Raw genomic sequence first — 71,614 nt, 5'->3', positions numbered from 1 at the left:
AGATGTAGATGATCTACAGTTGTCAGACAGAAGTTAATAATAAATACATTTTTCCCTATCTGTTTAAACTGAGTCTGGTAAGTTAACTAGCACATCATCAGTAAACTCTCTCTGACAGAGATGATCCTAACAGCATAGGAGAGTCTGTCCTGTGAGATCTGCAGCCATTGGTTTCATCCAACATGGGGAGAAGACAATGGGCTGATCCATGATGATGATCAAAAGTCTCTGCCTGTGAGGACGTGATATGAAACACAGCCTTCAGAATAAGTGAGATTAATGTCTGACTCAGGTGCCTCTGTTATGAGTCGAGTCAAAAAGTCTTGTTGCTCAGAGACTTCTTCTATTTGTGTTTATCTGTCAAAATCAAACCAGTGGCTGAAGGTTTCTGTCTCTCTTCATTCCACATCATCATTAAAGATGAAGGCAGCAACGTGAGACGTTCAGCCTCTGAATGTTCACACTGTGACCACTAGGTGGAGTAACGATATTTACAGTGAGGCTGAATTATATTGTGGTTTCAAGCTCTTGAATAACTTGTTTATATTAAAAATAAGGTCAAAACACTTCTATTTTAAGTGTGATGAAATTTAGATTTAATAACTTTCATTGAGCTTGTTTTTAAAAAGCTGTTTGGAGATGACAATGAACAGTGTTGGTTGAGAGGAGAAGATAATTCTCTCACAACCTAATGCTGTAAAAAGAATGACGTCATTGTCTTCTCATACACACTGTAGGTGTGATGCTGCCCTCTGCTGGAAATAAGACTATCTGCTACCGAACCATGTAATGGTCCCATCAGACTTCTCTGGTTTCCTAATAACCACAATGACCTTCTGCCTCGTCACCACTTATCATGACACAATAATGAATTCATTCACAATTTAAATGAAATAAAAGTTTAATAGAAATATACATTTAATTCATTCTGAGCAGAATTTCTGAGGAGGACCCAAAAAAAAGAAAGGACAATTTGTTGTAGATGGTGAACAGGAAATAAACAAGCTGCATAAAGAGACTCAGGGAAAGATCCCAATATCACCAAGCACTCATGTTTTGGAATGAACCCTTGAATTGTCCACATGATTACAATGTATGGTTGCTTATATCAAAACATTCATTCACATTAACAGCAGCCACATTGTCTGACCAGGAACCTACAGAGTTTAATTGTACTATAAAAACCATCTGAGCAAAAGTAAAGTGTGACCATATAAACAATCCTTTCCACAAAGACAAATCTCTGATCTTTCATGATTTTATCCGTAGTTAAACTGTTAAGTGGTGAAAACAATGGGCTTGATGTTTAGCAATATGTCAGCAACCGAGATCCTTCACTACAATCCTGTCAACCACAGATGTTGGAATCGTGTTTTGATGTTTGACCTTTTAAAATGTCTTGGTGGAGTTTAAAAAAACAATAAAGCTAGAAAAGCGAATAAGAGTCACAAAAACAAAAGAACAGCATCCGGAAGCTTGGAACCACAGCTTGACTTATAACGAGAAACGACTACACTGAAATTATTCAGTATGAACACAATGAATAACACTGCAGTAGGTCACTGAAGATGACTCTGCACAAACACTGTCGAATACAAAATGCCTGTCTTGGTGAAGTTTTCATTAGCATGACGGTGCTATAATTCCATGTGTGAGTTTTACAGCAGTAAACAGTGCCTTTTGTGAGATATTCAATTCCCTTAAAGAACCCTCTGCATCGGATTCTTTCTAAATATGTGTATGTCACTGGCTGCATTATATACACAACATGTCGGAGCTCCAGACGCTGCACAGACGATTAACTCATTCACCGTCTGATGATTCACTGGAGCTGGAGGAAGAGGAGGAGGATGACGAGGACTTTGGTTTTCTGCTCTTCTGGCTTTTCTTGGGCTGCTTCGCATGCTCCTTTTTGGTCTTTTTGCTTTTCTTCTTGTGGCTTTTCATTTTCTTTTTCTTCCTCTTCTCCTCTTTATCAGACGAGGAGTCGGACTGGTCGCGTTTCTTTTTCTTCTTCGTGGTCTCCTCATCACTCGAGGAAACAGATCTTGGGATTGGGGGAAAAGGGTGGGGATGATTAAAAGATCACAAAAACCTGTGACTAATGCAATTATAGTTAATACTATAAAACATATATAATCCTTTGGTAATAAATACCATTGACCACAATGAGGAATTGACAATAATTAACAAGAGTTAAAACCTGCGCAAAATATATTTTATTCCTACTCAGATTATTCTTGATTTAAGTCAGTCAAGTAACTTCACTGATCTGCAAAGGCAGAAGACTATACAAGTATAACAATGTGACATTTTGAAAAATAATGTTACCTTTTTCTTGACTTTCTGCTTTTGCTCTTCTTCCGCTTTTGTCTGTCGTCGTCATTGGGACCTAAAATGTAGCATTTGTAATCAGATCGGTCGAGATTCTTTTTACTTAGTATCTGCTCATAAATTTATAAAGGCAAGTTACTCAACATTAAAAACAAGTAAGTCCACCTGCACTGCTGGGGCTTATGCTTCTGTTTGTCTATGTACATTCACAAACCACCTGATGAGTCTCACAGGATCGATGCATTGATCTTTATAGAGATTCAAAAACAATTGTGGGATTGAATCTCTTACGTCTGCGATGCTGGCTACTTTTCGCCTGCTTCTCAGTGCGCTGAGGTGGAGGGTCGTCCTCTTCACTCTCCTCAGTGCTGGTGCTGCTCACATCCAGAACTATGTCTTTCTGGGGGTCGACTCGGACGAAATTTCGGCATTCGAACGTTAAGTGGCCGGCTGGAGAAAATCCACACAGAGAAGAGAATGGATGAACAACAACAGTAAAGCAGAACGTTTTGTTTTATTATTTACATTTTCGAATCCTAAACCTCAACTCTTATAACCTTTATAAGTGGATATGCAACAGGGTCTGGAAAATGTAGCAAAAAACAGAATTTGACTCATATTGCTCACCGATATGTTTTAAGAGTTGTACATTAGAGCTTAATAACAGATTCTATCATGACTACAACAAACCCACAATTATTCAGATTTAAAGAGGGACTTCTATAACACATCCTTAAGTATTCATGGCACTCAAGGGTCGAAGCTTTACTTACGATATCCACATTTCTTGCATCCAGCCCTGATGTTGTCCTTGTTAGGACCTGTAAGAAAAGATATACAAGAGGGAATCAGTTAAGTATTTCAGTGTTGTGTGCATGTACAGGGATGTCCATCACGTTTCTGGCACTATTTATATTCTTTTATATGCCACAATACTTCTGACAGGTCCCCCGTTCATCCTCAAGCATGACAATGACCCCAGCATGGCTTTGATTACCTGAAGACACACCGACACAGCCTGAATTCAAAGTTCTCCAACATGCACAAAACACCACTATTGTTTGATTCAGAGACTGAGCGTGACCACACCAGACACCGACTTGTTTTGTTTGCTGTGTGAAGTCAGCTTGATAATTAAAGCTTCACACGATCTGGCTCCTGTTTAAGTTAACGAATTGCTGCGTCCTTATCAAACCAGCAGGACACTGACATCCTCAGATCAGGGGTCGGTGGGTCCTCTCTGCAGGAGACTGGGCAGTCCATGTTGTTGTTCCAGCTCCTTGGAATCTGTTCCATTCAATCTACTTTCTTTCGACTCAGTGGAATATTTTTTAAATCCTCTTCAGGCAATCTGTTTCAACCTGATGTTTTAAAAGATCTATTTTAACTTGCTGCTTTTAATGTTTTTTCCTCCACCTTGGGACTTGAAAGGTGCCAAATAAAAACACAGATTATTATTAACACATAACTTACTTTAATACATTTGGAGGGCACCATATTTAGGCTACTTATAGTACCTAAAACATTTTTCACAATGCGGTTTATGGGCTACACATACTGTTCAAACTTAAGAGTCGCTTACACACACACACACACACACACACACACACACACACACACACACACACACACACACACACACACACACACACACACACACACACACACACACACACACACACTTTCTCTTTGTGTTTCAACACTACAGTTAAAGACTTCTATGAAACAACTAACACACCAGGTGTGAAACAGTGGACCGTTAACAACGGAACACACATCTATAAGTTGTCTGGTGTGTGTTAGCATAACGTTTAGCATTATGCTACTGTATTTATACCACATCATTCCTCCATTAGATTTCCAGAGTAAACAATGTGGGCGATAAATCTGAAGCTATGAACTAGAATATATGATCAATGTACAGGACCTACCTGGAATGGTCGTTGAGTTATCCAGTTTGAGGCCGGAGTGATAAACTTAGCGCGAATCAATCGAACGTCCACCAGTCCGCACACAAAACAACGTCGACCGGAAACATTTGTTTTTAGAAACTACTTAGTTCCGCAGTCTTTTTCCGCTTCTTTCCTCTGGCGGGAAACCGCATCACTGGGGTTTACCGCCGCCTATTGGACTGGAGACGAAGGTTCCTGCAGTAACAACTTAACTAATACATTTTGGTTGTTTTTAAAAACCACTGGTCCCCACATGTTTATATACAGTCTATGGTCCCCACATGTTTATATACAGTCTATGGTCCCCACATGTGTTATATACAGTCTATTGTCCCCACATGTTTATATCCAGTCCATGGTCCCCACATGTTTTCAATTCAAAACTCATCCAAGTAACACACAGTCCTAGAAGCAAATTGTCCTTCTCTACTTTATTGAAAATATAAAACAGCTTACAACACAGTAATCAGATATAAACTTCTCAGAAAACATGTTTGATAAAGTGGAACAACTAAAATATATTTGAAAGAAAAAACACTCAATGCATGTTTTGTTGCTTGAAAACATCTCAAACACATTTTGATGCCAGTTAGGAACTTTGTCTTATTAATACAACAGAAATGTACTTTTGTTGATAAAAGAACCTAAACAAATAAATAACCAGCAGATAACACTAGGGCTAAATGTCAGGTATCTAATTCAATAGTAAACATTTTATATTTTTAAGTGCTTTTTCGTCCTTTAAAGGTCCCAATCTCCCACAATGGGGAGATTTGCTGTGGTGCAGTTATAATAGGGATAGTCAAAAAAGTTGACATTGATAAAAGTATAAATAAGTAACATGGATAAAAGAGCGAGTAAGTATAAAATAGAATTTTATATATACAACTTAAACGGAATATATACAGTGGAATACATAAGGATAGGAGTGACTATTACATTTAAAAAAAATGGTGTAAAAATATTATCAAAGACAAAGTCTTCAATCTTTCCGCCTTTAAACATGGAAGGGTAGAATTCATAATGGCGCCACCCTGTGGAGAGATGGCCACACAGCATCTGATCCTGCATCAGCTCTGTCTCTAAACATGCAGCTGATCTCAGACTTTTCTATCCTGGGAACGTTCGTTGAGTCCAGCAATATCTTTACTCATTGTTCTTTTAGACATTTATTTTAAAAAGATGTTTCACTAGTGGAGAAAATGCTTTATTATTTCTTGAGATCCATAAACCAAGTTCTTTGACTCAACTGTATAAATGAGAGGTCAGTAATGCTGAAATAGCTGTGCACACATGGCAGCGGTTCTGCAGAGTCACACATCCAGCCCTTCAACAGTAAATAATGACATTTAAATCAAACTTGAACTAGTTCTTTTTAAGTGGGAGCTGGCACAACAGGGGTTAATGTAAGGGTGCCACAGTCAGACGGGGAGACGGAAAATGGCGACAGATGTGAGTTCCCCAGACATGTTCTCATCATCGAGTCTTTGACTGTGGCACAGACACACAGACACAGACACACTCAATTTAAATCTCCCAGTGACCATTCTGGGGGACTGTAAGTTATTTAAGTTTGTTAAGGGGAGATATTTTTAGAAACCTGTTCAGGTCTTCTGCACTGTGACTTCCTCACTGTAGAGAATTGTTAAATTCACCTTTCAGCCACTGGAAGGTGCAAAGAACACTTATAAGAAAGAAATAGTACATTGGAAGACGATTAATTCACCATTCATGTACTATCAGTGGAAATAAATAGGCTGCTGCCTCTACTGCAGCACAGAAGGGAAATCAATAAAAACACTAATACATGTGATTCACAGTGTGTTTCAAAGCCAAGACAGAAACCTGCATAACTCACTCAGCCAGTTAACAGTGTTTATAATCAGTCATTAGTCTGTCAGTGGAAGAAATGCAAACCTCCAGACTGAGAGCAATGAGGGTCCCAGCTCCAGCCGCTAATTCACTGTATATATCACATTACATTCAAAGCAGTGTAATCTCAAACTGTTATTCCAGATGTGCTTCCACAAATCTGTCATGCTGTTTTCTCACACGCACACACGCACACACACACACACACACACGCACACACACCCACACACACATGCACACGCACTCACACACACATCACTGTCAGATATAATCATCCAACTGGAAAACAATGCTTCCATTTATTCGTCTACAAGGTTTTATTTCATTTGTCTTGTTCATGTCAAAATAGTTTGGTGCATGGCCGTCTTATCCCTGGTTTACTTGTTCAGCTGTGAGCACGGTTCACAGAATAGGTAGGGGGATCTTATAGAATCCCAATGTCAGTATTGAGATTAGAATAAGAAGGAAACTGAAATACCGTACAATGGATGCATTGTAGCTATGTTACTTTTAATCAAATGATGGTGGACAGCAAAGTGACTCTGGTTCATTGACTGTATATAAACATGGACTATGCATCTCCACTTCCTGCCACTGGCATGGAGGAGGCTGGCATTATGACCTCTACTGCAGCCTTGGTGATCAAGATGGTTTGGCCTTAGTCATTTGCATCTTTGTGTCCACTTCAGCTTGGTTGTATAAATTAGTACCTGTCATTTTACAGTAGGCTAACTTAAGATAATGATCTATCTCAGTAAAATGTTATGATGCATATAGACAAATCCAAAGTTATCTGACTAATCTTGCTTTGGGACTCAAGCCTCAGGCCTTAAGTTGGAATTATTATAAACACGAAGCTGCTTATTTCTCATATGTGTTTTAAATCAATTGAACTGTGAATATGCTTCAAATCTATATGGTCAAAAAAACAAGGGTTGTGCCTTTTTTGGGCGTGGGTGGGGGGGGACTCTTATTGGGAGCTGCTGACAGGCTGTCTGCACATATGATACGAAGCTCCCTGACAATGATAAGACCACAGTAAAACATTCATCAGTTGCTATGCTGCTGCTCTTTCCCACTCATTCTTGTCCAAGCCAAATGTCTGTCTTCTCTTTCGCCCCCGGTTCCTCGACGGAAACAACGAAGATTACTTGTGTACCTCATCAGAGGTTTTGTTTAATCTTTTGTGTTCAGCATTGTCTTCAGCATGAGTCACTGAACTGTTCAAGGGAAACGTTTATTTTCTGTTTATTTGATACTAAAATCGTAATTAGTTGCATGCAAACATTTCAAATGAAAACAATTACACTGGCACCGAAGAGGCTTGACATAGGGGAATTCTTCTTCAGTGACAGAGACACTTAGTTACACAACCACGTTGAAGCTGTTGACAAACACAAAGACTCCCAAAACAAAAACTCCTTCAACTGTGAATAAAAGGTTCATTAGGTGGATATGGTTTATTCTCACTCCTTCATGACATTTTCAAACTGTGATTAATGATGTCCTCTAAACACAAGGATCAAATCATTACCAAATGGTTCCAATAAAGTTTTCACTATGAGTGTATGAATACAATTGAAAACAAAAGCTGGAAACAGTCTGTTCTCCTCTGGGATGCTCCAATGTTAATGAAATACATCATGCGTCTCCCTGTTTGAAGCTATCACAGGATCTTCGTCACTCACTTGTTCATGTCGCTGACAGGATTTAAACAATTGCCTCACACAAAGTTCTCTGGTGGTTCCTCAAACCTTTTCTTCTCCGTCTCAATGTTGCTGTCACCAAGTTTCATGTTACCCAAACAAGCACGTGGAGAAGTGGGCTGAGGGAAGCAGGATGTTTGGGTACGAGGGATTGTTTTCTTTGTTCCCAAGGAGCAAAACAATATTTTTGTTGAATGTTTTTTAACCAAGATGTGGAAATCTTTGATGCTCATATTTCTAATGAGTAATAAACAACAAGTGCCCTGAAGCCAGTAAGCCTTCTCATGGCAGTTCATCCAATTGGCAATCAAGCTGTTGATGCATATCACCAGAAATAGGCTTTAAGGATAATTAAGGGGGTAAGTTGTATAAAATGTCACCATCCATCACAATCAAGTGGAGATATTTCAGTACCAAGAAGGTTGAGCGAACCAATTCGTTTTTTGGGACTATCAGGTGAGTTACGCCGGGTTTACACCGGGGCTATGTGCGTTTCACATAGGCTGAGATGCGCCGCGCGAAAGGCAGTCATATAGATAGAAATAGTGTGTGTGTGTGTGGGGGGGGGGGGGGGGGTGGGGGGGCCACATATTCTCAACATAAGCTAGACTGGAGAATACGTAATTTCCCCTCGAAACCCGACATTGAACGGAGCAAACAGCAGAGAAGTTCTTGAAGATGGATGACATTAAATTAATAATTGAAGTGGATAATGGATAGTACAGTGAGTTGTATGATCCTCGGCACATGTTGTATAAAGACAACATAAAAAAAGAGAAAAGTGGGCACGTTTTTGCAGTTAAAGTTGGAGCAACAAGTAAGTATATGCTTTTATACTACTGGGTCAACGGGTCTCCTAAAAGTGCAGTGCGTTTTTCTGCATCCGGTATTAACCGGGCGTTAAGGGTCCTGAGAGTAGCAGATAAGATTGAACCATTAGTAAAGTAACATGTATCCACAGTGCATGCAGTCCCCTGGGTGCATGTGTCATCCCCGAGTAATGTCAAGTGCCTGGTGTATCGGTAATCCATGCATGACGATGTGACCTGAATGCCCAGTTTGCAAATGGAAAGGAATCGTCTCTCGAGTCACTGGGAGAGAGAGAAGCAGTCCATCTCCCGGTGGTTGCACTCCTTGCACCGCTGACGGACTCTGTCTGGTCAGCACCTGGCGGACACTGAGGACGCTGCAGAGGATGTTTTTGGACAGAGGCCTGCTTAGGAAAATAAACCTACGTCTGACCTCAAGCGCCAGTCGCGGAGGCTCCTCGCCTCGCCACCTGACACGATGGTCTTCCCACAAGCACGAGCATCACACTTGGGTGGCCGTGCAGGGAGAGGGAAGGGAAAACTAAAGCTATTAGGAAGAGGAGTAACAGGCCGTGTTTATACACCTTCTTTTACCACCTTCAGTCTTCTTGTCCTACATTTGCTTCCACATTGCCGACAATAAAAAATGAATGAAGGAGTATTATACATTTTCCTTCCCCAAATGTTTGGCCAATTCCAATGTTTCTGGCTCACCTTGCCAGGTGAGGCAAAGGGCAGCTGGAATGGATTTGTTTTGAATGATACTCCTGTATGCAATAGGAGTGTGGTTGCCCGACCCCCACCCCTCTGTCTGCCCGACCCCCACTCCCCAGCTCCTTCCTCCCTCCTGGCTCTCTCGCTCTCCCGCCCTGAATCTCTCCATGCATGTGCGATGGCTTCTGTATTGAGGGCTCTTTGATGTTGAGGAGATCTGGGGTAATCAGGGTGCTTAGTTGAGTGGAAGGCGAGGAATGCCAGACAGGTAAAACTGTTTTCTCCCGTCAGGCTTTGCTCGACTTTCCTGAATGCATCTCCGTTGATTTCCATAATCCTGTTTCTCCACATAAACCCTTTTACAAGCAACAATTCACTCATCGGTCCAAGTTTATTTCCACGTCGCTGTCTTTGTAATGTACACCGATGTACACACTTGTGTTTCTCTCTGCATTCCTTAAATCCCTTTGTCCCACCTCTGAAACCAATTCTGACGTTTCCTGCAGCGAACTTGAAAGGCCTCAAACCTGCGCGAGCTGCTGACAGACAAGTGTCAAGAGAGAGAAACACTTTTAGGTGATGGATTGTGGAGGAAACAGATGGACAGAGTGGGGAGGGGAACCGGGGCCATGCTCCAGGATTTGACGGATATTTCTGATGCAAACTGGTAAGAAGGTGAGGGCAGGTATGTGTGTGTGTGTGTGTGCATGTTTCACCTGCTCTCAAACAAAAGATTTCAGGCAAAACTACAAAATGGTAGTGGTGGAAGGAACCTAACTTTGTTTAGCCTCATTCATTTATTAGCTCTATAGATACCTGGAGGTGAGAAACTTCACCAGCCGCTCTTGCAGAAGGATTGTGTGAAGAAGAATAAGTCTTTTAGTGTTTGGAGGCTCAGGAAAGCAGGAGAAGAAGAAAACGAAGAAGAAGAGGTGAAAACTAAACCTTGTTGTGAAACAGCTGAAGAGGTTTTTGAGGCAAGATGATAGCGTTGATTCGTTTACTTCTCCTCACTGGATGTGGCGCGGCAGGTGAGTCAGAATTTTGTGTTTGCCAAGTTGCTCAGAGCGAGAAAAATGGAGACGGTTACACCGACAGCCATAAGCAACAGTTTGATGTGGTCGCGAAGTGCCCATGAAAGCATTTTTTTTAGGGCATGATGTCAATTGGAATATAGTCTTCAATGCTCACAGTAAAACTGGAGCTGTGAGCCTGGATATGAGTTTACTGCAATTAGCTTTTTTTCCCCGAGTCATAACTTGTAGGTTTCAAGTCAGACATAACAAACCATGCACAATTATAAGACATCACAGAGAGGCAAGAAAGGCATGTTTTCACACACACAAACATACACACACACACAAGCACACACACACGTACATACAAACAATTGTACTTCTATTTAGGTCAGACATGAAAGTCCGTTGCAATTCACATATGGACAACGCAGCAGGAGACTTTTGACAACAACAAGACCAAACATCTCCAGAGCTTTCAGGTGAGGGGGGGGGGGCACAGGAGGCAGGACTCAGGATGTAACATATAACTCCCAATGCTATGATCATGTGTTTTTTACAGCACATCAACAGCGCCATTGGCCCCCATCACAAAAAGCTCTCTTGAATTCTTCGTCCAAAGACACAATATATCATTCTATAGCCATACTAACTTTTCTTTCGATCCTGTCATAATCACATGTTCTCTGCTTTTTGCTAAACCAGTCTCTACAATTTACAATTTCACACACACACAGAGACACACACACACACACACACACACACACACACAACAACCCAATTAGGATAAACTGGGTCTAATTAAGTACAAAGAGGGGCCACTTCTCAGTGCTGCCAGACTGTTTGATGTTGAGGCAGCGATCTCTTGCTAAAGCTGCTGCTGTGAGTCGCTGCCTTGAGTCAGGACGTGGGTCTCTGGGTGCTTCGCTTCTAATTGTCCCCCAATTGAGTTTCATGCTGCCAGTAAAAAACCTTTTATGACTGCCCTTCCAACCGCTCTGAGATGGGATCTTATTTACCAGCGCTTCACATAAAGAGCACTTACATCATTTATGGATGCTCCTGAAATTGATCTGGATACATTCTTCATGTTTCTTGTGGAAGTCACTTTAGATGCCTTTAGACTTGCACTGGACTTTGCAGTTTTTCCCTATTCTCTCCGGAGGAAGTGCATGTGTGAAAGCAAATGTCTGATTGAGAGGCTCCACAGTTTATGCGCCCTTTCTCTGCCTGGCCTCATAGTGTAATGTCTGTAGGAATCCAGGAGAAGCCGATGTGAGAACACAGCAGGGGATCCCTTGCGAGTGGGAGTGTTGATGACGCTTCTAACATGCGACACATGCTAAAATAAATAAAACAAAAACAAAATAAATATCTCCAGGTGAAAAGCAGTGACACACACGTAAAAGACAAAGAAGAGTTTGTTGTGATAAGAGCCCACCAAGGTGTCGGTGATCTCTGCATCTTAGATAAAACGTCACTTCCTGCCTCGGCCTGCTGCTCCCGGCTGCTTCACCTCATTCCTGAATGACTCAGAGAATTCATTGTTGTTGTGAACGCGCCCGTGCAGAGAACCTTCGATGTTGTGCATGTTTGAAAAGCAAACTCTGGTTAGCCTCTGGAGCCGATTCTCCGGATTTTACCCGCAGGTCGTGTCTGAAACGGCTTCTGAGAGTGTTTTTGAGGGAAAGGGGGGGGGGGGGGGGGATACATATTTACCCTGAGGCTAAAATAGATCAGAGGCATCATTGCATACTTAGTTTCTGTTCTACCAGAGCTGTCTCTGTTTTTATTCTCTTTAAGATCTCGCAGTCTCTCTGTCTCTTACCCTCTTTTTTATTCCCACACTCAGTCTCTGATTCTCTTTTTTTAAGATACCATCCCAAGCATCCACTACTTTCACCATCAATATCCTCAGCCCCATCTCTATGTCCTCTATCTTGGTCCAATCTGAATAAATCCGGTCAAAAGTCAATTTTAAAAGTCATGAGGAAAAGTTTTCTCTGAAAATGTGGCTGTGTGGTCTGGCACCACCCACATGTATATCCTCGCTTTGACAACCTGAACCTAAACATTTCCCTGCACGAGTTGTAATCTAGACCCAGAATGGTAATGACTAACCACTGTTATTCAAGGAATCCATAGGTTAAAGGATGTAAGGAGAGCAGCGCGGAGGGGAGTAAAGTTTGTAATTTACATTCAGTAGAAGCGACGACTCAGGATCCAGATGCTGGAAAGACAGAGTGTGTGAAGAGCTACTGTAAAAACCAATGTATGATACAAAAAGCTTTGACTAAAGATGTGTTTAAGGTTCTTTATAAATCAACCGCACTGTAGAGCAGCTCCTGAAAGTAACTTCACTATAATAATTCTTGATTCTTCACATATTCGTATTCTTCCATTTGTAAAGTCAAATTAACAATATTAAGACGTGAACAATTGATTGTTTGTTTTTTAAGATCAAGTTCTATACGCTTCATGCCTTTATCTGATAAACCCAATAATCAGACTTCTGGCTACTGAAAGTTCTGTGAGTGAAATGTACATGTTTACATTGGGATTAGATTCCTCAAACCGTTGTTTTGCATTACTTTGTTTATGTTTCCACGTTTGAATTCCCAGGAGTCGGCCGTATTCCCATGAGCATCCAGGCCTGCCATATAATCAGCCTACAAATGCACCTTAGGACCTTTTGGTTGGATGGATGATCCAAGCTGAGACCTAAAACAACCACCAGGTGTTTACACTTGTCATGCAGGAAACTGATTTAACTTTCCCAGCAGAAGTTAGACCTTCCCTGGGAGGCAAACCCATAACAAATGGACAAGCAGTCGTGCCTCCACATGTTTTCCTGCCCCAGCACTTAGCTGCTGGTATTTCCAGTTCCTGTGGTGTGGGCCACATCATGTGAGGCCTCTTTACCCGAATTGCTGCTATGATTTTATTGCACTCTTGATTAGGCACATGTGACCAACTGCAAACCCCCGTTGGCAACGGGTGAGTGGTTCAGTGGAAAGCAGAGGTCCTCCAGATCGCGGCTGGTAACGGGATTCAGACAGGCGGGCTCACGAGGGGAGGGCCGTTTCCCCGGGAATTAGCTTCTTCTGGTCGTGTGGAGGGAAGTTGGCTCGACTCACCTTGTTTTACACTTTAAGTGTTGTGTTTGCGCGGGGAGTCATTTTCATTCTGCAGGCGGTCTCCACTACCTCACAGAGGAAAAATGCGAACCCCGCTTCCCTTCCCGTGGAAAAGCAGCCAAGTTGATCTGGTGAGGGAGGGAAAATATCGGGGTCCTTCAAATGCAAAAAAATATCTGAGGGGGGCGGGAGAGAGAAATGGAAATATGACCATTTGCCTGACAAGAAAAGCAGAGCGCATCAAGACCCAATCATGATATTCCTCAAGAATACGTTGGACCTGGTTCCATTTCCTCCCTTGGACAGATTTTCCAGTGGATGGGGGGAAAGAAGTGGAAAGAAGCATGGTTATGATTTGTGTGTTACGGATGCCAACACAAATTGGGCAGCCATTTTTCCCCCTCTCTCCCTGTTAAAGAGGCTGCTGCATAAAAAAAGACCAATTATTCATCCACCACATCAGAGGGACATTTAAATTTCTGCGCACACTTCAGCCAGAAGAGGTAGAGCTAAAGTAAAGGAACCTTTCAAAACAATAAAAAAAGGGGTTTGCGCACTTTCAGGAATCGAAATGAGTGGAGGGGCCGCGATGCTCCAGTGCTCTTGTGTGGTCTTTTCCTCTCGTGTGTCTCTCCCCTCGCGGCTCTTCCTCCTTCTCTCACTCTCTCTCTCTTCCCCTCTCTTGTGGCTCTGAGCCTATGAGCTGTCGTGGGCCCTTCCTTACTACACACCCAGCGGGGCTTTAAAAAGGAAGGGCTGAAGGTCTCAGCAGCCACACACATACACACACACACACTCTCTGCCTGTGCCTCCTGCCTGTTGGTCTCTGGCTTGCTGCTGTGAAAGCCGGCTGCGTCGATCTCTCCAGCCTCCACCGGTTGCTCGGATTAGAGATGCAGAAGCCACAGTGCGGGGCCCCCAATCTCACGCTCATCCTCCTGTGCACCGTCCTGCTGGCCGCGGGCCGGGCTGCCGTGGGGAGCCAAGGTGAGGAGATGACAAGGGTTATTATTGCCGCCTGCTGTGGGGATATTTGTAGCACTTTGTGGGCAGACGGATGGACATGCACAGGGACTTGAGCAGGTGAACTAAACCTGGGAAAGGGTGAGTGTGTGAGGACAGGGCTGTGATTGAGAAGCTGCGTTGGTCCATGAGCAAGGACTCAGGTGTGTAGGTGCGATGGAGAGAGAGTGTTTGCACAGATGCACAAAAGCGTGAGTGAGTATATTTTTGCCTGTGTATACCTGGTTATGTAAATGACTGTTTGTCTTTCCGTTTGTTTTGGCTGAAGGAATGTTCCTCTTTGACTTCCTTTGCGCGAGCCCTTCAGTGGGGCATGAACGGACAGAAACTAATGGGTCTTCTCGGTTATGTGTTTGTCATTTTGACACTTCTGGCAAAACCCCTTTTTGCCAGAAGACAAAAAAATCTTATTCAAAGTGACAGAGAAAGGCAAAAAGAGATGCATGAGCGTGCAGGCGCCTTTACCGACAACGCTGGAATTCAATTGATGCTCATGTGCACCGGCGTTTTACCATTACACACATGCAAACACCACGCACAAGCAGAGAATATCACACACATGGCTTGTTCTCTACCTGCCTCTTATTATATCTGAGATCCACTCATATCCGTACACTCTCTCCCACACACTCACCTCACAGCTCTTTCTCTTTGTATGTGTGTGTGTGTGCGTGCGTGTGTGTGTGTGTGTGTGTGTGTGTGTGTGTGTGTGTGTGTGTGTTTGTGTGTGCGTGCGTGTGCGTGTATTTCAATGGAGCAGCACGCTATGAACTTGAGAGGGAGCCAGCGTATTGGGATGCTCAGGCGAGAGCGACACTGGATGCTGCGCTGAAGCTCCACCCTCGGAATCATCAGACCAAGAACATCATCCTGTTCCTGGGCGACGGTAGGTCACGCTATCCTCGCTGCTTCACTTCCAGCAACCATGCAACACCGACTCCGACTGTGGGTGAAGTTTGGACAGAAATGGTCCCTTTCGGTCGCAGTGACAGCTCGACATGCAACATGGCTCAGTTGTGGTGCGTCTGCGGTGCTCAGGATGGATTAATGGAAAGTGGCTTTGACAGTGGATTGTGTTTTTCTCTAGTTGTAAGGATCAGTGAGCAGGAGATTGTCATTAAACTTTGGACAACTTCTGTGAAAGGAAACATGCAAGGCTCTTTCAGTTTGTCTTTCCTCTTTTGTTACATAGTTATTTTTTCTTTATGGGGGGGGGCTTAAAGAGACAAGCGCTCAAACCAAGTGTTTCAGACAGATGCTGAAAAAAGGAGCTGCACTGATGGACAGTTATATGGAAAGTGATATGTTTTCTGAACATCACACAATGTAAACATTTTCAATTCATAACCCAGATTTAAAATTATGAACCTGAATTTGAGCTTTATATGTCTCCTATATGGATTTGACAAGCTAAGCCTTCGTTTAGCCATAAAAGTTTCATGATCTGAAAGCTGAACTAATATAATAGATTAAATGAAAGAGTGTAATTTGAAAGGCGTGGTTCACAGTGACAAACACACATGATTATTAGCTGACTCAACGGTTCTTAGCTCTAAGAGAAGTAGTTCAGTTTTATCTTTATGGGTCCCTCTGAACGTTCTAATCATTTTCCAATGTAGCAGGCAGCTCTTTGAACCAAGCACGTTTTGATAAACCCCTGTTCACCACCGGACAAGCACCAAACAACACACAGTCACTCAGTACAGCCGGTTGATGTAGTTTAAGTACCAGATATTTCCATCAGGATTCTGATTTCAAACCAAAACTGAAAACTGGGCAAATATTGGACATGAATTCATCAGGTGACCAGAAACCCAACTCCAAATGAGTTTCAGTTTTTTCTGATTTGTTCATGATGAGAATGTGTTAATCAGGGTGACAATTGAGAGTAATTAGCAAAGATGCTGACATGCTCCATCTTTCAGCCATTCACACGGCGGAGTCTGGTGTTCATTGACTACAAAGGGACGATTGCCGGTTAGAGAAGGTTTCCATTTGGAATTGACAGGAAGATATTTCACATTGAATGTCACTTGTGTGATACATTTACTGCTGCTGAGGCATGAAACTAATTGTTGTTGGGGGAACTGTATAAATGCAGAGGGTGTTTTTCTCCCCCCCTTGTTAACCACCAGAATATCTGCTTTAACTCAGACCTTCTGAGTCACGATCCTGGGTGGTCGAGGCTGAGTTTTCTTTGCACGTTACTTCTGTAATAATCTACACAGAGCCTTTTCTCAGTTTAATGTGACTGTGATGTACAGGAAAGAGTTAAGTGCCGAGGCTTCCCACAGGGGCTGTCAGAGTCAGGGGTGAGATGAAGTTGTGGGACGCAGAAATAAATAAACTGTTAAAATGTTTTGGACAGTGATCAAAAAGCATGTACTTAACCTTGTAACCTTGGCAATAAATGTGGTAAAGTGACATGGCAGAATCTTTATGTAGGTTTTCAAACAGTGGTCTGATTATTTGCAGAGAAGAGTCAATGATCGCCTGTGCGATGTTTTTGTTTGACAATGTGGTTCTCCTGCAAAACAGCTGCCATCACTGTCCTGCCCTTGTACATATTCAGTTGACGTCCTTTCCGTGCTTTGAGTTTGTTTACCTCAGTTACAGTCTGAGCTATTCAAACAAACACATGCTTACGTTTCTGGTTTGGAAACGACAGAGAACGGTTGTCACTGCTCTGTGGGGTCGGACAACCCACTAAAACAAATACGCAAACAGAGGCTTGAATTGTTGAATCCCTAATACATCATTTACTCTGACTGTAGATTGAGATTGCATTGCTGAAAAAAAGTGCATCGAAGCACATCTGGGACCTTCACCTGTAAATCATTTTCTCCATAGGGATGGGCGTGTCCACTGTGACGGCAGCGCGGATCCTTCGAGGGCAGATGGAGGGCGGATCGGGGGAGGAGACGATGCTGGCCATGGACACCTTCCCATATGTGGCCTTGTCTAAGGTGACAACACAACACTTACCGGCTGAACATCACAGAGCCTGTAAGGTTTCATCATATAACCTTGGTGTGTTTTGAATTAATTAGCATTTTTCAGCAACAGGAGTATTTTATAATCACCGTCCTGTTATGGCCTGATAACAGACTGTAAAGATGGAGGATGCATCTGTTTGTTCTCTGCATCAAGTAGCTTATTAAAAGCAAACTTAGCACAACAAATAACACTTGAACAAACATCAGTGTGATAAGAACTACCTCAAAGGAGCGAAGCATCCCATTCACCAACATGGAGGAAGCTAGGCTTACAACCTATACTTCCTCCAGCCAACAGGGGGCAATCAAGAGGTTTCGGCTTCACTCTTTGGCACTTTTATGCCGTGCATCTTTACATACAGCTGTCCCATGCATTAGGGGCACCATTTAAAGTCTTTAATCCAAGTCTTTAAACTTTATTGTCTTTCGACCTGAAAAGACTCAGTAACACTCTGGGTTAGGGATGGGAGCAGAAAAATGTTCTTGGCCTGAATACAGTTTGTATTCACCACCACCACATTTCCATACCACTGGATCAGCATTAGCCAGTAAGTTTTTATTTGGACTATACAAGGATAGAAATGACAAAGCAGTAATTCTGTAGTTTTCACATTGCTCATCTAAATACTGGAAAAGTAAATAAAAGCAGACGAAAGCAACAAAGGCTCATTTCTTTGCCTCTGCAGCCTGTGACCTCACGCATGTATGCAGAGAAGTCTTTGGACATTGCTGTGTTTGTTTGGTAAATCAATAAAGTGTGACACGTGGAGGTGGAAAAAGAGCGAGAGGCAAAGCGAGGACAGCAGATGAATAACCTGGCGTAAAGAAGAGAGGTTCAGGGTTCAAGCGCGTGTCCATCTTTCACACGCTTTGTCTACTGAACACGTTCGATCCTGCCTCTGTCCCTCCCTCTCTTTTAGTCTGAAACCAGCTTCAGGGGATTTAACTAAATCAACACTTTGACTGAAAACGCTGACATTGTGGTAGTAACAGTGAAAACAGATCATACACAGATCACAGTCATATAATTGTTGTATTGGTTATCCCGACCAAGCAGAATCCAGAGTCTTGAGTTTCTCTGTGTTCTAACCTATAATCAAACAGGATTTTTGCATTTACTTCATTCAAGAGCAATGCACGAGAAAACAGTTATTTCCCAGGAATGTCCTCTGTCTGTTGTGTGAGACCAGTTTTACATTAAATAAAGGCAATAGCGGTTTATTTGAAACAATTAAAAAACTATAAACTTAGAAATAATTTTTACCCCGACACCTATAGATTCTCCCTAGTTGCAACAAACACGAAAATACATGTCATTTTATCCTAAAGGGAGATATTCTAAATGTTTTAACTGACTTGTCCTGATTTGTGTCTCTCTTTCTACTACGCAGACCTACAGTGTAGATAAGCAGGTCGCCGACAGCGCGAGCACGGCCACAGCCTACCACTGCGGCGTGAAGGCCAACGCCAAGACTGTGGGACTCAGCGCTAATGCGGTGGCCTACGAGTGCAACACCACCTTCGGCAATGAGGTCTACTCGGTATTACGACGGGCAAAGGCACAGGGTGAGGACAGTAAACGGCTCGGCCAAATAGTGGGTGTGATTTGTAATTGAGAGGTGAATTGTTCTGAATTACATTCTTATCTCAAGATACACACCGGAGTAAAAAAATCCTCTGATAAAGGTGCGCTCTGCTACCTAAAGATAAACACTCATGGTTCAAGGTACAGAGCAACCGTGTCTACACTGCCCCCTTCACAAGAAATCATTAGCATAGGAACATCTATTCGTAGGTAGAGTCATGTTTATGAGGGCACATTAGTGTCCATTCTGTGACATATTATATTCACTGCTGCAGTATCTTTGTACTTTTTATGTTTCTGTGTTTACGACTGAAGGAGGTTATGTTTTCACCTCTGTCCGATCTGGATCAGGGGATACATCCAGGATAATTTTGTTCACGTTCTTCAACATAATTCATGGATCTGGATAAACTGAAGTTTATTTAATTTTATTTGTTTAGTCTTTTTGGTTAAGTTGTATATATTTTAATAGAAGCTGTGGATAAATTGAACCTTAATGATTTGAACAAAAAAACTATGATTTCAGAGAGGATGATAAAATGCATTAGAAAATAATGATTGACAATACTGACTATTGTTATTGATCTAATTTTCTCAATCCCTTAATGATTAAGAAGCAATACATTTTTCTTCTTCCTCCAGTTGAGCAGAATAGGCAGAACTGTGACCACAATGCTTGTCTCCAAGAGGTGTTTGAATAGAGTTTGTGATCGCATAGCTCCACCAAGGATAACACTCTATCTTCTCATGTCAAGGAATGAGAAAAACATGATCCTAGAACAAAACTGTTTGATTCTTGTTCCGGTCACACACCACCCCTCCACAACATTTCACGAAAATCTGTTTTGTAGTTTTTGAGTAATCCTTCTGACAAACAAATACACAAACAAACAAAAGGCAATGAAAACACAACGTCCTTGGTAGAGGTAAAGAATAGTCACTCAAATAATCGTGTTCTTTCACGATTATTTCACAGTCAACAGTTGTATTCCTGATCTAAATGTGTGTTCTGTTCCAGGTAAATCCGTCGGTATAGTCACCACCACCCGTGTCCAGCACGCCTCGCCGGCCGCTGCCTACGCTCACTCTGTCAGCCGCAGCTGGTACAGTGACGCCGACCTCCCTTACAGCGCTCGCCGACAGGGCTGTGTGGACATCGCCACGCAAATGGTCACCAACGTTGACATTGATGTACGTCACAACCAATCTGTTTGGCACTTTTTAAAATTAACTGAATTAACACGTTTAATTTAAGAAACAATCTTATTGTTAGTGTAATATTCAATCTAATCTCAACCAGCTGCCCTTTTATTGCTTGTACGTTTACAGCTGTGGGATTTTATCTGACTTTATATTGCTTGGATATAATTGAAGTGAGCGAGGGATTTTATTAGAATACGATTTCATTTCCAAAGTGGCACAGGGACTTTGGTTTGGTCAAATAGTTAAAAACATTACAAGGCAGCTGAAAATACAAAATATAAAATAAGAGCAGGGCAGGGCCTCAGAGTTTAAAGGAATGCATTTAAGGAATGTGACAAGGATTCAAATTACATTTAGTCAAGCTGAACATATCCACGTTCAGATACATGACTATCACAAGTTAATTAAAAAATATATGTTTGACTTCAAATTTAGAAAAGACCCAAGTGGTAAAAAGTTTTAATAGAATATTAAGGCACATTTAATTTTAAGCCTCACTGTTACCATCACTGTTAATATTAAATACACATATACAATAATACACATACTACACAAAATAACATATAAAGTCAGAGAAACTAAATGTGTGTCTTTCCATGTTGTGATCGACTGAAAACCTCCACTACATGCTAACACTTGTTATGGTGCTGTGGTTTTCCCTTCCACACTGTCTAAGCATCTGATTTTGATTTGCATATGCATCTGGAAAAACGTGAAATTCACCCTTCTGCTTCATTAATGCGACATTCCATTGCATTTGGTTTTCCTTCAAGGTGATTCTGGGCGGAGGGAGGATGTACATGACACCGAAGGGAACCCCGGACCCGGAGTATCCTACCTCCAACTCTAGAAAGGGGGACCGCAAAGACAAGAGGAACCTCATAGACGTGTGGCTGAAGGCTAAGCCAGTAGGGTCATTGTTTTTTTCTATCAGCTCTCTACACTCTAAAGATGAGCACCCATAGCCTCATGTGTCCCCTGCTTTGTGTTTCAGAACAAGAGGTCGCACTACGTTTGGCACAGGAAGGAGTTTGACGAGATTAACGCTGAAACTACAGATCGGCTCATGGGTGAGGTCATAAACGTGTTAACACAGGGGTCATCAGGTTGTTTGAGCAGGTGAACACACACATGAACTTACTCATTGTAGAAACTCACTGACAACATGCACATCAAGATTGATAGACATGTGTGTGCGTGTGTGTGTGTTTGTGATTGTGTATGTGTGTATGTGTGTGTGCATTCACTCTTATCTAAGTTACGACATCTGCTCAAGGGCTTCAGTTTTCATTTTTACAAGCATGTGAATAACTTATTATGGTTCACAGTAAAGTAACAGGTAGCTTACAATCCCCCTTCACCACAGCGATAAAATAAAGAGCACAACACAGATATAGTAGGAATAGTCATGTCACAAATGGACTTGTACTGTTTGAAATTTTTTTCCACATTTGAAAGTGTTCTTATATTAGAAATAATACGCCGTAAAGATAGGCTGCAGTTTATTGTCATTTAAACTAGATAAAAGGTACATATGTAAGTACCTTCACCTGGTTTTCCTCTTGCACTTTGATTTAATTAGTATGTTATTGAACAATCTATAGTTTATCTTCCTGTCAACATTCCTGTTTTCTTCTTGATGCAAACACTAGCTCAAACGTTTTTTTTCCACATCTCTGTGGGTCCAGGTCTGTTCGAGCCGAAGGACATGAGATTTGAGGTTTTCCGGAACAGCACACGAGACCCCTCCATCGTGGAGATGACGGAGAAGGCCATACAAATCCTCAGCAAGAATCCCAAAGGGTACTTCCTTTTCGTGGAAGATAAGTATTACTTTATATGTATATTATCAGCCTTTCTCAGAGTTGTTAACAACTCACCAAGCATGAATTATCAGCATCATTAAGAATGGTGGCCTTGAATAGCCACATGGTCAATATGAGGATTCATACCCGGAGTGACTCCTGACCCTTGTTTTATGGCTTGAATATAACGAGTAAAGGGCAGTCATCATCCAATCAATTATTTATTATCAGAAGCATTTACCATATAGCTACTGTAAAAAATGAGTCAAGATAATTTTCGTAAAGATCCAGTGTTTGTGGCCGGGTCTAATTCACTTGCTTTGCATTGTGTCTTATTTACGAGGGAGAATTGATCACGGTCATCATGACGGCATTGCGAAGCTGGCCCTGACAGAGGCAGTGATGTTCGACCAAGCCATTCATCGCGCCTCACAGCTGACCAGAGAATCTGATACACTGACTGTGGTTACCGCCGACCACTCCCATGTCTTCACCTTCGGTGGCAACACGCCTCGGGGAAATCCCATCTTTGGTAAACCTAGCATGTTGTTTCGGATGAATGAAAACAGCGTGTAGCTATGTAGCGAGTAGCATAAAAATAAAGCTCAGAATCATGAAACGTTCAAAGTAAAACTGACTTGTTTTTTAGATACTCATATATGCAGAAAGTACTGTCATATTTATGATTATTTAATTGTCATGTTCCTTCAAAATGTCCATATTGCGAACATTACAACTGTCATTAGTCAACTGTCCTATCATGTTTTGCTGTGCAGGTCTGGCACCAAAGAGAGCAGACGACAAAATGCCTTTCACCAGCATCCTTTACGCCAACGGCCCCGGTTATGTCCATGTAAATGGGACCAGAGGAAACATCACAATGGTGGATTACTGTAAGCACTCAAACTAATGTCTTTCAGATGCAGCACTCGTCTCTCTTGGAGTGTGCACTTACAGCATGTGGTTACGGCTGAGTCATGCCTGCGTTTTTCTCTTGAAAGCAAAGATGAAATATGGCGTCTGTGGCCCCGAGTTGTCTCGACCTCCACGCACAGGCCTCCTCGTGAACAAGTAACCTTTAGAGGTTATTTGTGTTTCTTTGTGGAACACTGGACAGCAGCGATCTGGTTCCTCCTTCTCCTGTTCCGCACTGTTTGCGTCAGTCATTGCAGTGAGGGAGCATAGAGGAAATACCTCAACACACACACACACACACACACACACACACACACAGACACACTGACCTTTAAAGTCCAGATTTTTTTACTTTTGATTGGACTGGCCTCACTTTATGTCTTTTGAACCATTAGTTGTGTCTCAAAAGTGCACACTCATCCTATTTGGATTATGTGCATAAGTGAGAAACACTCACCTTTAAAACTTTATCTGTTGGAAGTAGAATGGCACTCAGTGGAGCGCATACCTCTGCCAAGGCACAACAGCCCTGTTAAATATGATCAAGCTCTACTCACATTTCACATACTCATAGATATTAGTCCCATAAATGTGCCAGATTTGTTCCATCTAGATCCATTAATTATTCCCTGGAAAAATTGTGAAAATGTTGAAAAAAAAAAGAAATTCCTGAATCTACTTCTGGATTTAATGGGTTCCTCCTTGACTCATATATCATTCTTCTAATTCTGCATAATCTTGCTAAAACATTGATACATGCAAACAACAAAAATATGTGCAGGGGTGAAAACATAACCCCCTTGACAGAAATAAAAATATGAAGTACTGCAGTCTGCATCCATGTCCTGATGAAGACTTGTTTGTACACTTAGGTATGATTAGTGACAAATAAATAATTTTTCCACAATACTGCAAAATGTTATATTTACAATATATTTATTTACAATACATGAACTACTTTTCTGTACTTGTTTTCCAACTGAGGGTTTGTTTTGGTGGAGAAAAGACTCAGGCAATCTTTCATTATACATCTAATTGCTGCAATTTGATAAAAAGGACTTAAAATGATCTTTAAGGGGATTTAAAGATTGTTGTAATCAGGTTTAATTGCATAAATTACATAAGATTTGCTAAACACCATTTTATGCACAAAACAGTCACAGAAAGCTCAGAATGCAAAGATAATGGTGGGTGGCATCTGAGTTGACAAACAAAGGTAATCCACTGTAATCTCTTTTTAGAGCAATGCTGAATAGAACTTAATGTTGAAGTGGTAAAGACAGAATATTCTGTTTTTACTTTATTATTCTTTGTTTACAATATATGTATTACACCTCAGTAAATTGTGTACTGGGTTTCAATCACATTGACGTGTTGTGATATTACGGTAAACATATGGTCTATTCAAGCAGCCACTTGTTTCCTTCCAGATGATGAAGAGTACATGCAGCAGGCCGCCGTCCCTTTGGACTCTGAGACACATGGCGGAGAGGATGTAACCATCTACGCCAAAGGCCCAATGGCTCACCTATTCCACGGGGTGAAGGAGCAAAACTACGTTGCCCATGTCATGGCCTATGCCGCCTGTTTGGAGCCCTACACGAACTGTCCTCCTCACCCCCACAACCACACCTCCGCCGGGTGTGTGAACGCACCCTTGAGTTTCCTGTTTGGCTTACTGGGCCTCATCTGGTTTTTCAGATGACCCTTAAATACACACATGTCAAAACAAACACACGTTGTAGGCAGGCAGCAATACACAGTGCACTAAACATCCATACACAAACACATTTTGCTGTAGACACTCAGGCTGGCAGGGATAAATACTTGCAGTATAGCACTGTATGTCAAAACTGAAAAATACATAGGCCTACTCCCTACACATCTAAACACATGTGTAACCTACCAAACATACAAACTACAGGCTTAAACATGCAGGTAGCATCTCATTCAAAATGCACACTGACAGGTAGACATTGTAGGTGAGATTAACTTGCAAAGATATGAAAATAAACTGAAAATATTAACATGAATGCACATGCAAGTGGTTCTTCAAGAAAAGGTCTATGCAACTGTGGAGCGACTGCAGAACCATCAGCGCTCACAGTATTCTACCTTCTCGAATCGCAACATGACTACTACCTTTCACTTGTTTTATCTTGTTCCTATTTTTCAGCATGATGTGCCTGCTCGGAACTGTCCAACTCTTGAGTGTAGCTGTAATTCTCTATTTACACATTAATCTTAGGCCTCACTCTGAATAACTTGAAACAAACCAGCAGACTGAGGGCTCAGTGTCCAGCTCGTTGACAGCAGTTAGGATAAACCTGAATTGAGCTCCATCATCCCATGCCATGCCAAGCTGCGACACCATCAGACCTTACAAGAACTCATCAAGATACTGAACCGCTCTCAGGAGGGGAAGACATGTAGCTTTAAAAAAAAAAAAATTTAGTTTGTATCTTGACCTCATTGGCTCCAAAGAGTAAATCTGTTTTCTGTCAGATCGTCTGCCTCTTGATACAGGATATAATCTATTTGGATTGTACATGAATGTATTTTGTATCCAAATCTTGTCAATGTATTTTTATACTGTTTCTTTTGCAAATGTTAGTTATATATATATATATATGAATAAAAAACAATTTTTATGGATGAGTCTGTTGTCCAGTTCATTCAATAACAACTCTCTAACTACCCTTGAATAAAGTAAATAACAGGTAATTCTGAAGATAAGACATAACTACTCCCCAAAAGTGAAGCCAAATCACCTGCATCGCCCCCTAGTGGCTGGCTGCAGAGTAGGTATTAAACACCTCCTCCCTTGTGCTAGCAGACCTGTTCAGTATGTTTTTCTCCATGACTTTCTCTGTCATTTTGATTAGTTCACTTCACCCATATTCTTGGTAAAGTGTTAGAAGGTCATGACTGACAGCTGAGACTGACTCGAAATTGGTCGAGCACGTGTATCGGTGGGACCTCGATACGCCGGCTCCACACCACGATCACCACTGACCACAAACTGGCTCCAAACGTTCATGGTCTGAGGATCAACATTTGAGAACCTATGTGGCATTTTAATGGATCAGCAGTGAAGAAAACATTTTCGGAATTGACCTGGGAAACTGCGCAACACAGTCTGTCAAATGCCATGTCCATGTCACAGACGTCTAATGACATGGTTTTAAGTTTGGCCTCTCCACTCAAAGTATTTTCCTATTGTAAAATGCTGATATTGAGAAAAAAAGGAAGAATTAAAAAAAGTTGTGACCTTGTGTTGGTCTGTCTGAACCACAAGTTTGTGCAGTGCCAGAGTGCTGCGAGCTTTCTTTTACCACGCTGCTGAAAACACCACACAGATGTGCAGCCAGACCCACCTGTACTCACACAGATACATGCGTTATCAATTTAATGCCGCCACAAATTCAAACAAGTGGTTGGTGGGTTGTAAATCTCCTCAGACACGAGCTAAAGTCTGGCCAGTTCAAATACGAGCTCGATGAGATGTGTACGACTGTAAAGTAACACAAGCACTTTAATAAAAAGTTGTTATCGTCATCATCACTGAATTATATGATATGATTTATAGTAGCCCTAACACAATAGTGATTAAAGCTGCTGCCGGTTAACATTCACCTGATAGCATTCCAGCTGTGTAGGCGAAAACAGGTAATGGCTTTATTGGATCACAGTTACGATTAATGATTGACAGGCCTCACACACACACTTTAAAAAAACATCCCAGAAGAAGAATGTATCATTTCTGATCAAGCCATTAGAAGCAATTAAAGATCAAATCTGCTGTGGTAAAACAGTCGCTGTCAGCTAAAGGACTGCGGTGACAAAGCACATCATATATCCCCAAACGTGATATCATGTGACTCGTAACACCGGGTCCTCCTATCACATGACACCTTACCACTGACACATCACATATATGAATACTGTAAAGAGAATTGTAGAATGTTGAACATGTTTAATGACAGAGTGCAGTTTATTGAGTTATGTTAGTTGAGGTTATTTGAAAGAAATGCTCAAGGAAAAATGCAAATCTACCTACTGTCCCCAAACGTGACCTGTCACAACACTTGTGTGTGTGTTTGTGTGTCTTCTCCCTTCATATGACCTTTGCTCCTGGGATACAACTATAAAAAGATCTTCGAGTGCTCTTGAACGCAGTTTGCTTATTCTTCAATTTTCTATATAGAGTTAACATCATGGCTCAGAGACATAAACTCCTTTTGACTGGATTATTGATTTTCATCTCGGTGCCATGGACTTGGTGTGATTTAGGTAAAGTTGCACATTACTGCTGTTAATCATCTTTCAGAAACTCTCAGAACTGCCTTTAGAGTTAGTACAGCTAATCAGTTAGAATTGTATAAATTAAAACTGATTTATACAATGAATGTATAATCTGACTGAATCTGCTTGGAAAAATTATAATAAAATATAATATTATATAATAAAAGTATAGTTTACATTACAAACCCACTTGCTATAGACACTAACATACACATAATATATCATGTAATGATCTCCAAGGTTCTTATGTACTGTCTCTATTATTGCTTTTTTGTCATTGTAGCATGGTCATACTATGAATTCAAAGTTGCCTGTCCTATTATTTAGCTTGTTGTTCTTATTTCAATGAGTTTTTAATGTCGGTAATGTTCATAAATCTTTTTTTCGATGTCGCACTAATCATCTCAATGGTTTTACAGTTTAAATTAAATCATGGGACTCGGGGAAAAAATTGCGAACCTCCCAAAAGGCCACTAAATCCCTCCAAAGAAGTTCATGGAGATCGATTCATTTCTTCTTGTGTAATCCTGCTAACTAACAAACAAAAGTAGTGTTGAGAACAGGACCTCTTTGGCAGAGGTAACAAGTCATTCAGAGTTGTTGGTGCCTCTTTGATATCACAATGTATCATGTGTTTTTTACCACCCACAGAAGAAGAGCTCCATGCCAGCTACTGGAACAACAAAGGGAGGGAGGCGCTTCACACTGCCCTGAACGTTCAGCCGAACAACCACCAGGCCAAGAACGTCATCCTCTTCCTGGGGGACGGTCAGTCTCCCACCGATTTAACACGAGTTGACGAACAGTTTTTGGCTTTTAGTCCAATTGGTTTGTTCAGTTGAGAGGAAGCCAATGAAGCTCGTCCTCATTGTGGCTGAGTTCAACGTCAAAGACCACCAGTTTAAACCGAGTGCACTACGTGACCCTTAAAAGCCGGGGCTTATGGGTAGAAGGAGATGAGGGTTGACATCTGATCACCAGCAGTTACTGCTGCCTGGAAAGCCACACATAAGAAAATGAACCGAGGCTAAACCACAGTCCACACAATGCCTGCATGTGTCCTCAACTGATCCGAACACAGAATAAAGGTTGAATTGCAGAAAAGAGTTGAGACAAGTTCATCAGGCTCAGCTGAAGCTTGGTTTCTGGTCTTGACACTGTTTTTTGAATCTACCATTGTTTCTGAAATCTTTGATCTGGTGGACGACTTTCAACTTTTCCAACTCCAGTTTGGACAGAAGATTTCATCATGGTCCCACAAGACGAGCTGTTAATCCCTGATAAGATACTACACGTGGCCATGACCCTTGAAAAAAGATAAAGTGATCACTGCTCTCAACTTCTTCCTCTTTCCTCGATGATTCTAGCTCAATATTTGGTAACACAACTCCACAAATGCCAGTTGCTTAGAGACATTGTGGATTTATGGTCGCAGAGGCCAAACCCATACATGCTGATAGCAGCTCAAGTCAGACTTTATCAATGTTTTGGATTGTAACATTTAACTGGGATGATACTGGGAGCAAATGACAAAGTTCTCGGGTATTACAAAACGATTCTATTAAGGACTTTCTCCATACGCCAACATCAACTTTAAGCACTGTCAGGGCTTTGATGCCCAAACCAAGTTGTGTTGAAATACGGGGTGAGACCATTAATGAATAATATACTCTCATAATGTTACGTGGTTTACGTGTCGATTCTGAAAGTTAGCAAATACTTCGTCCGATCTGAATCTATGATATGAAAATAAGGAGTGAAAATTCCCAAAGAGAGAAAGATATATATAAGAATATATAATCAGGTTTGCAGAGGAGAATAAATATGAAATATTCCTGTATTTGGTTTGCAAATCGTCCGCCAGCCTGTCAGCGTAAATAATTTGGATGTCTTTCACCGGCCTCTAAACTCCGACATCAGCTGAGCCTTATGAGGTTCGCTTTGAGCACAAAGGCAGCTCTGTGCGTTCCTGGTTGGACGTTATCTAAAACTCAGGTGTGCTTCCACCTGATCTCAGGTATGGGGATGCCGACGGTGACGGCTGCTCGGATCCTCAAAGGCCAGTTGGCAGGGAAATCAGGGGAGGAGACCAGCCTGGTCATGGATACCTTTCCTCACCTGGCCTTGTCAAAGGTGAGCACACTCTGAACGACACATGCACTGCTACAATGGAATGCTTTAAAATGAGGACAACATACTTATTATATTATTATAATATCTACTGTTATTATATTTAACTTTATACTTTATAAAACATGAAATCATCAGATTAACTGACTCAAACACTCACACACATACAGAGCTTCTATAAACAACGCTGTCTCTATCACACACCAGTCACACACTGCCGGTACAGCCATCAGGGGCAATTTAGGGTTCAGTGTTTTGCCCCAGGAATTGTTTGGCATGAAGACTGGAGGACACAGGAATCAAACCATTAACTATCTGATTAGTGCGCGCCTGAGCTCCTGAGCCACAGCTGACAATATACCAGTATGTTTTCTATTTATTCATGGTGGAGTAGCAAATCAGTAGATCAAGGATGTAAATCTTTGACTTCATCATAAATGTATAGGCCGTTTCGTCCCCTTTGTTTGAAACCCCTTCACCCTGAATCCGCCCCCACTGCTCACGTCCATGTGTGTGATTGTGTTGGGTCCCTGCAGACGTACAATGTTGACCAGCAGATGCCCGACAGCGCTGGCACAGCCACAGCTTACTTGTGTGGGGTGAAGGCTAACTACGGCACCCTGGGGGTCACCGCCTCCACCCCGAGGTACAACTGCAGCGCCACCTTTGGGAATGAAGTCAATTCAGTTCTGTACCGTGCCAAGCAAGCAGGTGGGTGTAGACTGTAGTTCCATAACGCTTAACTTCACATTTTTATTTCATATAGGACATTTGCACATACAGAACAGCGGTGCTGTGTTCTTACTTTTTGCAGTTAGCTTTCTTTCCTAATACAAAATTCATATACAGTATACGTGAGGTGGAATTTGCATGTTGTCCCTAAAACAGTGGATTCATTATGACCAAGCTGCTCTGTTCTTTTGTTTTTCAGGAAAATCTGTGGGCATCGTCACAACCACTCGAGTGCAGCACGCCTCTCCTGGTGCCAACTACGCTCACACTGCTAACAGAGGCTGGTATTCTGACGCCGACCTCACGGATGAGGCCGTCCAGAACGGATGTCGTGACATCGCACATCAGCTGATCAGCAACGTAGAAATAGACGTAAGCCTTGATGTCAAGATGTCGCTGTGGCGAAACAGCAGAGGGCTCGTGCACTGAAAAAAAACGTAGCAGAACATTTAAATATATCTTTAAACAATTGAGTCTTTGACTTGCTGCTGCCTTATTTTCTATAAACCTGATTTACAGAGAAGTTCCTCCAACACGTCAATTTTTTCTAAAAATTACTAAGCGTCTTCTTTTAAGGAACAATTGCATTTTAACAGACATCATTGTCATTGATTATTAACTACTGATACAGAATGTTTAACCTAACATCCCAAATGATGGTTCGGTCGTACTCAATCTGTATGTGATAAGATAAAAGACATCCACACTAACCTGAAGGTACAGACATCAGGCTGGATCAGAGAATCAGAACCAGAGATCGGAATCAAGAACAAATAAAATATATGGAGTAAGAAATAAGTTTAAATGGTCACAATGTGTCTCCATCCAGGTCATTCTTGGTGGAGGTCGTCAGTACATGTTTCCCCAAACCATGAGAGACCAAGAGTATCCAAAAAATACAGGAGCCCGACTGGACGGACGAAATCTTGTTAGTGAGTGGCTTAAGGACAAAAAGGTAAATGGCCGAATTTGCTATTCTAAATAAATATTACTTTGCTCTAGGGTTGAGTTGTATCCAAGTTGATGTATTGCTTTTTACAGAAAGCTACATATGTTTGGAACAAAGCTGAATTTGATGCCGTCAATCCCGCCAAAACAGACTTCCTGATGGGTGAGTGGAATGTTTTGATTCACCAGTAGAAGTGCCCTTCATTTCCAGTATATAATACTTTTCCAGTTTATTGTACAGACTTTATGTGAACCAACAGTAACTACAAAATTTTGACTCGGCAGAAAATGAATTAGTAATAAGTTTAATTATTATTAAATAGTTTTTTTAATTGACCGGATCAATTCGGAGAAACATTGTAGCAGGAACTTGATAGGGGAGAGCGGGGTAATGTGGGACATTTTTTACATTTGCTCCCCTCTAGGCGAGCTAAACTGATATATCAGTAAAATTTACACATTTCCCATTAATTCAGGATGTTTTCTAGCAATGGAAATGATCAGAATGTCTTCAGGACAAAGGGCAGTGAAAATATGATTGTTTTAAAAAAAGTGGTCTTGTGTCCCACTTTACCCCAGCTACGGGGTAAAGTGGTCCACTTACTTTTTCCACTTTAAAACTACCATAACAACACATGTTGTAATAGTTAAAATCCCGACAGCTAGATTGACAACCACTAATATCGGACTAGTAACAGAATCATGGGGATTGGTCAATTAAGCACATTTATGATTATTATGATTCATGTGATCTCTTGCACATCCTAGCTTGCCGGCACATTGATTCTCTGTCCAATTGGCAGGGACAGGGATATTGTTTTTCTCTGCGTATTCAAATGCCAGCTCACGGCACTTAACTGGAGCAAGGCCATGGAACTGGTCAGCTAGTTGTTTCAAGTGTTTGGCAAGCTCCTCCTCCATCACATCTGTGAATATTCTCTTTACCTCAGCTACTGCACCCCAGACTACTGATTTTAATTTCCCTTTGTCTTTACTTTATGAATCTTTTGAGGGTTGTCTTATCAATATTTCTATCCCTTCCAGCTTTTCTTAAGGACTTCTTTCCTTGCATGACCTCAGCGGCTCCACTCTCCATCTCTGCGAGGGGTGTTTGGCCCCAGGTTGTCTTCCTGGTGTAGTTTCTTGGCATGATGGGCTTTTTATAATGTTTATCACATTAAAAATAAAACATATATAATGTAATATAACACTTAAATATACATAAGACTAAACTTAACTTGTGCTTCATGGTGGGGTAAAGTGAGACACTGTCCCACTTTACCCCACAGCATTCGTCCCACTTTACCCCGAAGCCACAATTTTAGAAAAACAACTTTTTATCAATTCAGGCTAATCTTCAGCTAGCATAAATCACATGGTTTTATATGTTGAAAGTTCATCAACATGTATGATATACGTTTTTCTACCTGAATCAATTTGTTTTGAAACAACATTTAATTAAGTTCCAAGCAAGAATTTTTACTTTTACATGCAAAAAACACATTTTTCTGAAAAAACATACTTTCCACAGCACCTACACCAACTTCTCCTTCATGGCAAGGGGGGAATGGGAGGGGCTTGAAAACATATTAGTCACATGACCACAAATATGTTCCGTTGCCTAGATACAGGGGGTGTTTCACATCACCCGATGTCCCACATTACCCCGCTCTCCCCCATAGCTGCACAATCAGAGATCACAGGTTTGGGTTAAAAAAACCTGACTCAAGGACGCTGTTGTACTTTTTCAGAATTTCATTTCATATTTTGGATCCATTTCTTTCAGTCACTGTTTCCATCGTGAGATTACAGGTTTGACAGTTGACTTTTACATAATTCTTTAGCTCCAAAAAGTCCAAGTAAATTTCTTGAACATTTGTGCTACAAACCTGAGCTAAACTTGGACGTTTAAGGTGAATCTACTATCTTCATAAGAATGTTTGGATGCTTTGTCTCTTTACACAAAAGCTGACATGTTAAATAAGAGGCCATGAGTCAAATCTTAATAATCAGGCTTTGCTCTTTCCTTCTGCATTTAGGTCTTTTTGAGACCAAAGACTGTCGCTATGAGTTGGAGCGGGATCCCTCCATGGACCCATCGCTCTCTGAGATGATGGAGAAAGCTATTAAGATTCTCAGAAAGAACCCCAAGGGCTTTTACCTCTTTGTGGAAGATAAGTGTTCATGTTTCCTGTTGATCTGCACCAGACTTGAAACTCTCCTTAAATGTCCGGTTGGAGTTAAACTGTCTGTTCCAATTATTGAATGAACAATTTCTTCATCACTTTCACATCATAAACTAGTTGTGAATAAATCACAGGTAAATGATAAGGTTAATTGAACACCAGTGATCATCATTTTATTTTCAGCAGAGCGTCATATCTTTTTCGAAATCACAGCAATAAACACATAAAATAATCTGCTGTAAATAAGCATGTTACGAATCAGATTCACATAAGAATTAATGTACAATATACTAATTTGTCAATGACTTTCTTTTGGACCTTAAGCGGGAGAATTGACCATGGGCACCACGGTGGCATGGCCATAAAGGCTCTGACCGAGGCCGTGGAGTTTGACCGGGCGATCGGGCGAGCAGCTGAACTCACCAGTGAACTGGACACCCTGTCTGTGGTCACCGCGGACCACTCCCACGTCTTTGCCTTCGGAGGCTATTCTGCCAGAGGAAACTCTGTGTTAGGTGAAAACAAACAAAACACTTTGTATTCTTTGATCAAGCAAAGTTGGGGAAGGTTTTGTAATAAAAAGAGAAAAAAGCGTCTGCTTTTGCAAGTGAAAAGATAAAGATATTTATTTTAATTTTCATCTGTGGTTTGCAGGGGTGTCTCGCTCATTGGGGGAAGACAAGAAGCGCTTCACTACTGCTGTTTATGGGAACGGACCCGGATTCCAGATTGCCAACGGAACTCGCCCAGATGTGAATGAGTCACTTGCTTGTGAGTGGACTTTGATTATGCTTCCAAATGAGACAATGTGATAGAGCAGCTCCACCTTGTGGCTAAACAGGAAACCGACAGTAGAAATTCTGACAGTGAATTGACAATGAATAATAGAATTGACAGCAATGCCAATGTAACAACTACACCTACCTCCTTTGTTGTAATAGTTTAAAATGTGTATGCAGTATTTTTTGAAAACATGAGATGACAGATGTATTTTTCAGCCACACATAAAAATGGGAGTTTTACCATACTTTTCTGGTGATGTTAGTTTAGTGCACAACTTTGTTTATCTTCAAGTCTGTATTTATATTTGGCTTCAGGACTCAGGGTTACTACTAAGGTTACTTTTGTTACCTTATTTACCTCTCTAACCTAAATCATTCCATCATCTTATACTTAAAATATACTGTATATGTAGTAGTTCTGGTGGCTATACTATCATCACACGGCAGACTATGTGTACTTATTCATGACTTTATATATTCTTCTGCTCTTGTGTTCAACTGTTTTGTGCCTTCTATCTTAATAGGTTATCTGATATAACAGGGCTTTATTTTCTTTAGCCCTCCATGTACTCACGCTATAGATTAGTAGTTTGTCTAATCTAGTTCTCCTTTGTCCCTCTACACTTCAGCGGGTAAAGATTACCGTCAGCAGGCTACAGTCCCTCTGGATTCAGAGACTCATGGCATAGAGGATGTAGCCATCTTTGCCAAAGGTCCCATGTCGCACCTCTTCCACGGTGTCCAGGAGCAGAGCTACATCGCCCATGTCATGGCTTACGCTGCCTGTCTGGAGCCCTACGACAACTGCAGGCTGCCCCCACCCAACCACGCCGGAGCCATCAGCCCGAGCCTGCTGCTCCTCCTGCTGGGCCTCCTCCTCCTCCTGTCACCCTACTCGGTCTGAGCCTGAGATGATGGCCTCTGGAGAAACTGTGCTGAAGTTGGAATAACTGTGCTATCAGAAATTTTGGTTTAAAAATAGATCATCTTCACATTGTACTTTTTGTGTAGAATTGAGTGAGAGGGCGGTTGTCCATGTAACCTTGTTGTTAAAAAAAAGGGGGAAATCATTTGTTATATCCACACATAGACATGTATCACTCCTTCTACTTTATTTATATGAAAATATACTATAATTTTTTTTAAATATGTTTGAATAAAGGAGTCACTTCCTTATGATTAAAGTCAAAGATTGTCTTCTCATGTTTTATGATGATTTGACGAGTCCTTTGCTCTGCTGTGTATATAAGAACCAAGAATAAAAAAGATCTACCTGCTGTGAAAAAGAAAATATAAATGAGTCATTATCTTCTTCCACCATTCTATAGTGTTAATTGATTTTCATTACCTCTACAATGTCCTACATAACTACATAACCTACACCCCAAACCTACTTGAAAGAGAATCATGCTGTTGTTTCTTTCAGTTAAGGCTACTCTTTTTTTACACATACCCCAAAATAGAGGCAGGGACAGATGACCAAGACAAACTTAACCATAGGGATCAGACTATACAGCACAGAACAGACCCATCAACACGTGGGCTGACCAAATTTAAGATGGAAAATAAATGGTACACTTAAATAGCAATGACATTATTCTATGATTGAAAACAGTTTTTTAAATAGAGAGTAAATATTCCAAGTTTAAAATGTCATTACAAACATGTGACCCATGGCCATACTTCATTAAAGTATGCGCAAGGTATGTATAGTTTCAGGGTATCCCAGGCAATGATATCTAAATATAATATATTGCAATAATAGATTTTTTTGCAACACTTTTCTCAAAAAAGTTGCTTCACAGAAAGAAAACGAAATGGAGATTAAAAGAACAACAATCAAAACCACATAAATGTTGAATGAAAATTCACCAAAAAATAAAGACTGAACATATATTAATGTATATAGTACAAAAACATTCACAGTGCTTATAATTAATATACCTTTCAACCGGAGACAATAATCTTTTATTCAAACACAAAGACACAATAACACCCAGTTAAACACAATCTGACACGGATGAGCACCAATTAGATCTGCGCCTCCCTTTCTAGTAACCTGATTGGTGAAAAATAAAGCGATTGTCCAATGAGAGGCCTCAATAGGCGGGATTTCCGGCTGGAGAGGGGGCGTTCAGTGTTTGGAGGGAAGTTTAAGTCAAAGACTCGACCAAAGCACAACACGAGAATAAACAACCGCTGGAAGTTTCCACTGTTTGTCAACAACTTCCCCCCGAGGAGTGGAGATGCGGAAATATGGACTTTATAGTTAACTCCTGGTTGTATGTCTTCAAACATTAGTAGCTCGCGACGTTTAATGGGTCGATGGCGTCCGCAGCTTCTCAGACGCAGCTAGCCCCGCTAGCAAACGTTAGCCTCCATTGAGAGTTACCCACGTCTGGGCTTCTCGGGTTCGGGCCGCGGGGCTGAAGATGCAGGAACGCGGTCACAGGTGATCTGTAAGCGGACAGAGGTGATAATGGATCGACGGAAGAGAAGCCTGGAGGGTCAACTGTGTAAAGCTGTGAACGATGGAGAACCAAGGTGATCGTCCGACCCCCCCCCCCCCCCCCCCACCTCGCTCTTTGTTTGTGTTTTGTCCAGACATGTTGTCTGTCTAGTGCGGAACAGTGTTACTGTGACACGAGATGTTACTCTGGATAATACAAGTCAAACACTAAGTATGCGCCGTGTGGAGCCATTACAATATGATATCAGTATATATATATTAGCCATATATTTATTATATGTGTCAGTGGCTGCTGTCATCTACGATCGTAAATAAACTCGGGGCAGTGAAACGCTTGTTTCATCAGAGATTAACTCATCAAACTTATATTTCAAGGATAAAGGATCAAATATAGACATCGTGGTAAAATTATAAACCACATAGATACTGTTTTTGCTAAAAGGATTTGGAAAGATTGTCCCTGACACAGTCTCACTTAGGAATTATTGTTGAATGATTTCTGCTCTACTGTGTGACTTTCTTGTGTGATATATAGACATATTGTTAATATTGAACTCTACACCACTGGAAACAGCTGCTTCTTTCTTGCTCTAAAAAAAGAACTTGCCAGTGGCAGTACAACACACCAGCTGTTTTTGAATGGTAAAAAATTTGATTTTTGGGGATGAGAAATTTGCAGTTTTATCAATGTGAAACTAATATACTCTAGAGATGTGGTATTGGATTGGTACACGCCACTCTTTCCATAGCTGGCATCTGTATTGCTACATCTCTGCCAGTAACATTTTACTTTGCAATAAAGCAACACTAAGTTGATGTATTCCCCGATGTAGTATACATCTGGTTGTAACAGATCTCTCTTCCTCGGCAGATTGGTGCAGCTGCTTCTTTCACAAGGTGCTTGTCCCGACCTGTTGGGTTCTAAAGGGGTCGCAGCGATACACCTGGCTGTTGGCAAGGAAACAGAGAAGAACATGCGTTGCCTGAAAATGATGCTGGAATTTGGAGCGGACCCCAATATTAGGTATAGTTACTAAAAAGTGAAAATAATGAATGATAGTTATTTTTCCATATCACATTCTCCACATATATAAGCACAGAACTTATAACCAGTAATTCAAATCACTTTTGACCAGTGCAACAGATGCAATTGTCAATGATGTTGAGGAATTTATTGAGCAGACAATTTTTCCTTTTTTAATTAGATTTTTTTTTAAATAGAGACATTACTCACAGTTCAAATTCTTGAGCACAATTCTAATATAATATTTTGTGTCTTTATTTGAATTTCTCCCAGGTCGTCCGAGGGCCTGACTCCTCTTCACATTGCTGCACTGTGGGGATGTTACCAAAATCTGAAGATGCTCTTGATGAATGGAGGAGACCCAAACATCAAAGATAATGTAAGAATAGACTTAAGGAAAGTGTATGAGCCTCTTTTCAGGACATGGAAAATAAAGATAAAGGGACTTGTGCATAAAACACTTAGCATTATCTAAAATCACTGTTTATAAATGGAGGTTCTGTTAAGTTTTTGCCTGTTATCTTCTTCATTTGTGCAGGAAGGGAATACACCAGGGAAGCTTGCAGTGCAACAGGAGAATCGGAAATGTGCACTGGTCCTCCAGGAATACCAGGCCAGCTCAGTAGACACAGAGGAGGACGACTTACCTCACTTTCAATACTGTAAGATCATCTCTTTGAAAGTTTTGTTCTGTTGGTGATTTTCATATTTAGTTGTTTATCAGATCATTTAAGTACAAAAATTATTCATCTATTTTTTTATTATTTCCATAACTATATCTAAAGAAAGCCATACTTCACCAGTGGTGTTACAAATGGTAGCGACATATACTAATGTGGTAATTTACCTAATTTAAGTTTTTAAAACTTTTCCTAACTTGTCAGCAGTGTGTCACATCATTATAATAAAAAATTTATTAAATTGTATACTAACAATGACATGCAAGTCTTGACTTTGGATATTGTTTGTCTCAAATAACACTGGGAACCAGGGCAGTTGAGCAATAAATACCACCAGTACCTGCTGTAATTTACTTCAAAATTGACCTCTAACCTTCACAGTTTCCCGGCCAAATTAAACAAACACGGGGCCGATCATCTGTCTGTCAGATAGTTTTTTACCTTTTGTTGAAACTGTTAATTTAATATTTTTAATACATTTTCTCCACAGCTGTGTATTCAGACCAAACAGACACGTCCAGCTACCCTGCCTCAGACTCCAGCTTCAGCTCCCACTCCTCTATGATGAGCGACTACAGTGAAGCCCTGTTGAGCAGCACTCGGCGCTCATCTTTCTTTAACCTGGCTAACATGAACGGGAGGCCAGGCTGCCAAGGATTTTCATATAACAGACTTTCTGATGTGGACTCAATGAGATATCACAACCAGGACTGGAACAATTCCTTTGCACCCTGGGCAGAGGGTCCCTCCATACTATCAAGCACTCGCATGTCTGCTGTGGGCCTTGCAGCTCCAATGCCGATCCTCAAGGAGGATGATTTATTAACAAACGATGATGTGTTCAAGGCAAACAAACATGCTGATGGCAGAATCTCTCCCTCCCGAAGAGACACTCTTCCAGCACTTCACTCTAGGCGAACAAGTCGCAAGAGCGTGACCTTCAGGAATGTCGATGAAATTTTCCCGGTGTTTAGTCCCGATTCTCCCAAACAGCAGCACACTGCCGACAGCAGCCAGTGCACCAGCAACTTAACCTTTGACCTCTCTGATTACTCTGGCTTCCTGGATTCAGAACGCATGGCCACAGTTTTACACAAGCAGGGTATCGACGTCACATCGCCGGATCATGTCTATGTTTTCAGCAGGGAGAGCAGCACCAGCACGGAAGAAGACATGGAGAAAACAGTTGTCAGACATTGTGCTCTGCAAGAGAGTGATGATGAAGAGGAGAGGGAAAGTGTAAAAGAGGCTCAGGCTAATGTAGCTGAACAGCCAGCACGGCCCTGTGGGAGCAGTAGCAGCGGCACGGCCAGTAGTGATTACAGTAGCTGTGACAGTGACCATTACACCAGTGCTCTGGATGCGTCTGCTTTACACCCGGCTGAGGAGGAGGTCTCTTTCAGGCATGAATCTGGCAAAAAGACTGAGATTTCTAAAGACTCTGATTCTGAATGTATGTGGCGAGCTGGGAATCTCACACCCGTTAAACCCCAGATAGTTTCAGAACCTGAAACTACAGACCATTTACAGAAAATCCTTGATAAACTGTCCCTGTGTGAGTTAAAATCCCCAAACAATGAAGCATTTGCATCTAACGGTCCTGTTGTGGACACTTCAAGTGAAGGCGGAGTTGACGAGGAGGCTACAACACGTACGACAGATGCCGAATCTGATGCAGTTCAAGTTTTTGAGGAAGTAGCCGAACTCCCGTTCACGCCGAGTCCTTTCGTAACTGGCAGGACTCGCTCCAGGTTGAGTCGCTGCTCACTGAGAACAAGCAAAACGCACGAGAGCCTCCTCCTCACTTCGTCTCTGTTTGAGGAGACCCTGCCTTCGCCAGTTCGAACACGCCACCAGACGCCCAGGTCTCGGAGCAGTATAGACTATTACAGGTCGCCACCTGTGACTCATTATACGCCATCATATTCAGGGAGTAGCACTGGAGGAGACTCCTTACCTGCAGATTGCAAGGACACGCAGTCCTGCACCCTGAGGGCTGGTTCAGCTGTTAGCCATAGCCAAGATGATACCATCATCCTCTCCAAGAGTGTAACTGAATCACAGACTTTATCAGATACAGTCTTACTGGGTAAAGACCAGGACTCTGTAATGGATGCTTATGAATTAAACCTCGCAGAGGTTGTGCTTGCTATGCGAGGCCAAGACAGGGATGTTGCTAAAGGTTTAGATTTTATGACCGATGATGTGACGAGTACAGATGAGGCATTAACAAAGGGGAAGGTACACGATAAACCTGACGAGGCCAGAAGCGACAGCGTAGGAAACAAAGATGTCTGGATCACTGAGGACTGCAGCTCTCAGCTGGACTCTGTGTCCTCTTCATCCAGCTCCAGTTACTTTTCCCCCAGGAGGTCCAGGGACGACTCTGACCCGGCGAGTACCCCGGGCACAGGATGCACCCCGAGGTACAGCATCAGCCGGCTGTCGGGCTGTCGCAGGCCTCAGCACCTGGCCAACCTGTCTTACACACCCGGAGGGCGTCCGCTCATTCGGGATCTGGAAGAACCGGTGGAGTACCTGTACACCGATACAGAACAGGGCCACAAGTTGATCGAGACCCACGTCCCACCGACTGCGGACACCTCGCTCAGCTCCAGCATGAGTGCCAGCAGCAGCGAGGACACCATCCTTTATGACTGGCGCTTGGTGCAGACCGAATTGACGAGCAGCAGAGGAAAGGAGAACCAGAAGCCTCCGACGGTGATAAAGAAAGAGAAACAGGATGAGGGGGAGAGTCATTTCTTGCCTGACACTAAAGGGTTAACGGACAAGGATCTGAGATCGAGGCTCCTCGAGCTGGGGGAGAGTCCAGGTCCGATCAGCAGCCGCACCCGGCCCACATACATGAAAAGACTACGCCGCCTGATGCAGGAGGCCCAAGCCCCACATCACCAGAAGCAATTAGACCAGCCGCACACAGGTGAGGCTTTTTTTAGTTATTGATTCAGTTATTGATCACTGTTTATCTACATTCAGATAAGGATAGTAGCAGTTTTTTTTTTTTTTTTTTTAATAATCGATACTTGTTGGAGCCCGACGGACATATCAATATATGAGTCTTTAACAATCATCATATTAGTAATTTGTGTCAATAAGATAACTTTAAATATTTTTTTTTATCTAGTTCAAGTTATTATTTATTTATGTTGTATTATATGTCATTATTTATTCATACATATATTGCTCGATAAATCTATAAGGAATTTCTTACTTGCGGATATCAGTATATAGGCTCTGATAGAAATGTTTGGCCTATGAAGTAGTGAAATACTGAGTTGACATTCAAATTACTATGTCAGTCACGTTGTGGGTGGATTAGATCAGAGCTACTGAATGAATGAGACTTATTAACACATTTACTACAATCATTTATCTTATTAGCACGGTCGCTGGCACACACTCATTTTCATGTGCTTCCCCCCCCCCAACCCCTCAGGTGATTCCGGTTACAGTCCCGAGTTGTGTCGGGCCCTGAAGACCTTCCAGCTGCCTGACTGTCAGACTGACGAGCAGGATCTATGTCAGCAGTTTGACCAACCAGATCAAAACAGGAAGTGGAGGGAGGGCGTCATTAAGTCCAGCTTCAACTACCTGCTGCTCGATCCAAGGTTCGAGCGTCTCTCACGCTGCGTTACGTGATTTGCTTTGCTTTCTGTCCTGTTATGTTGCCAGATGTTATGAGATGGTGACATTTTTATTTTAATACTCTACAGTCCACTCTGATTCACTAGAACAGTACACACTAATACACACCTATTTCATTTAGTCAAGGTTATAGACAATATTCACATTGTTTACTTAATACATCAGTGATGATCAATTGGTTCATTGACTTATTTGCTCATTAGTGCTCATACAGCTTAAAAAAAATCTTTGAAATCAAATCTACAATTTTTACCACACATCTCGCCACTCGCCTTGTGATCCTCAAACATAATGAAATGGATCTTTGTGTTTCTTCTCCGTCAGAGTCACGAAGAACCTCCCGTTCCGCAGCCACACCATGACTCCACAGGAGTGTTTCCAGGCTTTTGTCAACGCCATATTTTATGTGGGGAAGGGGAAACGCTCCCGGCCTTACAGCCACCTGTACGAGGCTCTAGAGTACTTCAGAGGGGATAAGACCTGCAAGGTAGGACACTGGCCACATGCTGATCATTCTTAAGAATTAAAATAATCATCATGTGAAATGGATCGGTAAAACATAAACCTTTTCTTCTCTGCGACAGAAACTGTGCCCCAAAGTGCAGCACATCCTCCAGGTGTGGGAGGCCGGGCAGGGCGTCGTCTCCCTGCATTGTTTCCAGAACGTTATTCCAGTGGAGGCCTTCACTAGAGAGGCCTGTATGGTGGAGGCCATCGGTGAGTACATCACCGCGAGTCTCTGTGAAGTGGCAAACAGTGCTGCTATCCACTGGGGAACTCCAGGTTGAACTCTCATCTCCTCTTTATCAGCAGCTTTTGTTACTGATCATTTGACCCATAATTGGGGTCAAATGATTATTTATTGTCTGGCTGTTGGTTTGATCCCAAGCTCCTCAGCAAGATGCTTGCCGGGGTGTCCTTGGGCAAGGTATTGAACTCCAAATTGACTGTGCTGATGGTGAATGGCGAGTGATAGGAAATGGTGTCAGCTTATAGTAGCACTGTGTGAATTTGAATGGGTGAATGTGGGTAGTAATTTTTAATGGCTCGAGTGGTGGATAAGAGTAGATAAGTGCTACATGAATACAGTTCATTTCCCTATTACCATATGAAATATGTAGTATTAATTACAGTGGCTAATTACATTCAATTTTGTCTTCATTTAAATTTTCACCTTATTTGGAAATCAAATGTGACATAATCACAATGATGCACTGTACATCTTATTTTTTAACAATAAAATGGTGATTTCTAAAAGCTGCACTTTTATTCTACTAGGTTATTGTCAATTGAATGTATAAGCCATCTCTGTTATATTGCACAGAGGCTGCCTCATCCTTATTGTACCAACAGTGCAACTCAATGCTTGTTCTTGTGTCAATATTGATCTTGTGCCGGACCAGTCTGTCAATAACCAATCGATTCTCTGATAACATCACAGGTCTGAAGATGCTCACCAATCAGAAGCGAGGCGATTTTTATGGCGTGGCGTCCAACTGGCCGGTGAAGCGTAAGCGGGAGCTGGGCGTCCACATGCTCTCCCGGGCCATGCAGATCTTCCTGGCTGAGGGCGAGAGGCAGCTCAGACCGGCAGACATCAGGCAGTAGCGACCCCTACAGGAGAGGGGCATGAACAGCAACAAAACACCAACACAGGGAAATACCACTAGGAATAAAAAAGGAATCCTTGATGGGTTTGAACCTCAGGATCCCTCTGTGCTGCGGTTTGGCATTATCTCTAGTTCTCCTGCTGTATATTAACTCTGATCGCTCCCTTAGTTAAATACACTCTGTCTTACATGTGACACTATCTGGAATAGACATTTACACCCTTTGAATTTGAAGATCATTTCGCTTGATACTGTATAAGGATTAAGGAAAAACGTGGGAGTGTGGAGATGAGCATTATGATAAAATACAGAATTATAACTGCAGCTCTTTCATCAGTCAGGAAAGATATTTTACAAAAACATTCTTCCCAGCGGGACATGTTTCATCTCATCTACTATAATGATCCTTTAAATTCATCCACAACCAAATTCAAATATCTTATGTGGCATTTTTAAATTAACTGGTGCTGCACTGATCTTATGTATTTTCCAAAGAAGCTTTATCGTGTTACTACTGCAGTGTAAAATTAATCCGAGGCCAACATTTGGCTCTTACTACTTAGTTTAAACTTTAAGAAACTTGATATGTGTCAAAAGCATTTGTTCATGTGACTGGATTCACATTTCTTTTCTTGTATATTTAAAATGTTTTTTTTTAAAGAAAGCCAGTGATGTCGTAGCCTTATTGGTGTTTCCTATGTGTACAATTCTTTTAGGAATTTCAATATGATCAGTCTTGTGTAAAAAACAGGATGCTGACGTTTTCAGTATCACAACTTAAAAATGTTCAGATGTCCAAGTTAGTCGCTAAACTGGTTTGTGTTATTTCGCATGCTGTCATGAAATATGGATAATCCTACAGATGTGTTTTTTTAATGTATATTTCAACTAGGTTTGTGGGTATCAAGATAATTATATCCTAAAACTCTTGTTCACTTGCCTGGAAGGTGCCAAGTCATTATCTCACTGGGACGGCTTGAAGAGCAACAATTACAAACTGAACACTTGTAGTTTGGAAAGATAATTTTCTTTTTTATTCTCAATCCCCTTGTTTACGTAAAAACACCTGACCTACAGCATTAACATTTTCATCATGAAATTAGTTGTATGCAAATAATAACCTTTATTAAATAAACATTAAAGCTATTTTAATAACGTGTCAATTAAGAGCGTAGAGACACCTTTTGAGGTTCCAGGTTTTTGTAGTTAAACATAAAAATTCCAAAAGTAAATTTAGATCAATCTTTTGTAGTTTGTCAGTTGTGTATGAATTGTTAGAACGTTCTTGTTTCATGTTAAGCATCAACAGTAACTTCAGCTTTAATTCCTGTTTATTTTCCCCTTATTTTGCATTTATGTAAAAAAAAAAGAAGAAATACAGAAGACTTAAATTCTTGAAGTGGTCGACTGGTGTTTTGAATGTCTTGTTCATCGGTGTCCCTCTAGTGGACAAAGGAAGTCATGAAATCTCGGAAGTAATCTTCATGCAGAAATATGATGCATTGAAAGTGGTGCTTCGTTCTTAATGTGTTTTTTTGTCTAATACTTTTATTGAAAAAAGATAAAATATTTTTTAAACTATAATTATTTTTACTATTACTCTACCTTTTGCCAAAAACGGCTTCAGTTACATGAATCTTATAAAATGCATTTTTATTTATGTATTAAGAACATTGAGGTTGCTTTGCAAGAGCAGGTTTTTCTTCTCATGTTGAAAGATGCAAATCTAATTTAGGAACAATGGTCTTCAGTTACTGATGTGACTCATCCGGCCACATAGATGGACAGCTTCTCGGTAGTGATGAGCCAATCATCTTATTACAAGCATCATCATGGTTTGATGTGTGTGAGTGTAGTTGTGTGTCTCTGTGTGTGAGTGGACTGACCCGCTCTGACTTTACTGACACATTAAATTACCTGACTGAGCAGAGCTGCGTATCTGATCTGTATCATTTTATATGTGCAAATTTAATGTTAGGACTCAGAGGCATAAAATACTAGTATATTTAAAATACTTGATATATTTTACTTGATGATTGACTCTATTTCAGGGCTATTTTAAAAGTGTAAGCTTACATTTATGAGTAAATGAAACTAAAAGACCATGTAGTAAAGGGGTTTTCCAGTAGCACCAGTAATGTTGTTCATCTTCGCTGGTCGAGCGCCGGCTTTTGATTCACAATCTGAATTGTCGTGTTCACAAAACAGTGCAGTTGCTTTTCTGGACATTTTTTCATGGAAAGCAGCAAATTTCAGAGATAAAGTGGGTTTAATGAACACACAGGATTCAGAGTGTGAATCAGATCATTCAGAAACAAATGTTAATGACTTGCTTAAATTATTTGTATATTTATCATAGTGTAAAATAACCTTAGTTTAGTCTACAGCATACATTTATATACATATTATAATCAAAACCTGATTTAATGGGATTAAAACATTTATAAAATTATCTTTTGATGAATGTGTTTTTAAATTGGGAAAGCTGGATAAGCAGATATAAGTTATGGCTTGACCAGCTGTTGGTTAATCTGTTTTGCAGTATATACAAATATTATTAATATTTGTATTATTATTTCATTAACATAAAAGTATAGATAATTTGAATCTTGTCCTTACACAGTAGCCCAGTCAAAAACTGAGGCCTATGTGAATTCAGATTAACAGGGATTCATAATTTTTTTTTTAATTGTGCTGACTGCTGAGGCAGCTGTTTGGTTTATAAACACACATCTCACAACTGTTCAGTTGTTCATGACGTGTTCGTTAATTAAATAAAACCTTTCTATAAAGTTTCTTTTCTTTTGAAGACAATTCTTAAAAAATGTGAATCACCACTTGTAATAGTTATTTAACAATTCAAGTGTATTTTTTTTCTTTATCTATCATTTATATTTAAGTACTGCAATTGTAGAGAATATATATATTTGCAAAGAGCATGAAATAAATAATTTAAGGTATTGTTTTTAAAATAACTTTTTTACATAGCAGATAGTGACTAGTAACACTAAATATTTTCTACTTTAAATATGTATCAGATCAACACACTGCGTTTATTCATAGGATTAATGTCTGAATATTCAGAATGATAAATCCAACCTCATCATTTCAACATCTTCTCCATCTATTGTAAGAGAATCATATGAAAAACAACTGCATCACTGAACTCTATAGTGACCACTTATTTGTCAATGAGGCCAAAGAGAACACGGAATTGAAACAATCAGGAAAACACTGGAAAGTTGTTTTATGGATCTTTAATGGTTCGACGAAAAAAACAAACATGAAAAGTAAATACTTTAATAAACGGTATATAAGCTTTGTTCCATAATGACATGTCAGTGTTAATAAATCATGACTTTTAATACATTAACATTACCACTTCAGTGGCTTACCTTGTGTTCCGGGTCAGATTGGCAGTGACTAAAAGGTCGTTCATCTTATTGGAGAGTCTTGCTGGTTTTTGTGTCACACTTTCAACAACTGAATCATTTATCAAACTGTAGATACACACCATATTTTTTCTTTAAAGGTCATTTCCCCGACTATCTCTAGAATCTTTATTCCACTTTCCCCCGCTGCTGTAGACAGACTCGGAGCTCTCCGCCCCCCCAGCCAGCGTGATCAAGATCCAATCTGAACTGCCTCGACATTCGCGCCGCCGGTGTGCGTCTGCAGTCGGTGGGAGGCAGAGGAGTGGGGGTGAGGGGGGGTGACAGGCGGAGAAATAAATAACGGCATCATCAGCATGTTGAGACGCTATTCCTTGTGACGGTCGGATGAAATCTGGGACACAGTTGCATTCATCGTTCAGTGAGCTCTACCACACAGCTAAACCCACCGACAGCAATGAATGTTGATTGTGACCTTTGCTGTGGTTTGGAGGACTTCTGTAGCGTCTGCTGCTGAGATGATCTTCTTCTTCTTCTTCTTTGTGCGAATGTTCAAGGAGTCGTCGGCCTCGGCTGCAAACGCAGGTGTCCGCACGAGTTTGACTTCATCTTTTTCCAAGACACCCGTTGACAAAGGCTGGCCACAGGGCACAATCAACGGTCGATGGTTTTCAATTTGGTAGAAACTCACCGACAGCGTTGAATGTTCACTGGTGCGAGCACAGACCTGATGGTGACCAGAGATGATGGCAGAGGGGACGTGTCTTCAGTGAGGGGGCGAGGAGGCGTCACACTAAATCCCATCCCAAGGTCACTAAGAGGAGTCATGAGTGTTCAACATGGAACAATAACCCCCCCCCCCCCCCCCGTTGTCTTACTTTTATTTTTTAATTCACAGTTGTAAAATGTTTATATTCAAACACACATAATCCTGCCTTATTTCAGTAGTGATGGTCATTCACACACTTTACCTGAGGATAGGAGATAATAGTAAACATTAAGGAACTACACACTAAATGCAGTTTATTATTAAAACAACTGCTCCCTGTGCTCTCCTCTAAACCACAGTATGTAAAAAGAAAAGCAGAACTAGCTTTGACCAACCTCTTCTTAACTCCTGACAGAGAATGATCTCTGTGTGCAGTAACCTCCATGACACACGGCCATCATGACACCAGAGACAGTCAGATTCTGGGAACTCGTTTTTTTTTTATATCACAACAAGTAGCAGTTAGAGGAGGGGGAGTCATCCTGAAACTCGAGACTCATTGCAGGTTTTGGTAAACACAGCACCTGGGCGTGGGCTGCAGCCGGTGCTCAGCTGGTTGAGTTGAAGCACAGCGGCACAGTGAGGCCTCCAGAGAGGCGCTGGCGTGCCCCGAGGGCTTCCTGCAAGGTGGAGGATGAGGAAGAGGCAGGGTGTGAAACTGCAGACTCACCCTGATCAATGGCGTCTGCTGCTTTCGCTATGATGTGGCACTGGGGCTTTTCTCTCTCTCTCTCTCTCTCTCTCTCTCTCTCTCTCTCGCTGTGCTATTAACAGTAAAGGAACTGTCCGCCATCTTGCATAAAGGATTTTATTACACTGTGCTGATCCAGTGTTGCTCACGATGAGAAAGGCGATGAGCAACAAAGTGTGTGAGACGCACAACAATCAAATGCCACAGGGCTGCTGCTGCTGCTGCTGCTGCAATTATATAGATACGATGTGACAGTGAAGCTGTGGCAGTGAGTCAAGATGTGGCCGGGTGATAAATGTGGTGTTGGGACACTTTCAGCCGGCAGGATCGGGGGGTGACTAAGACGATATCTCCCGCTTCTTCTCACACAGAAAGCTCAGTTAAAAATAACACTGTGACTATTGAGCCACATCACATTAAGTAGTAATCGCTGAAGAATTCTAAACTTTTTCCACCACACTGACTGACGGCGAAACAATGCGCCGCTTCTCTTTTCTCCTTTGGATCACAAGAGCCGCTTCGACTTTTTCTCATTTCCTGTGCATCTCTCTTAATAAATTCTGTAAGTTTGTCACTTGTGAGCAAGAGCCAAAACTATATCGTAACCCAAAATACTTCAGTCACCAAAGAAAAAAAACTGCTTGCCGACTGCCCGGACCGAAAAAGCCCAGTCCTCGCTGCGAGGGACACGGCTAACTCGGTGGCTCGTCTCTCTCCCCGCTCCCCCGCACAGCGATTTGAGTGACAGCGTTGGAATTGACAGAAGTGGATGAGAAGGAATGTTGCTTTATAAAGGTCTTCTCTGGCCCGCAGGAGGAGGGTGACAGTGGGAAGAAGGATCCGGGGGAACACGCAACGCGCAGAGAGAGAAGGGCCCTGAGCTGACGATGTGGCCTTAATCTGAGTGACAAGGTCTGCACATCAGCCCTCCAACCAGCCCGGGTTTGGAGGGGGAGGGCAAGAGGGGAGGAGGCTGGGGGTGAGAGAGCTGAGGGGAGACAGGAGGGGAATGAGAAGGGAGGGAGAGGGCGGATGAGGGTGTCCTTCCTTCAAACGTGCTGGCCTTAATGGCACGGACAGCTCTGACATTTAACCACTGAATCATTTTTAGATAAGTGGATGTGCTGCGGAGGAATGTGACTTGTAAAAATTTCAGGAGGCGTTTTTTCAGGCTGAAGGAAAAAGGACCAGAACCAAACCTCCGCCGGGGAAATCACACAACACGGTTCCTAATGAGAGGAGCGACCCCCGGGAAGAGAACGAGGGCAGATTAAAGGGGAGAGAAGCAAGATCCTGACTTTAAGGGGAATTTAATTGGTGGGACTAGTTTGGAAAATTTGTACAGAAGTGAACTGAAAGCTAATTTAACTAGTTGGGATCAATACACCTGCTGTCCTGGTGAATCACTACAATCGTGACCCAGGGTGCTACAGGTGAAGGCCAGGGACTCTGAGCAGAGGGAAACAGAAAAGCTACAAGAACAGAAATGCCAAGAGCCGCCCCGAGCAACGTTCACAACATAAAAACCGGCCGAACAAGTTTGCCTGAGCAGATCCTGTCGTAAGTTTGAATAATTGGTGCAGCGTGCCCCGTCAAAACCGCCTCGTAAATCCGGAGGGACGTCACACAGGTGGTGGTCGGATTACTGCGGAATAACAAAAGGGCCGTCTGCGCCCGTTATCACAGTAGCGTGTGAATGAGTGGTTCCCTTCAGAGGATTGCCTTTCATCCGCGCAGGTAAAAGGAGGACGTTGGACAAAAAAAATGTGACGCAGGAATTTTTAATTCCTCCCCTTTATCTCTACCCCCCCCCCCTCCCCCGCTGCCCTCAGCTGTAACTTTGTGTGATTATCTCTCCATCGAGCTCATCTTTCAAAAGGAAACCTTTGCTTTGGAAAAACACAGTGGACGAAAACTAACAGAATAAAATGGGCAAAAAAAAAAAAAACTGAAAAGGAGAATTTTTTTCCAAACTTACAATAAAACTCTGGATGTGGATATAATTTCAGTAATTATTACAGTTCGTATAATGTAATTAATGCATTTTTAATGAGGGACATAGGCCTGTAGGCATTGTGGGTCTCAAATAAAATGTCAGCATCAAAGCCTCTAATGAAAACTCCTGGGCTTATACATAGAAGTAATTAAGTATACATAAGTATACAGACTTTTTTATGAAATAAATTAAAAATCATCATGTGCCTCTGAGACTTCATTTTCTAGTCGATGAGTCTCAGTAGTAGAAAATATCTGATGGTGTGACCTTGAACCTCTTCAGATCCGAAACGATTAAATTAAGCAGCAGCCACTTTGTGTTCAGGTTTCAAATTGTGTGTTTTGCGTGACAGTGGAAATCCCACTTTATGTCTTTCTCTCACCTTCAGTTGCTCCCCCCCCCCCCCTCTCTCTCTGTCTCTCAGGAGGGGGAGGGAAATTCCTGGCGAGGTTGCTGGGAGTTGTTGCTCTGCGCCTGCAGGTACAAACCGGCCTCCTCTGTCTGCCTGTCTGCAGATATCATACTGCGACGTGATCTGTTTAGCTGCCTGACTTAATGCTCGTGCGCCCCCGGCTCTGTGTGTCTGTCTGTGTGCGTCTGTGTGTGCATGTGTGTTGACTTCTTCCATCTCCTCACAGCTGGAATGGCGTCGCCCACTTAATCTGCCGACCTGCGATTACAAACACACACACGGAGAAAGACAGACAGACTTTTACTGCACTGATATTTACAAATTGAAACAGTATTAATCTTCCACCACACAATAGGCAGTTAACAAGAAATGTCATTCACACACGCAGTGGCAAGATGGTTTAGGGACAATGGGGTTGATAGCACGAATTGTGGCCAACACGGTGGTGCATGCGGGGAAAACAGACATAAAACATCTGAGCACTTGCCAGAATGGAAGAAAACTGGCTGAAGACATGCAGTTTTAATACGTTTGGTTGTGTAGAGGGTCTTTGTACACCTCAGTAAGTCGAGCAAGAGGTTAAATCCCCCCCCTCTGGATTCTTCCTCATCTGTTTCTATGTTGTATACTTTTCATTATTTTATCCTCGGGTTGTCACGGCGCTGACTGATACAGGCTGACATGCACGACCACGCTCACCACAACACAAACAGACACACTTGAGTAGGGGTCCGGGTCCAGCTGGAGGTGGTCTCCTGCCAAACCTGCAGGCAGGCTGCCTGTGTTCATAATCATCACACATGCACTGATTGGAACTGACAGGACACACGCACACACTAACACACACACACACACACACACACACTCACACATACACACACACGCAGACACAGACACAGTTGGAGAGAAAAATCCACTCGTGAGTAAATCAATATTTCAAGGGCAACCTGCTGTTCTAAAAAATGTATGAGGAGGAACTATTTTGCCTCCTCTGATGCATTATTCCGTCTTGGACTGGCATGTCTGCCATTTCATCCACCGCCACATCCACAGTGTGCATTAAAAAAAAAAAAGAGGGAGAGCCGCTGAGAAAATAAAACATGGAGGTTGGATCAGTGATCAGTGTCATGAGAGAGGAGCAGATTGGCCAGAAAAAGGGAGAAGTGAATAACTGCCAGTGGGCTGAGGGAGGGACAAGGAGCGAGAGAGATGGAGGAAGAGAACATCCCTCTCTCTCTCTCCGTCTCTCTCTCTCTCTCTCTCTCTCATACACACACAAACACACAAAGCAGAGAGAGACTCCGCAGGGCGCCATATAACAACCTTCCTTGTCATTACCGTCGCCCAGCCAAAACCGCTCCTCCTCCTCCCACCACCTCCCGTCTTCAACGCAATCATGGCCCTATCGCTTACAGTGTGCTGCTAAATGGGAACATCGATAGACACATCCATTAGCAGCGCGAGTACTTTCCTCTCTGATTCTCAAGTGCTTTAATAGCCGGCATACACACACACACACACACACACACACTCTCACGCTGCACCCCAGCCAACTGTTAACCAAGCTAGCCACGAGCAGGCAAACGCCAAACTGATGGAGTGTGTCATTACAGCTGGTTAGTACCACGCTCGCTGCGAGGGGGGAGGGGGGGGGGGTGCCATCAGTTAACCTGCAGCTAGAAACCAGGATGATGGGGCTGCGCTCTGATTGAAGGAGCTTTCCTGCGAGAAGCGATCCTAGGATTTATTTATCTATTGCTTGATTTCTCCCCCCCCCCCCCCCCCCCCCCATGTCTTTGATGCTGTAAAGAAACACGGTGTCGTATATTTGCACGGTATTTGTCCGATACAAATATATCAGTAAATGTTTTTCAGGGTGGGATTTTCTTTCCTTCCCAGTTTCTTTTTACTGCAAAACAATGTGCTCTTATTTTAGGAATATGTATTCACTGGGAAAAGCATCAGGAATCCACTTCTGAAAAGTGCACAAGGTAAATTAAATAGTGCGTCTTACTGGGTGATGGTTGCCACAAACACTAGTATTTTTTGGCCATTTAAAAATTACCTTTAAAAACAAACAATAACAAAAATATAAAGTTTTATATCAAAGAGCCGCTCACGTGGAAAGTATAAAGGCCAAGAAATAAAAACGAAGGCACTAATGGTGTTTATGATGGCATTAATAGAGGCAGAATGAGAAGAAGGGCAGATAAAAGAGAGGGATGGGTTTCCCACCAACACGCTGTTATTTCAGCTCGCATTGTTTTTTAGAAGGAGGGAGGAAGGGAGGGAGGACGCTGGGAGGCCTGGGAGGGGCACTGGGTCGGTAAGAGAGGGGAGGGAGGTTGTTGGGGTTTGTGGGAAATGTGGTGCAGCTGCTGAAGTTGACTTATGAAGATTGGTTTTGACTGATGGAGACGGAGACAGAAAAGAAAATGGGGTAGGTTTTTGTGCACACACACACACACGCACACGCACACACACACAATATAAATGGAATGCATGTCTGCAGACAGTTACTCCTGATGTAAAATGACAGTGTGTAAATTAAGGTTTGTTCCAGAATGTAGACTTTGATGATGACAGCACAAAGAAAGCCAGTTTTCATGTGATGTTCGTCAACTCAATTCAGACAATCCTTTTTTCTTTTATTGTTGATTTCAGATCATTGACGTGTCATTAAATTATTCAGAGAATTAGGTTTTCTCACATTCTCTCACACACACACACACACACACACACACACACTCACTCACTCACTCACTCACTCACTCACTCACTCACTCACTCACTCACTCACTCACTCACTCACTCACTCACTCACTCACTCACTCACTCACTCACTCACTCACTCACTCACTCACTCACTCACTCACTCACTCACTCACTCACTCACTCACTCACTCACTCACTCACTCCTGACTCGGTGGTCTCGGATTCTTACCGTCACAGTCATGGGTGTGTGTGGCAGGCTGGTGGTAGACCGCAGACAGACTCCAGGTGCCATGGATGTGTGTCTGTGTGTGCGTGTGCCTCCTTCATGTCTGGACCTGGGCAGAAACAAAAAAAGGAAAAAAAAGCAAAAGATAAATTCAGGTGTTGTTTGGCTAACCTTGTTATTAAAAAGTCATACTCACTCACATACATGGAAAAATGCAAAACACACACACACACACACACACACAGGGATTTAGAAAGAAAGAAGCAAATGCATGTACACTCTTAAAGACAGACACACACGGAAAATTTGTGACAAACAAAGTTTATGACCAAATTCATTGTTATTTTTGTAACTCCTACATTTTCCGAAATAACGTTAGAAGAAGTTTGTTGCTTCTTAAATGTGTCACCAACACACTAATATGTGTAACAGTGTAAACAATCATACGGATGCACTTTGTCCTCTCTAAAGGACTCACACACACCATTTCATACGTACAACAAGCCCACTCAGGACCCAATTCGTATAAACACAACGGGTGGTCCAGAGTAAACAATGACAAGCAGCCAAAGTCAGTGTGTGTACATTAACACAAGATTCATCTTTAAATAAAATTCTCAAAAATAATAAGAAGAAGGTGGTTGGACGAGAAAGGACTTTGATGCCTCGACAAGGAGACGCTCACGCAAACATTTGAAAACCGCCTCTGAAGACACTGATCAGTCTCTCAAATCAGATCTCGATCATGGTGCCTTAAACAAAAGAGTCAAAGTATAATGGCGGCACGGGGCTGTAATGTATTACATAGAGCCGGGTATCTGACATGCTCGCAGTGTGATGAGGCCGGGAGGGAGTGACGTGAACTGAGACAGAATGAATTATCAAAAAGAATTTCTGAGCACAACATCTTCGGTGGACCAGATGGAGAGGGGGGGGGGGGAAACAGGAGCACAACCTGGAGTCGCAGTGTGTGTGTGTGTGGGGGGGTGGGGGGGGGGGGCTGACTGAGATGTAGCCTTCCTGGTATTTTACTAAAGCTATTCATTATTGAATGTGTTTTTAAAAAAGAGAGTGTTTGGATATAATACACAGTATTCAACTTGTTTTCAACGAGATTTAAACTGAAAATGTTCTGTGTTACTATCGCTCTCTACACGAGCTGCACAGAGGAGGATTGAACTGAAACTAATCACCATGTTCATTACTGATTGATTCAATGACTAGTTTCTTAATTATTCATTTTATGGTTTGGGCTGTAAAATGTGTTTGTGAGCAAGTTTACACACAAACTATTCGACAGAATGCCATGGAACTTGATAGGAGGATGCAGTGTGGATCTGGGATGACAACATTCAAATTTGGTGTGGATCTGCATCAGGAGGTGGATCCTCTAAATGTTGAAAAATAATTATCAGGCATATTTTGGGTAATGATATCTATGAATGTGTGTAATTGGATGCAGTTGGTTGAATTGAATGGGACCCTTGGGCTTTGGAGGAGGCCTGTGTTCTACTGAGACTAGTTTCTTCTTTGGTTGCTGAGCAAACCCAATCATGTCACGGGTTAATAAAGATCTGTAGCTGTAGCTCTACCTCTGCACAGTCTATGTAAACATCACCAGTTTTGGACCTTAAGTGTGAAACAGCTCCCGATCCTAAACTACAAATCTATGTTGAGAGCCTGAGGTTTAAACTTGACCTTTTATTACATGTGGCAGTGTTTCATATTTTAAGCTTCCCACAATCTGACTTCTTGGCCTTTTTCTTTCATATTGTAAGTAAGTAGTCTAGACCACACTAATGAAAGCCATGCTAAGAAAGCAACAACACCCGAGCTCTAATTAATGGACCTGAAAACTCCAACAAATCCCTCGTCAGTCTGAAAATCTGGTTACAAATGAAAACACACATAAGAAAGAAAGAAAGAAATAGCAAAGGCTGCTGAAAGGTGACTTGCATAAATAAGACTCCCCAGTGAAATATGGTTCTTGTGAGTTCCTCTCTGCCAGATCTCCATCCACACAAGAGAGAACAATGATTGACCTTGGCCGCAATGAAAAATTGCCTCGATTGTTCACACTTCACTTTGATGTTAAATACAGCTGCGCAGGGCGGCACAGGAAAGCTGCTGAAGGAGAAATTAAACCGCTTTTTTATGACGCTTAACAAAATGCACTTTTGTTAAATTTACTGCATCTGCCAGAATACATACATGCAATTCAATATTTGTCCTGCAGAGCTAATACGTCCTTCAGCTACTGCTCTTTTCCATGGTGCATTCCTTCATACATTCACTATGTTATCCTAACCACCTCCTACATCAGCCCCTACCCCCACTTCTACCTCATTGTCTTTTCTCTGTCTCTCTCTCTATCTCTCTCTTGCATCCCTCGCTCTGCTCCAGTAAGCAGACTTGCCGGGACCGGCGAGGGCACCACCGTCATTAGGGTCCCGGCACGGAGTCACCAATTTATACTCTCATTAACGGATCCATGTGCTGCTCAGTACATTACAAAAAGAGAAGAGGGGGGGGAAGCTCCGGGACCACCCATGTGTTTAGGCCCCTTCAAAACAAAATGCAACAATAAAGAGCTGTGTTCCCTCTGCCAGCTAAATGAGCCAATTCACGCGAAAGGGGGAGAAAAAAGAAAAGTTCCAAATGAACAGACGTTTTGATGCTACACGGGGTGTTTATGTGTTAACGAGAAGATGCTATTAATCAGGGCTGAATACTTGAAAGGCCCTTGTTATCAGATTTGTTCTTTTTCCCCCGCAAAGTGAGGGAAGCTGCGTATAAAATAGCGCTCTTAAAAAAAAAAAGACTATTAGAGGAATTAAAACTTGTATATTGACTCCTAACTCATAAGACTGGCTGACACGAGGATATGGAATCCTGCAGATCCAGAAAGTTTCCTTGTAAAATAACCCTATCTTCAAATGTCTTCATTTCACAGGAGGGATTTCATCTGAGAGCCGCACGTCTGAAGCCGAGCAGCAGTGACAAGGTGCTAAAACCTTATTTCCAGTGACCCAGGGGATATTTTTCTTCCTGCAGAGAGTGACAGAGCGGCTGCAGGGTCGAGCAAATACGCAGCGATATACAAGTTATTAATGAACATGCCTCCTCGCTGTTCGAGGCAAACTCTGTACTTGTGGCCCTGCGTAACTCAGTGGGTAGAAAACAACACAAACATTGCATCAGTGAAGAGTTCAGCTCTCTGGGCATCCCAGGGTTGAACTATACTGGAATGACTAAGAGATTTCGACTGTTTAGGGGAAATTCCTGGAGATCTTTGTCTGGTTCTTTGAACAAAATAAGTCAACACAGAAAATTTATATATTTAAAAGCACAGCGATTTATATATATATATATATATATATATATATATACATATAATGTGAGGCTTTGGGATCATCTGCTATTCAATGTCTAAATAAAGGTTTAGATTTGAAAATACATGGCTTAACCTGGTTCTGTGATAAAATGCAGAGAGCACAGACTCACAGTTTTTCTTTGTAAAATGTAGCCATCGTTTACTAATGCTCCTCCATGAATGTCAGGTAGGTCTGCTTTAATAATATCTTTATTATTATTTTTCTTGTTTTTTAATCTGCCATGTCCAGACAACCAAACTGGAAACTAGAAACATGGCTGTTTTCACTTCAGTGGTCTTTATGTCGGAGCACATTATAGTATATGCTGATCTTTGTGCTTTGTCAGAATGTGTTCCTACCATATTATGCCTGTTTATAATAAAACCAGTCCAGACATGTAGAGCTAGACCACCCAGAGCCGTCACTCATACACTCTCCTTAAAGAAAAGTCACAAGTCTTAATTATATCCATCCTCTGGGCGTGTCCTTCTGCTCAAAGCAGACATCTGAGCCGACCCCCCCGCCCGCCCCGCCACCAAACTGCCGCAAACCTCACCAGAGCCTTATGGAAAGAACATTTTTGGGCAAACTCGCCGACCTTAGATGGAAATAAACCTATTCAGCACAGCTCAAAGTTGTTTTTACTGAGGTTACCGAAGCTAATCTGGTTTTAAGTTGTTCATTGTTGGACTATCTCCTCTTGTACCCTTGAACTCGTAAAATGATCCCAGACTTTTTTTTTAAAACAACAAAAAGAGGAGCCTGTCGAGGTTCTTTTGATGGCGAGATCGGCGGGATGTGAAAATCAAGAGGGAGAATTGTTTACCATATCAAAAGAGGTGCGATGAAACGGTAATATCAAAACCTGCACTCAGATGAAAGGGTGGCAACGACAAGAGAGAACGTACACACACACACACACACACACACACACAAACACACAACTGTGCACTGTAATAAGGAGGCATGTGCTCCAGGGAGGAGGATGTTGTGACTGCATTGTTCTTTTTCATGATCTGTAATTTTCAAGCCGCCAATGCTAAGGGAGCAGCCTACTGGTCGACACTCACAGCTGAGACATGAAGACAGGAAGAGGAAGAGAAAGAGAAAGAGAGGGGGAGAAGTGAGTCTCTGCACAGGCAGGACCCCAGCGACTACCTGCCAGACAAATCCTCCTCAGGCTTTGATCCACTGCCCACTTCTCTCTCGCTAGGCCTTTTATTTTTTAAAGCTGTTTTCAGTCGGGCAGCTGTGATGTTTAGCCCGAGTGCAACGAGATTCCAAGCACGCAAAGTAATACAAGCAGGAACCACCCATCTGCTCCCAAGTTGAAACGGAAATGCTAAAAATAAAAGTGAAAATGATTTGTCGTCACTCCCGTCCACTGCTTCCTCCCTAATGTTTTCAATATGATACCCTCCAAGGATCATGGGGTTAATCTGCTTCTCTTGTATATTAGCCGAGATTGTATCGAAGCACATTTGTTCCAAGCAGCGAGGCTAATGACCCTGAGCCGACACTCGGCGTTTGGCTGGGAACTCGGGGGGTTTTGTGTGTGTGTGTGTGTGTGTGTGTGTGTGTGAGGGGGAGGGGGGGGCTAATGAGAGGGAATGGGAATACGAGCTACGGTCCATCATCTACTTAGGACCTAGACAGTAGTGTCGTCCTTCCCTTAGTCTGAACACGCACACACACACACACACACAGGAAAACACTGCTAGGAAACACAACCATTTTTCTCCTCTTGCATTTTGCTCCTGTCTTGTTAAGTAAATGTACAACGTGCAGCGTTTAATCATCAGCGAATCGATAATACATTTATTCTACGGGATTGGTATGATTACTGTAAACAAGGAGTTCTGTCATCGAGATGGTCCTTTCACCCGCGTGCCTTCCTGCTCCTGCTTCTGATTAATAACTACTTCTATTCAGTGTCCAAAGATATTTAAAGTTATTGATTCCAGATGTGCAGGTGCATGCTCGTGTGAAGCTCAACATGGGGATGTGTATATCTTTTGTGTATAACTCGTCATCATTGGTGGACTAGTGGGTGTGACTGGTTGTGGGAGAGCTACCGTTTGAATATATTCATGTGTAATTCTGCTATTTGTCTTATGTGTGGAGATTTTGTGTGAAGGACCCCCTGGAAAACAAGAAGATTCTCTCAAGGGTTTTATCTTAATAATGAAAACCTCAGGTACTGCTGCTAATCATTACTGCACAATGTACTTAGCAGAATTCCAACAAAGATATAACATGAATGTTTAAAAAGCAACGTGTGCCCCCATTTAAATTAATAATAGAGTTACACGTCATACTGTTTTCAGGGGTCTGTGGTTTCTTTATTGCTGGATCGGCGCGGCAGCTACTTAAAGTGGCAGCCATACTGTATATGCACGAACACACACACTGACTGGGTATATAGCCGAGTGAGGACTCCTCGACTGTGTGAGGCTGAGTGGATCCTGCTGCAATGGGGAAAGCAGCAGGGGTCCACTCCGCTGCCTTGATTCCATTCAATTCGCCTCGCTCACTTCTCTGGCACATATAAGAATATTATGTGTGTGGGGAAGAGAGAGAATGGGTAGAGGAATAAATAACCTTCTGCACTGCACTGTGCATGTGTGTATAAGTGAGTGCATCTGCGTGTGTTGGGGTAATACCTCCAATGGCAGACTAATGATTGGCCTTATCAACACCCTGCAGTGAATGCGGGCCTTTGTCTCCTCTCGGGACGCATTATGGAAAGCTTAGTGGGGTCTGCGTGTGACTCCTTCTCATTCTCTCCCCCACTGATAAACCCACTACACCCACACACACACACACACAGACACACACACACACAAAAAGGCAAATGTTTTACGGCTCCTGAAAAGTTGAGACAAAAGACAGCCCTGAACTCCTGTCATCCTAATCAGCACAAAGTTATGCACACAGCTCACAAACTCAGAAAAGTTCTTTGGAAAAAGATTTAAAAAATGAAGACGGGAATTTACATTTTGGAAAAAAGAAGTCACTTTTCATTTACAGTATACAACAAATAGTGTATGGACAGGATGGAAGGGGGCTTTAAAGAAAGTTTCAATATCCCTTTCGATGAAACTAAATAACAGCTAGAAATTACACAACTAAGTTACAGCCTATGGGATGAATTGTGGCGTTGTTTGCCACATTCAGGCATTTTAAGTCAATCAAAGAGATTAAAAGAAATAACATTACCGCCATCCCATCTATGACGTCTGTGGACATGTGGTAACCCTGAAATGCAAAATGTCTGGATTTACTTAGAGGCTTTTATGTGGCTACATTATTTGTCTTCTATGTTTTATGATTCATGCTCCAAAAAATGTCAAAGGAATTTCAAAATCGTCAAATTGTCTAATTTAGAATTCAAACATGAATCATATATACGATGTGGCTAATGGCTCTTTCATTCATGTACATCTGCAGGTATCTAAGGAACAGTTAAGGACACGTTTACACTTTTTTTCCAGCTTTGTGTAAAAAGACCGCTCTGTTCTTCACTGTGCTGATTTGAGGGTTAGAGGTTGGGGCAGGGTCCCTTAGTCAAGCACTTTATGAAATGAAAATGTTTTCCTTTCCGACGATGTCAGGCGTTACTTTTCCCGTTTTTTAAGACTTCAGCACACGGCTCCTCTGGGAAGCGAAGCCATTTCCCTGGCTGTTTCACGCTGAGTCAATAAAACCCTCTCTCTCTCTCTCTCTCCTCTGTGTTTTCTTTCACAGCCTTGTTTTCAAGTGGTTATTGTGCCGAAGAGCCATTAAGTGGATTGTAATCTCACTCTCAGCGCTGTCTTTTGGACTTTAGCGTTCACTTACTTTCTTGCGAAATGACTAAGGGGTTTATCAAAGCACATAAGTTCCCCCTCTCTCTTCTTCTTTCTATTTCTCTTTCTCGATGATAAAGAATATTCAAACCTTCATAGAGTCTCTCTCTCTCTCTCTCTCGCGTCCCCCCGGCCAGGCTGTGAGGATTTAGGGGCCTTATTTAGTAGGCAGGTAGAGTCCAGTCTTCCCCATCCTTCCCCTCTCAGTAATTAGACCGAGGCCAGGAAGTGCCGTGTTTTATGGCCTTATAAAGACATTAGAGGCATCGCTTCATTGGCCCTGACCCCCCCACTTCCCCACCTACTCGATTTACCCGTTCTACTCTATCTCACCCCTTTGTGGTCCTCTATCGTTCTCCCTTTGAAATCCTCCCCACCAACATCCATCTACGTCTTTTTCATTCCAGCTCTCAGACCTTCTTTCTCTGCTCAACGTTTCCGTTCTGGACACTTGTCCGGCTGGTTTTTCTTCCCCTTTTCCCCCCTAAACACAGTGTTGTATCCCCCCCACACAATTGAAAATCTTTTCGCCCGCTCTTTTGCGCGAGCATGAAACTGACAATTACTCGCCCTGTCCCCCCCCGTCACACAGGGAATCAATACGACTTGACACAGTGACTCATTTGCCTGTCATTTTCCCATATGCGATTTCTGAAATATGAAACTGAGAGACACACTGTGGCTGGAGCCCCGCCCGCCTCCCTGCCTCCGCACAGACAAATGGACACCAAAGAGAGAGAGAGAGCTGCGCTGGGTCCTGAGTCCCGGCAGCTCTTTTTAAAAGCCAGCTTAGACAGACTTGGCTGCTCTTGAAAGACTTTTCTACCACTGGAGCAGAGGACAGACACAATTGAGAGGAAAAAGAGGGGAGAAGAAAGAGCGGTGGCACGTCTGGATACTTGCTTATAACATCCTCCACCTTTTTCCTTCCTTTTATTCCCCCTGAGAAGACATTTATTCCTCAATGAGTTCAGAACCACTTCCATTCGAAAACAACTCTGTCCGACCCAACTGGGGTTATTTGGACAAGAGATTTTGCACAGATAGAAGGACAGTGATGGAAGAATGTAAATAAAGAGACTTGTTGCAAAGACCTGAGACAGTGGGTGGCCTGAGAGGAGATTGCACGAGTCAGGCAGACAGAGAAAAGGTGCATGAGACGTGAGGAGCTAGAGGAGAGAATTGAGTTTGATGTGAAATGAGACAAGCTGAACTGGATCTGTGTGGAAAACTAAGAAACCCTGGACTGGCTCCAGGAAACCGTCTTGTTCCTGGTTCCAAGAAGAAAAAAAATAATAGAATCCCACCGCTGCTACTGTAACCTCCGAGTGAGAGGTTGAGGTGGAAGGGAGTCTCACAAGAAAGGAGGATGACAAGAAGGGAGTAAAAAACAACATTTTCTTTTCCTCCGGCTGCCTCCTTCCCTTTAACCATTCCTCCTATCTGTGTACGGTGGCAGCCGCTCCGGTCATGCCTGCACGCTAGCGAATGATTTACTGCCGCTTTCAGCCTCACACAGAGAGGGAGCGCAGGGAGATTAGTGTGTGAGAGACGCTCACTGTGGGAATCGCTGAAGCACAGTTAAGACAATAAGGTGGCTCTTCTCCCAGTTTCACTCCTCTGTTGGGGCTTTTGGCTTCGCTGGTGTCCAAGGTAATGATTTATTTTTTTCTCCCCCCTGAACCATTGCATTTCTTTTATTTTTAAAAATATTTTAATGAATTCTGGAGAGAAAAGGTGAAATCCTTACAAGGTGAAATCCTCACAAGGTGAACTGAAATCTCTGTATTCAGACAGAAAACAGGAAAGAATAACTTATCTGTGATAACACAGGTAAAGGATAAGTCAATAATGATAAAGCTATTTTCACATTACACCACTTTCATGTTTAGTACATGAAACGTGAAGATATTTTATTGGATAAAAGTTTTATGATTTTATTGTTTCACTAGTTAGTTTTTCAAAGGATAGCTTATAAACTAAGAATTAAGTAAATATAAGACCAGATTAAACACATAATTTTTCAACATTCTCAATGATTTTCTCAGAGAATAATTCATTGATCTTAATGAAAAAAATACAAATCTGACAAGTTTAGGGGACTGATTTCTATGAGTGTGTGCTATTAGGTGCAGATCCAAAAAGACAATCCGGATCTGGTGAATTTGAATGTGGTTTCATTTAGGGAACTGTTGGGCCTTGGCCGAGTTATGTGCTTTCAGAATCCCATTCTAGTTTCACTCTGTCGCAGCTGAAGAGTGAGAAAACCCAAATCTTACCAAATGAGGTCACTAGTTGAGGTATAATATTTAACCAAAGCCACCGTCTAGATGAAAAAACAGTTCCAACTAACTTACTTCTACATTTTCCGAGAGATCTAATCATAGAAATGAAGAAAGAAGAGTTGCTGCTCGGCTCCTCGTCACAGGGAGAAATGAACGTGTGAGAAAACAGAGGAGAAGATAAAGAGAATACAGACGGTGCAGAAGAGGAGGATGAGGCAGGTGAGTCAGAGCCGGCGGTAAGTTCCTCACCTGGCGGCTGTGGCTCGTCGCCAGGGACACACACACACAAGCAAACAGTCACACTCGCACATGCATGGAAACGGTACATCAACCCCTGGTACACATCTGATTCAGGCAACCAGGTGGAAGAGGACACACACACACACACACACACACACCCGACATGTAACCCCAGGGCACAGCCAAGCTCTCTTACCTCTCTTTCATCACTCGTCTTGTTCTCATCGTGTTCCTCTCTGGAAGGGGGGGGGGGGGGGGGGGGGGTTGTGCTTCCCTTTCTTTCCTCGGCGGTGAAGCCCAACGCTGCAGCTTCTAGTTCTGTTTCCTCTTCTCATGTCAGTCGGCTCCTCCCGAGACCTGAAACAGAGGACGACAGAAAGAGGAAACCAGCCATTAGGATACGGTTTGAGTGGAACTGAGATATCACCAATAGAGTCGGGCCTGGTGGGGTAGTTTGAGATACGGGCGAAGAGTTTCATGACCTATAGAAGTTTGAAGTGTTCCATCCCAAACCTCGAGTCACTATTTAAGAAATAACCCTTTGGCTGAAAACCTGAGCGATGCAGAGACATCGTGAGCGACAGCAGCCGGAGCTGTGTTTACATCTCACTCAGTGTAACAAGCTGTGAGGTTCACGAAGGGGTCGGGGAGACGTGATGGCTGCATGATACAGTTCACATGCCTGTGTTGGCTTGTTACTGTGTCTATTCCCTCCTCCATCTTTTGTTTGCTTAGACAGCGCTGACGTGTAATTGTTCTATCGAGAGGATGATTTTATCCCGACCACACTGCTTTGTACACAGACATGCTTTGTGTGTGTTTGTGTACGTGTGTGTGTGTGTGTGTAGGGGTTGTCTTACAGTGCAAAGATGAAATTGCTAACAGCCGTGACAGCCAGCATTGCGCACTTTGCAGCCTACAGCTGCACAGATAAAGCGCGAGGGTTAAGCAAATATTGTACAATGGCCAGGAAACAATGGAGCATCTCCATCCCTCCCCTGTCTCTCACACTCACGTACCCATTCACACCAACACTGCTGAGTGTGTGTCTGTGTGTGTGTGTGTGCGTGTGAAAAAATGACTGGAACTGCTTGTCCTCTTTATTACTGTGAACAGAACAGACACCCCTGCTCCCCTCCCGCTCATTTTAATCTCTTTTCTTAGTGATAAACCTCCTCCGTCACACTCTCTCTCTCTCTCCCCGTCTGTGCCCACCCTCCCCGCTCCACCCGCACCCCTCAAGCCTGGTGTCGACCCTCCCCAAAAAACCTGGGCGAAGCGGCAACAGTGCTCCTTTGTTTGCCCCGCTCCCCTCCTGCCCCCTCGTCCTGCCACGGAGGACGCTGGTTCCCGGGGGACGGAGGCATGTCTCGACAGGAACGCCGGAGGAGAGGGACGGGAGGGACAGCAGAGAAATATGTAGGTGGAGGGAGGGGAAGCGAGTTGGGGTCGTTAAGTCATTTTTACCCCCCCCCCCCCACACTCTCTTTAATTTCTGCACTTTTCTGTCCATTCATCATGGCATGAGAGGGGCTTCTCAGAGCCCGTCTGTGGCGAGGAGGGACAACACCCTCACTGAACCCACCGGCTCCAGTCGACGAGACTCGGGGGGGAAAAAATGAATTTACAGTGAACAGTTTCTGGTCTGGACCAAAAGGATCTAATTTTAAACTCCAAAGTAGAGATGGTGGAGAGGGAAGAAAAAAAAATAAACTCTTTGACTCCGGTTTTTTAGTTCTGCTCCGAGAGAACAAACACTAAAATGTAACGTGTGCGATATTCCGACAGGCGATGTCGTAAAAATAGCCCCTAAAGTACACAACTTGTAATTTCTCATTTGCGCAAAGAAAAATACTGGACCTGCCCGCTGAGGTTAGTCCAGACATAATTTTAGCCGTTTGGTTCTGCTACCACGGAGAGCGTGGCAAACCCAGTTCTCTAATAGCATAAATACTGCTCTTGTAATGGAGCCTGGGGCACGTCTCATTTGGATGAGGAGGCAGCACAGTAGAGCAGTGCTTTTTCTCTCAGCCAAACACACACACACATACACACACACACGCACACACACACACATACACACACAGCGGCAGCTCCGAGGCAATCGGATCATTAACCCCAACTAATCTGCAAACATTATGTTTATAGAAAATGCTTTTCCAGCTTAGGCGCACGCACAGCCGAGCTATGCTAATTCATTTTGGATGTTTTTTTTCTGCGTGCATGTGGGACGACGTGTTTGTGAGTTACGATGACACGTATGAGTTATGATGACATGTGTGTGTCCGCGCTGCTGGGTGTGTATCGCGTCGCTCAGTATGCACTTGTGTGTCATGGCTGCCTGTGCGCTCGCTGTCTGCTGTGACAGACACAGAGAGAACATGACAGAGACAGTGAGAGAGTGCGTGAGCGGGACTGTGAGTGCGTTTGTGTGTGTTTGTGTGTTGTGACTGTGCAGCAGCCTCGCAGCCTTGATCTAGTCTCCTACCTCTCTCGGACACCCTGCTGCGCCTGCTTCATTAATCAATAGGACAGATAAAGACAGACTCCCGCCGCGCCGGGAGGAAGAATGGTTGCATGCGTGCAAGGGAACGCGCATTTGTGTGTGTGTGTGTATGTGTGTGTGTGTCAGTGTTGGTTCCTGCGTGTAAGGTGGCGAGAAAACCCTCGGGGACAATGTGGCAGACGTGATGCAAACCCTTCAAGGCTTCCTGCCCACACAGAGATCATCTGCACTGGATTTGCTTTCTTGTGCCAGTGGAGAAAAAAAAAGTCATCCTCCATTTGAGAGATGATATGCATAGATTGATATATCTGCCAGTGTATTCACTCCAACCTCCGGCGCCCTTCCATGTCTACCAAAGATCAAAGAGGAAAAACAAATGGAGTGTGTTGTGTTTTTCGGAGAGGGCGCCAATTTCAATTTCTTTCCCCTCGATTTCTCACCTTTGAAGGACTACGGGTTGTGGGAAGTGGTGCAACTAAATTTGGAAGAGTTTTAATATTTGCCAAAAGTCATGCCGGGCATGAAACTACTTTGATGCCACAACTCGTCTTCCTCGTCTACAGTGTAATCCTGGGATTTAGATTTTATAGGAAATTAGGAAAGGAAGCAAACACTCCTGTTGGTCGGATGAGACTCTCACCCTGAACCAGGGAAAACACAATTACACACACAATTGTAATTAATTTGCTCCCTCACTCCAAATTAATGTGCCTGTCTACATTTCTTAAAAAACATCTCCAGGGCTGGTTCAGGGAAATCTTTTCTGAAAATGTTTTTTAGAGCACCTTCGAGCACACAGGGTGAATGAAGTGGAAACTGCTTAGAAGCTTAAAACTTACTCAGGCAGAGAAGGCAGAATTGTCAAGTGCACTTCTGATGTTTTCATTGTTTGAAATATTTTCTGTCAAATAAAGAGCTTGTGATACCGAACACGGGTGAAAGAGAAACACTCAGAGCTGCCACTAATGAGATGGAGAGACGCATAATGAGATCAAAGTAGCTTGCTGGGCGTCGTCTTTACAAATCCACCTGGTGTCTTTACTCATCTGTGACTGTTTATTGTGACAGTTTAGGACGGAATTAGTAATGAGACTGACTTGTTTCAGAGGTCAGACCGAAAATGTTCCCATGAGTCAAAATATGATTCTGCAGTCAGACGCCCACAATTTAACGCTGGAGCTTGAAGGTGAATGTGCGCGACCTCGATTCAATTTCTGAAAAAATATTCTCAACTTTAAACCAAAAAAACGGAAAAAGAAAGATTTTTCAAAACACTTAAAAGTTTGTTATATTTCTGTCATTTTATAAGTAAAGAAACTTTTTTGTAATACAATTATTTTAATAAAAGTCCCGAAAGTGCAACAAATTGAAGTCCATGAATTTGAGTATTTCTGGCAAAGTGAATAACTGCAATTTTTGACATAATTACTCAGAGACAGTAGGATGTGGGTATATTTTGTTACCGTGAAGGAGGAATGTGTCATTTCCTGTGGCTCCAAACGCCCAACTGACTTGAATGTAAAGCCACAGAAGCCGTTTATCCCACGGCGCCTAAATCCTGCAGAACTGTTATCAGTCGCTGGGAGGTTCGGCCTCCACAGTAGAAGGGCAGTTTCTTTTTTCTTTTTTGGGGGGGTTGTTTTCAATGTAACTTCTGATATTTGGCCGGGGCTCAGTGCCCTCTTTGTTGCCCATTGTGTGACATGAATGAATCGTTCTTCCAAGTTTCATACAGTGATGCACTGTGTGAAACCATAGAAACACCTTTGACACCATTACACTGCACCACAGACTGTGTGCGTGACACCGGGGCTTTAACTGTTAATCTACAGTAAATGCTTTCAGTCTATTAGAGAAATATCAATTATCTTTTTTTTATATAGTATTTAATAAATTGTAAATTAGTATTAATCTGCTTTCGGGATGCTTTTAAATGGCTCTGAAGTAGTGAGAGTTTTAAAATTCAAAGTGAGACTATGGGGATCAAATTAAAGACACAGTAGCTCAATCCTAAAATTAGCTATAAGGAAAAGTTATCGCACTAACAATAATAGATTTGCAAAGACTAGAAATTTGCATCTCTTCAACTTCTAACTTAAGAATGTAGATATTCTTTTTTTCAGCTATTCATTAAAAAACCTGATGTGTATCTAATATTCTGAAAACAAAAACATAATGTATGATTTTTGTGATGCAGTAGCTGTTTTTAAAAAGGTCTTAAAATCAGTATGTAGAGGATTTTCTTGTTACAAGAATTACAACACAGCTAAAACTGTTGTAACCGTGTATAGAGTACATGACCCGTTTAAATTCTTTATCCTAGAAATTATAGAAAAAAGGTAAATCCAGACATGGAATCCTGTCAGTTCCTCACCCGAGATGCCCCGATTGCACGGCCACATTGTGTGAATTGACATTGTGCCGACGCTCAGACAAAGGAGCCGGTGCAGGCCTCGAGGGGGCAGATGACAAACACTCCTAAACCGTGGCCAGACATAATCCCCCCCCCACCTCCCGCCCGACCCCACAACAAACGCACAGCGGAGGGGGACTTATTCAGTGCATATTAGGAAGGTGAAGGAGGCCAGGCACTGAGGGACTCTCCACACTTGGCTGTCCTAATCATCCGAGACAACCCCTCCAGAGGCGGGCCCCCGCCCAATCACCGTCCCGCCTGCGAAACCCCACTCCCCCCCCCCCCCCGACGCATGACCCAGACACATCCAGGAGCGTTTACAAGGGCGGGCGGCCATGAAGTCGGGAAGCGGACCAAACTGAACAGCCCCCCCGGGAGCTGTAGTTTAATTGTCCATCTTCTTGGTCCAAATTAAACAAGCTCGAGCGCGTTCATATATCCACACACACACACAAACACACACCTCTCCCACCACCCTGATTTTAACAGACTGGCACGTTCCATAGAGCATGCCGCTGATGCAGAATGATGAGCGAGGCCCCATTGTCTCCCTATATTGTCTTCAATTAGGCAGGAGATGATGGGAGACAATGACAGAAGCATTTGTAATCATGAGCCCCACAAACTCACGCTGGGACACAGAACTTCATTACGCCCAATGGTCCCTCATCGGCGATAAAAACGCTGAATCTGTGCGGCTCACCCTTAGGAAGTTTCTGAGCCGAAATGGCCCAGAAAGAAGTGAGTCACCAGGAAATGCTGCAGGGGGTTCTGAAACTGAACACAACAACAGACAGGGGCGGGCAATTCTTCTTTTAACTGCGCCGCAAGAGAACAGCAGGTTTCAACATGAGTGATCGCACCCATCATCTTATTACATATCCTGTTCACTTACCTGACATCTCATCAGACGCAAGTTGACGACGCCGGTGTTTAAAGTTTTACAAGTCAGGATTGGGAGTGTTTTCAAAAAAAAAAAGGAAGGAAAAGAGGAGAGGGGAGGATAAGAAAAAAATAGCTGATAATACTTTAAGAAGAACAAGAAACTCAAAGCATTTCTGAGCTGGCTTTTCAGGGGATGAATTAACGGGGCGTAAAGTGTAGTCATGATGTCCTTTCATCTCGAGCACATACATTTTGTACAAGCTTAGCTGAGAACAGAAGCTCCGGCAGCACCGGTGTCAGCTCAGCGCCGTCTGTAGAAATGAGACTTCTCAAAGAAAAAAGTCGAGAGCGCATTATCTGCATTTACCTGGAGAGCGTTGAGCTGAGGAACGACTCTAACCCGACATCTTGCCGGCTTTGTACCTCGACGCGTCATTTGAAATCACCTTGCAGCGTTGGGCTGCTGGGCTTTGATAGAACCACCCGACCGGACGAATACCGCTTTCATAAAATTGTGCAAATGATTTCTTTCAACTAGGATCGCAGCGGTATTGTTCCCCCCCCGTCCCTGACCCCCCCCACCCTGTCTCTCCTCTCTCCTCACGGCACAAAGAACTAATCTGAGACGAACACTCGCACCAGCCCTGACGCATTGTCAAACCAAAACCAGGGTTTTCTCTCCAAATCATGTAAGTGAAGCGTGAGGTAAGAGCCATCATCCACGGAGGACAACAGAGGGGGTTAGTGGAATAGCTGCGCTTTTCCCCCACATCCACGCCCCATGGATTATATATATGACGCTCCCTTTTTACCCATCTATCCCCTCGGCAAGCTCTCGCACATGTACGGTATCAAACAGGGACCAGAGAGTTCCTGAGACGTTTTGGGTTTTGCCCATTTGCAGATGGAATCAGCCTGAGACGGGTGTCAGTGGGAGGGGGTATCCATCGAGGCGAGCTGCCCCGGGGCCAAACAACCTTTCCTGCAAGGCCCTGCTCCCTTATCTGATTCCAGCAGACGGGGGGAGATGATGGCCATGCCAGCCAGAGCCTTTGATTTTTTAAGTCTATCCCTCTGCCTTCACACTGTGTTATTGATCGCCGACAGAGCTCATTTTGTTCCATCGGCTGAAAAAAAAGAAAACGCTTCGAGAATGCTCCATTTGTAACGTGATCGCCCAGATGAGGATGGAAGCGAGGTGGACAGACACTAATCCTCTCTTTAGTCCCCAGCATCGTGGACTTTCTCATCGCCTGAGGCCCAGATGACTTCCCTGTCCCTGACGCGAGGAGGGGTCCGGGTATAATCCACACACAAGTGTCACTTTTTTCATGTAGAACAATTGCTACGGTTGTTGACCTGGCTGGGAGTAGTGGCCAAATTAGAAGCCGACCATTAAACATCCACCAAAAGAAAAGCTGCCTTTTGACAGTAAAATTAAATAAAAATTAAAAGCAGCCCGATCGAAGCTGTTAGCACAGATTTGCAGTTCACTGAGCGACTGTTAAAACGCGTGCTCATCGACCTCTGCAGACCGGACACATTCCTCCGTGTTGAACGCTACAGCTCAGTGCAGGGAGCGTCTGCCTCCTCACTCCGCCCAGACGGCAGCAGAAAGTATGTAAATTGGTTCATTAACCTTACAGCGCTCGAACCAGTGGGCCATGCGGAGGGCTCGAAATCCAGCCGGGGTTTCCTTGAATTTTATTAACGCACGCTAATGGCATAGAGAAAACTTTCGCGAATGGCCTGAGGTGGTTTTCGCGGTGGTGTTATCAAACACTGTACTAATTATACATGACATCCCTCTGATTAACACTCCGGTGATTATTGCACCATGTCAGATCATCTTCTCTTTTTTTTTCCTATCCCCCCCGCCCCGTTTAGAAGACAGTCATCCATTTTCTTGGCGAGAAAATATTTCAGAGGAAGGAAGGCGGGGGAAAAAAAATGAAAGAGGCCCGATATCGTCACAACCCCCCACCCCCCCTCCCCTTCCCGCGCGCCCCAACGAGGCGGCTTGGATCTTTAACCCCTGACAATAGAATGGCATGACGGAAAAGAAGCAGGGTGGGGGGGGGGGGTGAAAATGTGAAAAGGATCTGCGCATTTCAAGCTGTGTTTCCCCCCCAGCGCTCTCAGAGTGTGTGAACATTTTGGCTTGTGGTGTGTGTCAGCGTGCGAGCCACCAGCAGTGAGGGCTTGCACCTGGAGCAAGGAGGGGCACGCAAGAGGTCAGGGGTCAGGATCGGGGGGGGG

The 71,614-nt window shown here is 42.7% G+C and overlaps 4 protein-coding genes and 1 long non-coding RNA gene across 6 annotated transcripts; 3 read left to right on the top strand and 2 right to left on the bottom strand.

Annotated features, from left to right (window-relative positions):
- Nucleotides 1–883: 883 nt before the first annotated feature.
- srek1ip1 (SREK1-interacting protein 1) lies at nt 884–4,438 on the bottom strand. The gene is made up of 6 exons (XM_062395640.1): nt 4,390–4,438; nt 4,266–4,310; nt 3,108–3,155; nt 2,626–2,784; nt 2,332–2,392; nt 884–2,047 (listed from the first exon to the last, which is right to left on the bottom strand). The coding sequence occupies exons 1-6, from the start codon at nt 4,436–4,438 to the stop codon at nt 1,804–1,806; spliced, it is 606 nt and encodes a 201-aa protein (XP_062251624.1). The 3' UTR covers nt 884–1,803.
- Nucleotides 4,439–14,331: 9,893 nt separating this feature from the next.
- alpi.1 (alkaline phosphatase, intestinal, tandem duplicate 1) lies at nt 14,332–25,720 on the top strand. Of its 2 annotated transcripts, XM_062396397.1 has the most exons (11): nt 14,332–14,527; nt 15,324–15,449; nt 17,414–17,529; nt 18,951–19,125; nt 20,163–20,335; nt 21,121–21,255; nt 21,342–21,417; nt 22,036–22,170; nt 22,493–22,684; nt 22,929–23,045; nt 24,498–25,720. In XM_062396397.1, exons 1-11 carry the CDS (start codon nt 14,434–14,436, stop codon nt 24,770–24,772), a joined length of 1,614 nt encoding a protein of 537 aa, XP_062252381.1. In that variant the 5' UTR covers nt 14,332–14,433; the 3' UTR covers nt 24,773–25,720. The 2 variants fall into 2 exon arrangements, with proteins under 2 accessions (XP_062252381.1, XP_062252380.1); XM_062396396.1 differs by lacking the exon at nt 14,332–14,527 and having other exon boundaries at nt 14,556–15,449.
- Nucleotides 25,721–27,207: 1,487 nt separating this feature from the next.
- alpi.2 (alkaline phosphatase, intestinal, tandem duplicate 2) lies at nt 27,208–35,340 on the top strand. The gene is made up of 11 exons (XM_062396399.1): nt 27,208–27,360; nt 28,024–28,140; nt 29,390–29,505; nt 30,039–30,213; nt 30,434–30,606; nt 31,064–31,189; nt 31,276–31,345; nt 33,222–33,356; nt 33,692–33,883; nt 34,023–34,139; nt 34,780–35,340. The coding sequence occupies exons 1-11, from the start codon at nt 27,285–27,287 to the stop codon at nt 35,052–35,054; spliced, it is 1,572 nt and encodes a 523-aa protein (XP_062252383.1). The 5' UTR covers nt 27,208–27,284; the 3' UTR covers nt 35,055–35,340.
- Nucleotides 35,341–36,353: 1,013 nt separating this feature from the next.
- ankle1 (ankyrin repeat and LEM domain containing 1) lies at nt 36,354–45,526 on the top strand. The gene is made up of 9 exons (XM_062394728.1): nt 36,354–36,694; nt 37,492–37,644; nt 37,918–38,023; nt 38,183–38,306; nt 38,815–41,265; nt 41,782–41,953; nt 42,315–42,477; nt 42,575–42,707; nt 43,432–45,526. Exons 1-9 carry the CDS (start codon nt 36,630–36,632, stop codon nt 43,596–43,598), a joined length of 3,534 nt encoding a protein of 1,177 aa, XP_062250712.1. The 5' UTR covers nt 36,354–36,629; the 3' UTR covers nt 43,599–45,526.
- A 4,752-nt stretch (nt 45,527–50,278) lies between these two features.
- On the bottom strand, nt 50,279–63,788 carry LOC133961329 (uncharacterized). The gene is made up of 3 exons (XR_009921981.1): nt 63,745–63,788; nt 53,805–53,910; nt 50,279–51,118 (listed from the first exon to the last, which is right to left on the bottom strand). It is a non-coding gene; the product is annotated as an uncharacterized LOC133961329 (long non-coding RNA).
- Nucleotides 63,789–71,614: the final 7,826 nt, after the last annotated feature.

The sequence above is a fragment of the Platichthys flesus genome, chromosome 9 (assembly GCF_949316205.1).
Source record: "Platichthys flesus chromosome 9, fPlaFle2.1, whole genome shotgun sequence".
NCBI lineage: Eukaryota > Metazoa > Chordata > Actinopteri > Pleuronectiformes > Pleuronectidae > Platichthys > Platichthys flesus.
The sequence above is the reverse complement of the archived record's forward strand: the minus strand, read 5'-3'. Positions and strand labels throughout refer to the sequence as shown.

Coding starts and splice junctions, on each gene's coding strand:
- srek1ip1 (XM_062395640.1), bottom strand. CDS start 4,438: ATGCGGTTTCCCGCCAGAGGAAAGAAGCGGAAAAAGACTGCGGAACTA. Junction 4,311..4,389: donor GAAAAAGACTGCGGAACTAA/GTAGTTTCTAAA, acceptor ATTCGCGCTAAG/TTTATCACTCCGGCCTCAAA. Junction 3,156..4,265: donor TAACTCAACGACCATTCCAG/GTAGGTCCTGTA, acceptor CTTTTCTTACAG/GTCCTAACAAGGACAACATC.
- alpi.1 (XM_062396396.1), top strand. CDS start 15,086: ATGCAAACACCACGCACAAGCAGAGAATATCACACACATGGCTTGTTC. Junction 22,171..22,492: donor GTACTTCCTTTTCGTGGAAG/ATAAGTATTACT, acceptor TGTCTTATTTAC/GAGGGAGAATTGATCACGGT. Junction 23,046..24,497: donor CATCACAATGGTGGATTACT/GTAAGCACTCAA, acceptor GTTTCCTTCCAG/ATGATGAAGAGTACATGCAG.
- alpi.2 (XM_062396399.1), top strand. CDS start 27,285: ATGGCTCAGAGACATAAACTCCTTTTGACTGGATTATTGATTTTCATC. Junction 27,361..28,023: donor ATGGACTTGGTGTGATTTAG/GTAAAGTTGCAC, acceptor TACCACCCACAG/AAGAAGAGCTCCATGCCAGC. Junction 28,141..29,389: donor CATCCTCTTCCTGGGGGACG/GTCAGTCTCCCA, acceptor ACCTGATCTCAG/GTATGGGGATGCCGACGGTG.
- ankle1 (XM_062394728.1), top strand. CDS start 36,630: ATGGATCGACGGAAGAGAAGCCTGGAGGGTCAACTGTGTAAAGCTGTG. Junction 37,645..37,917: donor GGAGCGGACCCCAATATTAG/GTATAGTTACTA, acceptor AATTTCTCCCAG/GTCGTCCGAGGGCCTGACTC. Junction 41,954..42,314: donor TACCTGCTGCTCGATCCAAG/GTTCGAGCGTCT, acceptor CTTCTCCGTCAG/AGTCACGAAGAACCTCCCGT.